At 33.5% G+C, this 71,554-nt stretch overlaps 5 protein-coding genes and 1 pseudogene across 17 annotated transcripts in view; 4 read left to right on the forward strand and 2 right to left on the reverse strand.

Moving 5' to 3' along the window:
• The first annotated feature begins 3,387 nt into the window (after positions 1-3,387).
• Positions 3,388-13,267, forward strand: LOC134275530 (uncharacterized; annotated as a pseudogene).
• A 9,083-nt stretch (positions 13,268-22,350) lies between these two features.
• On the forward strand, positions 22,351-37,352 carry LOC134275598 (serine/arginine-rich splicing factor 11-like). 5 transcript variants are annotated; one of them, XM_062757868.1, is made up of 18 exons: positions 22,351-22,538; positions 26,201-26,334; positions 26,645-26,745; positions 26,922-27,077; positions 27,196-27,371; positions 27,565-27,698; positions 28,449-28,653; positions 28,795-28,872; positions 29,226-29,264; positions 30,203-30,238; positions 30,534-30,569; positions 31,534-31,587; positions 32,210-32,356; positions 33,080-33,115; positions 35,098-35,139; positions 35,551-35,919; positions 36,314-36,394; positions 36,711-37,352. In XM_062757868.1, exons 1-18 carry the CDS (start codon positions 22,408-22,410, stop codon positions 36,946-36,948), a joined length of 2,193 nt encoding a protein of 730 aa, XP_062613852.1. In that variant the 5' UTR covers positions 22,351-22,407; the 3' UTR covers positions 36,949-37,352. The 5 variants fall into 5 exon arrangements, with proteins under 5 accessions (XP_062613852.1, XP_062613874.1, XP_062613859.1 ...); XM_062757890.1 differs by lacking the exon at positions 35,098-35,139; XM_062757875.1 differs by lacking the exon at positions 33,080-33,115.
• Positions 37,353-38,552: 1,200 nt separating this feature from the next.
• Positions 38,553-48,450, reverse strand: LOC134275633 (uncharacterized oxidoreductase YjmC-like). The gene is made up of 11 exons (XM_062757902.1): positions 48,050-48,450; positions 47,606-47,794; positions 47,465-47,526; positions 47,142-47,195; positions 46,461-46,559; positions 46,207-46,272; positions 45,981-46,050; positions 45,751-45,869; positions 45,411-45,506; positions 43,962-44,072; positions 38,553-39,354 (listed from the first exon to the last, which is right to left on the reverse strand). The coding sequence occupies exons 1-11, from the start codon at positions 48,279-48,281 to the stop codon at positions 39,304-39,306; spliced, it is 1,149 nt and encodes a 382-aa protein (XP_062613886.1). The 5' UTR covers positions 48,282-48,450; the 3' UTR covers positions 38,553-39,303.
• A 250-nt stretch (positions 48,451-48,700) lies between these two features.
• On the forward strand, positions 48,701-56,302 carry LOC134275643 (actin-binding protein IPP-like). Of its 8 annotated transcripts, none has more exons than XR_009993877.1 (8): positions 48,701-48,772; positions 50,569-50,807; positions 51,225-51,353; positions 52,698-53,582; positions 53,794-54,023; positions 54,335-54,551; positions 54,585-54,677; positions 55,195-56,302. XR_009993877.1 is itself a non-coding variant. In XM_062757939.1 (8 exons), exons 1-7 carry the CDS (start codon positions 48,738-48,740, stop codon positions 54,599-54,601), a joined length of 1,752 nt encoding a protein of 583 aa, XP_062613923.1. In that variant the 5' UTR covers positions 48,701-48,737; the 3' UTR covers positions 54,602-54,641; positions 54,769-54,779. The 8 variants fall into 8 exon arrangements, 6 of the variants coding, with proteins under 6 accessions (XP_062613923.1, XP_062613913.1, XP_062613930.1 ...); XM_062757939.1 differs by lacking the exon at positions 55,195-56,302 and adding an exon at positions 54,769-54,779 and having other exon boundaries at positions 54,585-54,641; XR_009993875.1 differs by having other exon boundaries at positions 54,335-54,677.
• Positions 56,303-59,117: 2,815 nt separating this feature from the next.
• On the forward strand, positions 59,118-62,070 carry LOC134275691 (growth/differentiation factor 8-like). Its single transcript, XM_062757955.1, has 3 exons — positions 59,118-59,922; positions 60,999-61,568; positions 61,746-62,070. Exons 1-3 carry the CDS (start codon positions 59,385-59,387, stop codon positions 61,949-61,951), a joined length of 1,314 nt encoding a protein of 437 aa, XP_062613939.1. The 5' UTR covers positions 59,118-59,384; the 3' UTR covers positions 61,952-62,070.
• Positions 62,071-63,168: 1,098 nt separating this feature from the next.
• The window catches only part of LOC134275549 (trichohyalin-like), a 9,492-nt gene continuing 1,106 nt past the window's right edge, over positions 63,169-71,554 (reverse strand). Inside the window, exons 4-14 of one of the 2 annotated variants that reach the window (XM_062757826.1) lie at positions 70,480-70,661; positions 70,275-70,360; positions 70,130-70,181; positions 69,667-69,750; positions 68,944-68,993; positions 68,680-68,784; positions 68,364-68,466; positions 67,072-67,239; positions 66,513-66,793; positions 66,024-66,209; positions 63,169-63,252 (exon numbers count right to left, since the gene is read on the reverse strand). In XM_062757826.1, coding sequence (XP_062613810.1) covers positions 63,181-63,252; positions 66,024-66,209; positions 66,513-66,793; positions 67,072-67,239; positions 68,364-68,466; positions 68,680-68,784; positions 68,944-68,993; positions 69,667-69,750; positions 70,130-70,181; positions 70,275-70,360; positions 70,480-70,661 — 1,369 coding nt within the window. In that variant the 3' untranslated portion in view covers positions 63,169-63,180. The remainder of the gene's footprint in view (positions 63,253-66,023; positions 66,210-66,512; positions 66,794-67,071; positions 67,240-68,363; positions 68,467-68,679; positions 68,785-68,943; positions 68,994-69,666; positions 69,751-70,129; positions 70,182-70,274; positions 70,361-70,479; positions 70,662-71,554) is intronic. The other variant, XM_062757831.1, reaches the window with a different exon arrangement.

Raw genomic sequence — 71,554 nt, forward strand, 5'->3', positions numbered from 1 at the left:
ATAGTACAGACAACTAGTTTCGTTATGTGTTTTGAGTTTGAGTTGAATGCTTTGTCCTCTATACTGTGTGTTTCTCATTTTAGAAGTCCGCATAAAGTACCCGGTCACATCTAGTCTAGATAAATCTTATTATGTATGACTTATTGTTATATCTAGGCCTATGATGAAATATCATATTTTGGATGTTTTAGTAGTTCATCTACCCATATCTAAAAAATAGCCATCAGTTAACAATCATATACACATAAAAAACATTTGCCGTTTTGCCGATGAACAATGCCATACACCGTCGCTGTAGAGTAGAGAGTGATTGTCATACAAGAGATGTCTTAGTGGTAAGTTTTATTACCATACAAAATGAATTTTCATTGTTTATCTCTATATCATTTAATTCTTTTTTTTTCTTCATTTATTTGTGTTTGAATACATCAGTACATGTTTATTTCATACTTTAAACTTTCAGTGATTACATGTCTATTATATGAACAGGAATTAACTGTCCAACGTTGTATGTTAGTTGTTACTTACAGATACCGTACGTTATTGCCTGATTCACGGCGTCAGCCTGTATAACACACCAGCAACTGATATCGAGAAGCCTTTTTAGCGTCTCCAAAGAAATTTTAAATAACAACTGAAGAAGACACCCATTGTTTTTTAAGTCAAAAGGTCAACGAGACAAATTTATTATTTCGTTTTCTAGCGGTATCTCTAGATGCCTTTGAGCTATTGCAATGAAACTTTGTACAACAACTCCCTATGACCTAAGAATGACCCTTATTGATTTTGAGGTAGGTTTAGTAAAAACTTACTTAGAAAGCATATGTTGTGTATGGAAATCAAGCGCTTCGTTGGTCTAGGGGTATGGTTCTCTTTCAGCATTTGAGAGATTCCGGGACAGAATTCCGCATGTTCCATATAACATTATTGGGTTTTTTTTTCGATTTTTTAAAATTTTTTTTTTTCGATTTACTTAATTGTAGTATATACGAAATGAAGAAGCTACGACATCTGGCATGTACAGACTTTCTCATAATATCAAAATTACCATGGGATCAATATTTTATATAAAAAGAAACTTCTGTATACATTTTAAGGTATAAAAAATCCAAACAAATCAAGGTTGAAACGAAGCTAAAATTTACACAACATCAAGATAGGAGGTTAAAAAGGCAATCCAAAAAGTGAAGAATGGAAACAGTCATAGTATAGATAATATCAATGCAGAACTACTAAAGGAGAGTGCATATAATGTACAACATTAGAGCTAACAGATTTATTCAACAAAATTATCAAAGAGCAGGAAACACCAACAGACTGGAAGAGAAAGTTCATTGTCAAAATACCAAAGACAGAAGATCTGACAACTCGTGACAACTGTAATAGAAAAAGCTTAAGTTAGGATTCTTCTCATATTTCTTGTATTTAAAAATTAATGTAATTTTTACAGAATCAAGAAGACAATATCGGTAAGTAATAGTATCAGTGGGATTGAATTTGACATTATTAGAGGCAAGGTCAGGTCAAGGTCATTACCTTTTTCTTGGAAATTAATAATAAAAAAAAGATTACTGTTGCCAATTATGAAATCCCAACTTGTATTTCAAAAGATTGAATGTTTTTCTTTTTGTCTAAAAAGATAAAATCATAAAGAGCTTATATGATGATATTATCAATGGACATAAATAATTTAAGTAAAACGAATAATGGCTTATCCGAATTTTCTCTACTTTTCTTATTTTTTAGGATTTGTTAATTATTTTTATATGCTTCCTTTGTTTAATTTTTTCTCATTTTCACATATGTTAAAGTTGTCACATAAAGATACAAAATAGTACAAAAATTTTTAAAAAGTTTTGATCGTTTACTAAGAAAAAAAAAACCCTTTTACGAATTTTTGTCTAAAATCTGTACTCAGATTGGAAGCTTATAAAAGCTAACATAATTTTAGTTTGTTTGAAAAATCAAATATTGACACAATTAAAACTGCTTTCCAGTCACAGTATGAAATCAGTCTTTTAAAGGTGCTTTACAACAGTTACTGTAATATTGTATTATGTTTTTAAAAAAATGAAGTATTTACATGACTATCAATTTAAATCATCATTTGAATGATAAATCTGATTCCTATATACCGGTATGTAAATATATAATATACAAAAAAAGTTACTTAAATACAACTGGGATGATACTGCTGCTACACCATCAACTTCCTCAGCCGAGGCACTTGTGTGTTTCGACCCCTAGCTCGGTACACTCTCTGGATGGGGGTCAACAGTGATGGTCAGTCACTGCGCGTTGGTGATGGGTATCCAGGTATTAGTCTCTTTCTTCATCCAAACCCAGCATGATGATCTTTCTGATGTTTGGGCCATCTTTTGGACTGCTGTTCTCCTAGCTGCTCCTCCTTGTCACCCCCTAGCCCAGAGAACATCCTCCAAATTGACTGGGTCGGAAAGCCTCTACATCCAACCTTTACAGGATAGCTTCAGGTCTGCCATCATTTGTCCATTCCTTAAAGAAAATGAAAATACTACAGTAGTTATTTCTGGTCAATTTAAATTTAAGAATGAGAGAAAAAAATACAAACAATTGAACAGTAATTGACATTATAGTTGCTTTAATGATAAAAACATTGGCTTGAACATTTTCTTATAAGTTGTAGAAACTCGAAATTTTGGTACGGTGAAAAGAATATAAAAAAACATCACAACAATTAAAATTTAATATAAATCAGGTGTTTTGAATATTTCATACATACTATTTTCTATCGAGTGTGTAGTTGGTAGACTGGGAATACTTACTCCTCCATGGCAACTGATCCCACCTCTGATGTTTTAAACGTCCGTGTTTGTTCTGCTTCCAGTTTGTATTGTTTCAATAGACTTTTTATATTAATTTGTATTGCTCATTATCTTCATATTTTATTGAAATTGAACTTTTTTATTGACTATATTTGTTCTTAGTTTCCGCGTTAGATATTGATATACGAAAATAATGAAGAGTTTTAAATTTAGCGTAACTTTAGTCTTAAATAATGATCATTGATCAAGATAAATGTTTCTTTGTGTAAATGTAGTTTAAAAACATTGTTTCATATACATGCACATTGATTGCTTTGTTGAATAACTTCGCATTCATAGTGTTAGACTGGCTTTCCAAATCATTACTTATCAACACTTTCATGTATATTTACATGCATTATAAAGGTATTGTAAGATCTCGTGGATAAAGATATCAAGTATCTAATAATGCTTGAAAAAGAATAGTAGTGTACAAAGTGGTGGAATCTCGTATATTAATTATTATTGGTGCTTTAAATATGCACAATTTATATAGTTTTTAAATACGCACGCGCATACTAGTACTTTCAACCGGAAGGAAGAATTATTCTTGTTGCACCAGATAGTCTGTTGAAGGAAATCATTTTTATTGCTACACTTAACATCATCTGATATATAGCGCTCGACTCTTTGAAATGGTGGGCGTCTGTTGACAATATTTTAAGTTTCATCAACGATGACGCATTCTAAAGACTACAGAATTATTCTTCTTTTGTTTTCGATGACCACAGTAATATTAATTGTTATGCACATATGCCTATGTCATTCTGTAAGTATATCTATCATAGGCTATCATAATTACCATTATATAAATAAATAAAATAGTATAGTATTACAATTATTTCTTTTATTGAATTTATTATTTTCAGAAACACTCCAAATATGAACCTTGCATGCAGAATCTAAAAATCAATACCCTACTGACAGGTTTAAACAGTGCATAGATTTGTAATCGCTAGTTGAAAATTACGTAATATTAACACAGATAAGACCAGAGGACACATATTTCAATGTACATCTTATAGACTAGATTGCGATTAACAGGAAGAAACATTTTATGTTCAAGTTTATTATAATTCTTAGCTATAAATAAAATATATCTATGGAAGTGTTTAACTTTGGTGTATCTACATTAATTTTATAGCCGACACTACGATAAAATAATCAGATTTAAATTGTTCATGTAAATGTTTATCATCTTCAATTATACGAGGGTTGATCCAAAAGTTCGTGGAATTTCTTTCTAAAATTTTACAGAGATTTGATAAAAACAAACAATAGACATATTTATAAAATAGAGTCATAATGCAACAATACTGGAAAATTTCACCATGTTCCATTTACCAATAAGGTCACACGAGCTCTCTGAAAATGGATAGTTGTGAATCCCGGGGGAGACTTCGACGTAACGTCAAGTAAGGTATGTCACGTCACGTTATAGAAGCATCTCACCCTAATGTCCAATTCGAACACGTAATTCTACAAAATGCTACCCTTTTCTATATTTTTTTCACCAACTTATCTTCATTTTTCACTCATATTTCAAATTATCCCCCATCTTTCCATATGATGTTCCGATTTTATTAGCAATGTCAAGAACAGTGCGTCAGCCGACAACGTCTGTTAACGCTTTTAATTTGTCTAGGTGGATAAACACTTAAAATAGGGCCTCAAAAAGGCGGCCACACCTTTAATCAACGTCCATGGAAGTTCTGTTTTCCTTCTATTTTTTACGGCACTGGAAAACCACTAACTAAATGTATTTTTCCTCAGTCTATATCAATCATATACACATTTAAGTAGAGTGATATTTAAAATATTTTTTTATTTAAAATATTCAACAAGTGTCTATATTCTCATTCGTAATTTTCAACCAATTTCATTATAAAAAAAAAAATAAAATATCAAGAAATTCCACGAACTTTTGGATCAACCCTCGTACATGTATGTATCTTTTCAATAAATCGGAGGCGATAAACGATTAGCAAGACTACTTGAGCAAAATGTTTTATTTCCAGTCAAAACGGCTTGCAACAATAGAGTTTTTGCAATGCTCATCATTATGACTGTATTTAAAAAGAACTTGATTTTCTGGTATTTTAACATTTACCCCTTGTTCATTTTCTATAGATGAAATTCTTCAAAATCGCATTGCAGTATTTAATAAATATAACAGTAGTCAATCATGATTTTTTTAAGGTGTAACATTTGGGATCATACAATCTTTTGCAGTACAGTTATTATTAAACAATCTTATTTCACAGAATGTCATGCCGAACCCTGTCTATAGAGTATCAAATTGTCCACAAAATGACACAGAATGGAAAAAGGCGTCTAAAAGACTAAACTGTACAGACGACGACGCGAAACCAGTCAATAAATACCATTGTCTGCCCAACAGTGAATTAAGCAGTTTGTTGGAATTCTGTTACAATGATACAAGGACTCCTGTTGAAGAAGGTGTCACTTATTTGTTTAAAATCATTAACAATGTTATTATAGATTATCATCATCGTGTAAATTGTGAAATTTTAAATACGAAATTTTGTTGTAAAATTTTCATTAACCTTTGCCTTGTAAAATTCACAATTAATTTGTAACATTGTACATACTTGTTTCATATTTAGATATTTTACTGTTTTTACATACTGTTGCATGTTTTAGATATTGGAAAAGAACATTAATTGTAATCTAACAACCAAGCTCTATGATATACGTGATGACTTAACCTTTTCAACTGTCAACTTCCCTTACTTATTCAGCAATATACCGGTGCATTCATCACCTGCATACGAGGTCTATATATATCTCAGATGATTTTATACGCGATAGCATGAAGTACGTACGAGTAATTTCTAAGGTAAATTGTTGACAAACAAGTTGCTGAAATGTGAAAATCCGCAATCTCGTTTAAAGTCATCATCTCGTAAAATATATGGTTACTACAATGACCTTGTCATCAAATATGATTGATCATTGAGTAAAACGTTCACTGACGATTTTCATACTGAATATTAAACCAGTGTATAGACACTAAATTGTCGACATTTGCGACGGATTTTCCGTTATTTCCCCATCATGACAAGGAGCACACAACGGATGTGACCGGTCGGAAGGGGATGCTCACTCCTCCATGGTACCTGACCCACCTCTGAGTTTTTTTGGAGGTCCGCGTTTGCTGTGCTTCTATTTTGTATTTTTAATGGACTCTACATAGAAACGGAGAGGAATTCAATTATATGAATTCTCTGTAAATGGACTTAATTTTATGTACAGAAAATTAAAACTGATACTAATTAAATATTTCCAGTTTATTAATGATAAATATCATTCATTTATGATAACAGAAAAAGGAATCAACTATTCTTATTTGTAGGAAATTGCATGCAGCTTGTACCATCAATTCACACCTTAAATAACTACAAGTGTGATAAATTCGATACTGGTTGTCCAGAAGCATCATATTTCAGTGACAGCACTTACAATTGTAAGTATTAAAGCTGTTTTTAATTTTTGTTTTTTGTTTTATTTTTTAGTACTACATGCATATTTTAATCTTTGTTCATTTTTCTTATTGCTAACAAGAAATAATATATGTATGTGTTTTATTTCTCTTTTCATTTTCTCATTTAGACAAGGGATACACATTTTTTATATGTTACAGTAAATCTGTGCAATCAGGAATTTTATGTATTTCCTGAATTTTAGGAAATACATGAAATTCCTCATCTGCATAGGAAATACACGTTTTTACTGATTTCAGTTAGGAAATACAAGTATTTACTGAATTTTTCAGCACTTTTTACACGTATTTACTGACTGTGTTTTTGGTAAGATAATTTAGATTACGAATCAAAATATTTAAACACATGCACAATATCAATTACCATATTATATGGATAAATGATATTTTAAATAAACCTTTATTTAGTTATAAATAGAAGTGCATTATTTGTGAATATTTTTAAAAAACACATACTGATACACTGCATTCATTTTCTAGAATGTGTTGTCTAGTTATATAACAACATACTTTCACTAGGTTATTTTTATACTTGTTAAATTTAAAAACTAAAATCGCTTACTGACATTTTTCATTTTTTTTTTACTAGATATTCATACAATGCTACTTTAAATTTATCTTGTAAATAAAACTTTTTTCTGTCGTCTCTTGAAAAATACAAAAATTATACTAAATACATATACTGGAATAGAATTATAGTGAGGAAACTTTACTTTAAGGCATTTTATACCCTCACAATTTTATTGGTTTAAGGAAGAAAACTGCGTTTATTTTCACTGAATTAAGTTTGAATTAACTAAATAAAAAATTGCAAAACATACCAGCATACAAAACATGTTACCATACATTTTTAAAGATAATAGCCTCAAATAAAATGAAATTGTGCATATATCATCATTTTAAAAAAAGTAAATTTATGTTTATAAATTTATAATAGAAAAATATAAAATCTGGTTCAAATAAATCGCTTTTATGTTGAAGCTTCAAAATAATTGCATCTCTATAAATACATTTGCATTGTGAATATTAGGGAATACATTTTTATTAGAAGTACGATAAAGAAAATGCCTGAACGAGAGGGAGTCATTGCCCTTAGCAAAGTTTGATAATTAATAAAAGAAAATGTTTTTTTTAGAAATGTCATCACACATGCAAAGTATTCTTCCAAAAATTAGGCATCTAATGTATGAATTTATATAAATGAAATTTCTCCATAAAAATAGAAGATGAAATTACCTTCAGGCATTCCTCAGCTGCTTACATTCTTATAAAATGCTGCTTAAAAACATGTACTAGTATACTACTATTTGTATACTTACTGATTGTTTCAAGGTATATGAACAGTAACCAAGCTTTGTTCAGTAAAAACGTGTAAAATTGCCTTAAATTTTCAGTAAATACATGAATTTCCTTGCTATTCAGCAATTACATGTATTTCCTAAAATGGCCAGTAAATACACGTATTTACTGAATGGTTTAGGAAATACATGAAATTCCTGATTTCACATATACATTTATTTATGCTTTGTAAGGTTTAAAAAGCTGAATATTTTTTTAAATTCGCGGAGATAGAATTGTATTAGGTTTATGTTAACCTGCATTCATTTACTGTTTTAGACCAAGAATGTGTGGAGATTGACCCGGAAAACCATTGTTATTTGGCAGAGCTGTCCTGCAAAACAACCACGAGGTAAGGAAAGATACAACCCCTGATTGTTATTAAGATCAATACAATGAATTTAATTTTCAACAAGAGAAAATGCATCTTAAAAGATTAAATACATACTACGATTTATTAAAAGCCAAAACAATGCGTAAAAAGCATAACCAAAAAATTGTCTAGGAAAAAAAAACAAATCCATTAATTACAAGCATTGGAATTAAAGTCCAGACATTTTACTGTAATTACGTGTATGTTCGGTATCACGTGAGAGTATTCTCATTCACAACATTTGCATACTGCTTAACTTTTATGTAATTTAGAGAATGATGATACAGCTTGGAAATCAGAAACATATAAATTATAGTTAACTATACTCAGCTAAGCTTTTTTAAAAGTTGAAACAGTTATGATTACATTTACATACATAATTGATAATTGCTCCTTTTCAGCAAATACACTTTCCGTTACACAATCAGTTCATCACATGAGGAAACATCATCAAATTCATCGACTGCAGAGAACGCAGATGGAGCTGAAATAGTCTCAATAATCACTCCAATCGTCATCATCATCGTACTGATTTTTGTGGGAATATTTCTTTGGAAGAGAATAAGAAGAAGGCAACAAGGTCTACACCCTCTCATACGCATCCTCTCTCACATAGACATACACCCTTATCTAAGCTAGAGTTTCGAGCAAGCTTTTTTATGATGGTTGCTTATCTGGGTTTTGATCGACTTATTTTGCCGAGTCTTTGGAGTAGTATGTTTTCTTTTGTAACCACATTAAATTAACTAAACAGTCATAAGCCAACACAAAGTAAAAGATTTAACCTTACATTTGCACCTACCAAAGGCAACAACTGCAATCGTAAATAATAATTTAATAAAAGATTTCATTTATCCATACTTGCACTTGTTGTAATTTGGTTTTCAACTAATTTTTTATGCAGATATAACAAAAGAGGGAGCCGAAGATATCAGTCTTTTGGACCGAGATCTCGACGGTATTCTCTAGTTTTTGTAACAGTTGTTGACTTTTTTATTTTAAAAAATCTGGGTTTTTTAGTGCTTGCAACGTTAATTTGATTGATTTTTATTTTCTAATGCAAACAAAGGTTTCTGAACAAATAATAGCATTCATAACAATCGGAGTGTATATATCAATACGTTGAGAAGTATTTGAAATTTTAAAACCAGTTTTCAGCCATTATCTATTGGAGTGAGTGTAGCATATTTATTTGTTTATTTATTTATTTATTTATTTATTTAAAATCCCGCGAGAACGTTATTCAATATCAAAATTTCAAAATGATTTATATTATTTTATGATACTTTCTTTGCTCATTCATAACTTTTACTAGAATTTGATTTGAGCAAAACATAGAATCCTTTAGTGAATGGAAGTTAAGGGTAAAATTTTATATTTTATCCTTTTCTTATTTGTAAAAGAGAATAAATGTGAAGGGAAAAATGAATATTTACCATATTTTTCAGAAACAATAGCTAATGAAATCGACAGTCTTAAGATTGACTTTCTTTTGAAACCTTTGCCTAACGATACAAGTTTATATCCTGCCATTGCAAAGAGATGTAAGTTTAACGTAAATAGAAATATAGTTAGAAATAATTTCAATGTACATATACTTGAATGTTAAATTAAACAAAGAAAATTCCAAAAACGTTAAATGACATAAAGATGGAATGTACAATTAATTTAGCGCAAAAATTTTGCTGTAGTGAATATACCTAGGGAGATCCTATTTTGGAGTTCACAGAATATAAAACAATTTGTGAATAGCATTAAAACAGGAAGTATCTGTGTGTTTAATGGAAGGGGAATGGTGATTGGTTGTGCTGAAGCAGGAAAGACAACTCTTGTAAAAAAGCTGAAAGGAGAAAAAGATCTAAAAACTTCACCAACAAAGGGAATTGAAATACATACGCACGTATTTAAATTAGATAAAAAGGAATCTTTCATTATAGGTATTATTTTCATTTACATAAAGTATTTGTTAAACTCAGCATTTGCTTTTTATCTGTTTATTTTTTTTTCTCTACATATTTTTCCCATTTTAACTCTCATTCTACTTTATTTGTCTTTTAAAGCTTGCAAAGACATCGAAAGAAAAGCAGCCTGTCTCAGTCTGACCCCAGCGACAGTGGCCTTACAAGAAGAAACCAAAAGAAGAAGCATTCGCCGCAATTCATTCAAAAGGTCGTCATCGACTCTTTCACAAGAAATAAAATCCTATTCAGTTCACAAAACTGTGAAAGCAGACACCGTATTGAGCACTAATGTAGAGAGTAGTGAGGAGACAACCCCAACGCAACCAGTTTCTGTTCCTGAAAGCTTAACTGATATAATACCTGATTCCTCAGAGTCTGAACATGATGTGGACAGTCAAAAATCTTTACCAGACGTTGATCCAAGCAAGTGTTCAGCCTTCGTGAGCAATGATAACTTTAAAATGCTAAGCATCCTTGATTTTGCTGGTCAGAGTGCATACTATGCTTGTCATCACATCTTCTTTAGTCCGCGGGCTTTTTATATTCTTGTTGTGGACATCTCCAAAAATCTAGAAGACAAGGCTGAAAATGCATGCGAAAGACCAGATCTTATTTATAGCAACTGGACTTATTCAGGTAATATAGCAGGCAGAGTGAATTTATTGAGAGTTCCCCCTACTGGTGATCGTTCATTAATAAATATACCCTGGTATATTACTTCAATTTTTAATGCTTCATAGAAAAAATGATATTAGTGTATCGTTTTCGATCGTAATTTATTTGATCATTTAGTCTTCTAGAACATACCGGTATAAAATTTTTGTCATTGGTACTTTCTTAAACAATGTCTGTCTACAACATTTACTTTTTTTATGCAGATTATGTTAGATATTGGCTAGGATCCATTCATACCTACAGTTCAAAATCGGCACCTGTTATTTTGATTGCTTCTCATTCTGAACACATAGAAAAACACCAAAAGAAAAAGGTAATTATCATTTAATGTTGTAAATCACATACATGTATTTTAAGAAGTAAAATGATATCATTATGATTGCAATATGCATGTACATGTGTTCATGTATGAGAAAGAAAGCAGGGTAAACATATAAGGGTTATTTTTATTCTAATGTTTTGTCGAACATTGTCATGCAACATTCTTTATTCAATTTGATACCAAAATTTCATTAGAATTAAACCGATGATTTATAAGCATTTGAAGAAAATTTTCTGCGTACCACCAAAAATGACTCACTTGTCAGTACCATTTCTCATGCCTCCCTTGCTGTCTGTCATTTATCCGCTTTCCAGTACATCAGTGTATCATTCTGATAGGGATATCGGGTATCATTCAATCTCACAACCAGACAGCAGATTGAGAATAGCAGGAGCATTATGACACCTTTTTATCATAATGTCCAGTTAATTTCTCAGATGCTTGATTGGGGTCCAATATGTATTGTCCTGACTCCAGAGTCCAGTTAAAGTCATGGAACCAAGGGTCGTCTTGTTGGAAAATAAAGTGTAAGATGCTTATGTGAAAGGAACTGTTCAACAACAATGAAAGGTCGATGATCAGCTCGTTTCTTGAAGGATATGGAGATGACGAACAGTATTCAATATCAAAGTCCATAAAACAATACAAAATAGGAGCAGAGCAAACACGGACCTCCAGAGGTGGATCAGGTACCATGGAGGAGTGAGTATCCCCTGCTGCTTGGTCACACCCGTCGTGTGCTCCTTGTTATGTTTTTGTTTTGGGGTGAATTTAAAGATCACGATTACATTTAATAGACAAAACCGTTTTATTGGTAGATGAATTTAGCCCTGGATTGAAGAGCCATGGTAGGCATGGAGGTTCCAATAGTTGTCAATTGATCTTTTGAAGTTCTGATCAGAGGGGGGAAAAACTCATCCTTTATTGAAAACATTCACAATAAACTGCCCAGTAATCTGATATTGTCTTCGACTTCTCGATAGCATTGCAATAACCAGATCTTTTAAACAAATGTTTTATTCTAACTAGTTTTCTACACGTGTTTTGGCTTTCCATTAATATTCCTGTAAAGAGTTAGACATTTGTAAACTCTAATTTAAGTACAAAGTACATGAATATGTAACTCTAATACTCCGATGACTTTTTTTTCATTTTTGGCTATACGCTTTTAAAGTATATCCATAGCATTTTATGCTACCCTGCATTTTACATTTTGTATACAATGAAAAAGCAAAGATCCAAATGTAAATTCTTTTCCATTTGAAATGATCTGTTGCCATCCAAGTCGATTTGAAAAGAAAACTGACCACATGGTATATTTCATTATCAAGCCTCTATGGGTCAATTTTCAGTTTGTAATGATATCTGGTCACGTGCTTATTTGCAATCGGCACTTCTGGAATATTTTCATATCCTTGATATCATCAGAATGTTTTTATCTATCCAGAGAACTTGAAGAGGTCTGTGTTGATAGCAAGGGGATGTTATATATCGAGCATTTTCAGGAAATTAAAGTGAAAAATTGACCAATGAAAACATGAAAGAATTGCAAAAATGCATTGTATTAACTCTGAAATCACAAAGTCATTTTGTCAGGGAGAGGCATGATTTGCCTTAAAAAGTTAATGCGTGGGCAAAACTGAAAATCTGTTATACTTGAAAACGTGTGTTTCAGGAAAACCTCAAAATCATTCTCTTCCTAAATCTGTTTGAATTGATCCAGAGAGCTGAGGGCATAGCCATAAAGGACAAAGAAGAGTTTGTTACAGCATTAAGATTTTTCCATGAGACAGGATTAATACTTTTTCGGAGAGAAATAGAAAATATCATCATATTAGATGTACAATGGTTTGTCAATGCATTCAAGAACATTATTATGGATGAAAGACACATTGAAACAGGGATTTTCAGCCACATGGATACCCTTAATAACCTTGGCTTATTGTCTGGAGAATTGCTTCAAGCTTTGTGGAAAAATAACGGTTATGAACAACACAGAACAAGTCTTATTGCCCACATGAAACATCTTGGCATGTTAGCAGAGATAGATCAAACGACGTGGTATGTGCCTTGCATGAATTAAAAAGTAGGTATACAAATTTAGCAAAAATTCTACAAAACTGTGAGGTTTCTGGGGGGACACTTTGCTTCTTGTTTGACTATCATTTTATTAAAAACGTGTATCATCGCCGTTTTCATTTCATCTGTATTAAGGTATTTCATTTTTTATAAACAGGTGTAAAATGGTCAATCTTGGAATAAAGTAATTTTGTTTTTTAAAAAAGATTGCATGATTCTTATACATGTATATTAAAATGTTTTGCACCGTTCTAAAAAAAACACAACGTAAACAAGACGAACATACGCAATCAAATTTAAATTGATTATTTGTGTGAATTATATAAGTATAATTATTTTAAAAGAATACGTCCACCTCTCTCGGCATTTCAGTTGCGAATGTTTTTGTAACGAATCAACTTTCTGCTGAAAAAAATTGATACATCGTTATGTTCACAAATAAAGAAAAGTCATTAGAAAGGTCATGTCACAAGTCATTTAGAATACTACATTTCCAATGGAAGAGCAATGGGCCCGAGATTGGCTATAGATGTTTGAAGAGGCCTTTTACAGACAACCCTGAAACCCATATCTAAATATACTGTGTGTAAAAGTATGAACGCGCAGCAAATTTACTTATATATGTATTTTGTTTTGTTCATTGCACAAATCTCCGTTTAAGTGTTGTTTCTGCATTGTTGTGCGTATAATATCCCAACACTCACTGGTGCCCCCCACTCAACCCTCCTGTGAGTTTTTCCCCCTTTCTTTCATGATTTTTGCTAAACTTGAATACATACGCTTTTTAATTTATCAGCAAGTAACAATAACACGCACTTAGTGTCTTGGTTGGTTATACATGTAAATCTACCCCCACCCTCCACAAAATATACGAGTTTCCAGAGAGAAAAGTAATCATTTGTGAATACCACACCCTTAATTTCTAAAATTTTGAATCCTACACTAATAACTTTACGTTGTAAAATTTTATTCTTACATGTAATTCACCTAAAAATTTGAGTAAATACTGGCAGTGCTTTCAAGGGAATTGAACGATTCTTGTGTCTGTATATAGATTCAGCTTTCCATCATCGCTAAAAATAAACCGTACTGTATCGTTGATATTTTGAAATATAGTGCCATTTAAGAAAAACAAAAAGTGTTCTTTATCGCAGTTATATATTTGCAGGAAAACAGTCATGCCACAACAGTTTGTTAACAATAAGCAAAACTTAAAAAAAAGATTTTTTATGGTCATCTTTGCTGCACTTCAAAGACAGCTGAAAGTAATTTGAGTTTTGATAAGGGAACTGCTATAAAGTATTTAAAGGATACGCCGGGTTGTTCTAGCATAGTACTTTCTACAAATGGCTTTTTCAACTCTGAAAACAAGGATCCACGCTATATCTCCAGTGTCTTCTGATATTTTGAATTTGCAAAAAACGTGCGCATCTTGTACCCTTTCTGGCCAACCTATGTTTATGCCTCTAAATTATAAAAAATATAGCTGTGCTCGCGCAAACATGTCCCCTGCATGATCAATAAGTAGTCCCCCTATAATTCAAGTAGTCTTCATGGGAATGCTCCGGAGCTGTGATAGGAATAGGCATTACATCAAACGCCCGGGTCTTATTACAGATTGACTTTCTTTGTTTTTAAACCAAGGCAAAGCTATTGACATAAATTGATGCTACAGAAAATTCACACACTGTTGAAAATAAAAATGACCCACCATAAATATTTCCTATTCATATATACATGTATTTGTTATGTTGACATTTGACATTTTTTAAAAAGATTGCCCATTTCATTCTCCAAGAAAATACATATATGTATTACAATGTATTCAAGCAGAAACTTCATAATGACCTCGCAAACTTGATGTACTGTAGATTTCCAAACACCAAAATGATTTCCAGTCGAACTTTATTCTGCTGAAGATGTCATTCAGTAGATGGCACCAGGCATCTTTTTCTTAACACTCAACGGCTCTTCTATAGTCTTTAAGACCGAGGCCAAAGCATTTTCCAATTTTAAACAATGATTTTAATTAATAATTTTCCTTTTTTCGTGTGTAAATTCTTGCTAAAAGTTATTAAGTTCGCTTTTTTGTACCAAAAAATAAATGGATCCCCCTTCTTTCTTTCAGAAACATTCAAAAGTTAGTCTTTTACCCAAATAATAAGAAAATTATTCTTTTTTAAATAAAAATCCACAATTCTGAATTAGGGGTTCTCCTTATTTTATATGAAATTTAAGGATTTACTTACAGTACATAAATCAGCAACGCATAGCAAATTAACTTTTACTTACGTGTGAAGGGTTGTCCCGTAAAATGATGGATGCTTGAAAAATAATCATCACTGCGTTCTGAAATTTTCACCACTTTTTAGTAGATAAATTATGAATATACATAGCAAATTTCAAATAGATATATGCATAGGTAAACAAATTGTGATATTTTATTTATGTACTGTATCCTCCTACGGCGAGGATGATAACGTCAAAGTGTCTAAAACAACGTCACGTTTCATCTTTGCTAAACTTAAAGTTGGATAAGCCCCACTTAAATTTAGAAATTTTATTGATTTACATATGTGGTATCTATAACCAGTTAAAAAATATAGGCACACGATTGTCTTCTGAATATTTAAAGTTACAACAGTATTCTCACCATCATTCAACTTAAACAGAAACGGTTGACAGTGACAGCGTCCTTTGCTATAACAAATGGCACATATGTTTTGTATACCACGAAGACTTTAAGAAAACTTTCATTTCATTTATATACTATAGATCTGGTGATATTTTTCATATTTTCTTTCTTCTGTATTCATTTAAAGTCTCTTAAGGCGTTATTACAACATCCTAACCTCTGAACTGCTCTGACCGTAACGTCATAAAAAAGTTATGTGTTTATTACTTTCCCATTTGGAAACTGCCAAAAATTAACCAAATGCCTTGAAATTTTTAAAAAGACGACAGATTTGATTAAGGAATGGAATTAGGATAATTTTCATCCTAATCTTATGTGTTGAAAACTTTTATTACGAATTAATTCCATGTCTTCTCTAATATAACGTGTGTATTTTTACCGTGCAATGTCAAGATTGTGCAATTCAAGCAGAATAAAATTTTTATTTTTGAATATATATTTCAAAAACATTATGATTTATTTAAATATGATGAATAAACATTTACTGAAAATTTGCTGCGCCAATTACTTTTAGAAAAACGCTTTGTCCACGATTTTATGGGACAACCCTCGTATATTTACTCATATGTAAATTTACATACATAAGCAAATTTTCGTCGTATGAATGGGGTATTAGTCAATGTCAAGATTGTGAAATTCTGGAATACCTTGATTAGAATGATTTTAAACTGTATTATTGAGTATGCTGTTGCTAATGACATAGGGTCAGGACTTGGTATACTAAGGAATCATCAAAATTTCTGGGGGCCAACAGGTTCGTTAGAAAATTATTTTATGACATTCACTCATATCTACAAGAGGAAATATGGCTCTTAAAACCCCGTCATTAATTAATTGAGTATTTGACTTGGATTTGATTTGGACGCAGAGTTTTTCATCATTATTGAGCCACCACGAAATGTATTGATTTTGCAGTAAGAGCACATCCCAAAGATCAAAGTCACTAGTGAGTGAAATGTAACTTCTAATGAAACAAAAAAATTATTCGAAAATAGATTTTTTTTCTACTTTGTCCTTGAACGTGATATTTCTTTAATTAAATATTTATTAACACAGGATTAGAACACAAATTGTGTGATGACAGGTGTATTATTTGGAAGGTTAGAATACAAAAATCTAGCTGACGTTTCCTTTTCATCATGGAAGTAAATGTAGTTCAATTCGACAGCACCATTCACATGGAGAAGAATATCTTGGGCTTGAAATTAGGAATGTCCTATGACTTAGCTCGTGTTCAGAGAAACTCCTTGTTGGGCTCTTAATAGTTCATAATTGGGGTTTTTTTTCTACTTATACATGGAGGTACCGGTAGGGAGATACTTTCCAGTAATTTGATTAGCAAACTTAGTTAAACTGAAGAATTTCAAGTTATAATATTACCTGCTGTTCATTTCACGAAGAATAAATGTCATATTTCTCTTCATACGCATTTTTTTTTATAATTTCAGAAAACCTTTGACTGCAGGTTTGATTCTCCTTGAAATATTGTTTTGATTACTTTTGATTATTTGGTTTATTGCCAGCTAAGTATTAATACGAATCTAAAACACTATCGTGCAATTCTTGGCTTTTTTAAAGCTCAAAAGTCCATTCAAACAAATCAGAAGCAGAGCAAACAAGGGCCAATAAAACACCAGAGATGGGATAAGGTGCATTGGAGGAGTTTGCATCCCCTGCCGAACGGTCACACCCGGCGTGTGCTCCTTGTCATGAATGGGAAATAAGGGAAAATAATTCGAAGACAATCCAGTGTGTAAATAATAGCCCAGTATGAAAAACGTCTCCCGTGTCATTTTTGCCCCCCGCTTGGAAAGTGGGGGATATTAATTTGGGTCTGTCCGTCCGTCTGTCATTCTGTCTGTCTGTAACGCTTTCGTTTCCACAAGATATCTCGAGAACCCTTTGAGCTTTCGCAATGAAAGTTTGCATAGCAACTCCCTATGAACTAAAGAAAAACCCTATTGATTTTGAGATCAAAAGGTCAAATGTCAAGGTCATAAATTCGCAAATTCTGTCTGTAATAACACTTTCGTTTCCGCGCGATATCTCGAGAACCCTTTGAGCTTTTGCAATGAAATTTTACATAACAACTCCCTGTGGCCTAAGAAAGACCCCTATTTATTTTGAGGTCAAAAGGTCAAAGTTCAAGGTCGTAGATTTATACATTCTGTCTGTGTGTAACTCTATCCTTTCCGGGCGATATTTCAAGAGGATTTTGAGCTTTTGCAGTGTAATTTTATACCAAAACTCCCTAGGATCTTTCTCGCCCCTCTCAAAGTGTCCCGTCCCGTTTGTTTTATTAGTATTTATTGTATTACATGTCGCTATTTTTAGCACAGCGGCATGAGGAGAGTTATTACTTATAAAACAGGTTCTCGGAGGACTTTATATTCTTATTACATCTATCAGAACTGTTAAATAAAGGTTAAATTAGACACCATGCATTGTGTTAAATTTTGACAATATCGAACATGAATATATACATGTATGCGACTTCATCTTTTCATTTAATTTTTCATTAATTTGCAGCGATTCCATGGTGTAGTGGTATGTCTCTCGCTTCACATGTGAGAGTTCCGGGGTTCGAATCACGATCGCTGCGTTTTCTTTCTTTTTTTTTTGAAATACTTCTTTTTTACTAAATGATAGTATTCAGCATGTGAAATGAAAAACATTATGAGGTCTAGCTTGTACAAACTCATATAAAATCATCATTACAGTGTGATAAATATTCCATATAAAAAAAAATCTTCTTTACACATAATCAAGAATAAGCAATCAAATCTTTATATTTTATTTGCTTCAGTATACATGTCAGGGAGATCCGACTTCCCCCCCCCCCTCCCCCCTACCCCCGCATTGCACATGGTTTACTTTTTCCCTAAGCGGGGGACACACATTCTCTGAATTAGCTTGTACTTAATGATAGAATATATATGTGAATAATTGAAGGTCATTGTATTGACCATAGAATTTGCGAAATGATGACTTTAAACGAGATTGTTGATATTCTTGTGTCATCAACTTGTTTGTGAATAATTTACCTTTAGATTTTGAGAAATAGTTGTTCATACGTAGAGCATGCTTTTGCGTATCGAATCAACTGAGAGATATAAACTCCGTATGCAGGTGATAATGGTACATTACAACATAATTAATGGAAGTTGACAATTGAAAAGTTGAAATCATAACGTTTATCATATAAAAGCTTTGTCGTTATGTCGTTTTCTGGTAAAATATCCAAATATGAAGTAGATGTGTCGGACTCTGTGGTAACTTTTATTTCGGGCTCACTGTGATATATCTTGTCTACATGGGAATGGAAAGCCCATTGTTTTTTTGACAATACATGTACGTCGTTGATATATAAAATGTCAAGTTGAAGGCCTTACCGAGTGTTTTCTTCTTTTCACGTACATGTAAGACGTAAGATTTTGAACAAATTCTGCTTCAAATGAATACAAAAATAGGTCTGCTAACAACAGGGCGCAAATGGTACCCATGAGTATTTCATTAGATTGTTGGAAGACCTGTCTCCAAAAACCACTTAGATATTATCAAACAAAAACTCAATGAAACGTATGGTGATAACGAACAGTATTCAAGTTTAAAAGTCCATACAAACAATACAAAATAGGAGCAGAGAAAATACGGACCTCCGAAACATCAGAGGTGGGATCAGGTGCCATGGAGGAGTGAGCATCCCATGCCGACTGGTCACATCCGCCGTGTGCTCCTTGTCATGATCAGGAAATAATGGAAAAATCCTTCGTCAATTCAGTGTATAAATAATGGACTAACAATTAGCATAAAAAGCGCCAGTCAGCATTTAACTCAATGAAAAATTTTATTTGCTGACAAGGTCGTTGTATCGACCATAGAACTCACGAAACGACGACTTTAAACGAGACTGCCTATATTCTTGTTTCATCAAAATGTTTCTCAATAATTTGCCTCGTTCTGGTATTCAAGCATCGTCGCAAACCACGGCCAAAATGTACGCTCCTCTCAGAGAGCTATATATGCGGATTCCGGACCGTGGCTTGAGACGATGGTATTCAAGCGTCTTTTTATGATCAACTTCAGAGTCCTTGTATTTACAATCAGAATGTTATTTACAAAACAATTTTGCAAATGAACAATCACACGGTACGTAAATTTTCGAGTTACGTTTTTATTAAAAAAGCAGCTGTCGATGATTTAAAAAATTCCGTACTTTAATATAATTTATCATGGGAAATCGTTGAGTTTGGTAAACTTTTGTGATTTGAAACTTTCCAAAAGTTCCTTAGAATTTTTAAGCATTCAAAAAAAAAAATGAAATTGGTGAATAGTTTCATTCTTCATTTATTTTATGAATAAAATAGAGAAGAAATTTATTGCAGAACGTGACATTGTATATTTAACGGTACCATATTTAACAGTACACGTATTTAGAAGTATATTTATATTATGAACCCAAACACAATATTCTTATATGATAAATTGTTCTATTTGGTTGTTACTCTGGGAATTCATGTCGCAGCTGTCGCTGAAAAAAATTGTTATATGTGATAGATATGTAATTTTTTCTGCAAAAGCTGTGACGTTAATCCCCCGTACTAACAAACAAAGAACGATATTTTATTGTATTATTTTATTACATTTGTATGAAAAAACATTCAAGAAATTAAGAATGTCAAATATTGTATTATGCACATATATGTCATTGTATGCATAACTAATGGAACAGCTTTTGAGAAATTTATTCACGTGGCTTGCTTAATGTCGCAAGGATTAATGGCAATGGTCTTCGTAAGAAATAAAGGAGAAAAATATTCATTGGATGTAAATACTTCATGAAATGAATACGTCTGATTTCCTAGGGTATGAATTATTAGGTTTGGCTAAGTTTTGTGTAGCTGTTCTAGCTTAAGGATATCTGATCCTCAGTCAGGAAGAATAACAGTTATATTATAATATATTTATAATAAATTTATTATTTTATTTGAAAAGTCTCAAAATGAAATTTGAAATTGAAATCTTATACAAAAACGCATGTACATAGGGGGTTCAAGTAAATGTTCCACCAAGCCTCTTTCTTTACTCCTCACTGATATATTAACAGTAGTGAAGGAAAAACTTCAAGAGTACTGTGCAACAATAAACCTGGTATTCGATGATGTGGTGTAAATTAGATGTAGATGCTTAAAATTCCAAGGAACTTTTGGACAATTTGAAATCACAAGACTTTACCAAAATCAACAGCTTAAAACTTAACGATTTTACACAACCATTCCCCAGGATACATTAAAATCCGGGCTTTTTAATATCATTGACAGCTGATTTTTTCAATAAAGATGGAACTTGTAAATTTACTTATCCTGTCATTGATCATTCGCAAAATTATTCTGTTTAAAAACATTTTAATTGTACACACAAGTACTCTGGAGTTGACATAAATAAGATGCTTGAGTTTCTGTTTGATAATATCTATGTGGTTTTTGGAGACAGGTTTTCCAACAATATATTGGAATACCCATGGGTACCAATTGCGCCCCGTTATTAGCAAACCTATTTTTGTATTCGAATGAAGCAAAATTTGTCCAAAATCGTATGCGTGAATTGAAGGAAAGACTTGTTGTGGTCTTGAACTCGACACTTCGATATATTGTCGATTAATAATACCATTCCTTTGTCGATTCGGTATGTCCCAGTGAGCTTGGGATAAAAGATACCACAGAGTCTGACACATCTCTTTCATATTTGGATATTTAACCTGAAAAAGACTTTAAAGGTAATCTTACAACCAAACTCTGTGATAATCATGATGACTTCAATTTCAATCTTCAACTTCCCCTAATTATGCTGCAATAAACATGTACCTTAAATTCACCATCCGCAGACGGAGTTTATATCTCTCAGCTGATTCGATAAGCAAATGCATGCTCTACGAATGCACAATTTCTAGAACGAGGCAAATTATTGACAAACAAGTTGATGAAACAAGAATATAGGCAGTCTCGTTTAAAGTCGTCGTTTCGTGAGTTCTATGGTCATTACAATGACCTTGTCAGCAAATACAATTTATCACTGAGTCAAATACTGACTGGCCTACCAAATGTTAGTCCATTTAAACGACGGATGTTTCCCCGTTATTTCCCGATCATGACAGGGAGCACACGGCGGGTGTGACCGGTCGATAAGGCATGCTCACTCCTCCATGGCACCTTATCCCATCTCTGATGTTTAGAGGTCGTGTTTGCTCTGCTCGGAGTGCTCCTACTTTGTATTGTTCCATATATTTTATGCAACAATTTTCATTTTATGCATCTCAGTGTGATCTAAGGTTCATTAAAGTATTTAAAAATAGTCTCTAAAATAGTCTCTAATTAATTTGTTGTATGTATTCATATATGTTCATTTCTTTGAATGTAATTTTAAAAGATCTACCTTTTAAAGTCAATTGATGACATCTATATATTGTAAAGGTTCATAAAGGTCGAATCATAAATGTACGAGTTACTATTTTTTATGAATCTGCGGACGCCATCTTGCTCGTTTTACTCACGTTTTGAAGTTGGGTTCTTTGTAATACAGCTAGATTCTAGCCAAAACAATGTCTGAAAAAATAACAACAAGGGTGATTCAAATCACCAACATCGCACCAAATGCCACCAAGGACCAGATGAAGACGTTATTTGGATATTTGGGGCGCATTGATGAATGTAAAATGTATCCATCGAACGAGTAAGTTAAAGATCTTTTTTTGTGAGTTTTTACATAGAAATTAGATAATCTTATGTAAATTGTGCGTTCAAGTTAATATTTTGAGGGTGCGACCGTTAGATCGAGCACAAACCCTTCTATTGTTTTAATTTAGATCGGGCTCGTCAAACCGCACGTGACATTTGGTGCGTCTAGTCTCTGACGTTACATGACGTCGTATGTATGCAGTATTCAAGTAAAAGCCTGAACAGTGCTGAAAATTAATGAAGAACGTTCGTTTACTATTTATCTTCAATAATTAAGCAATGAATTTAATAGCTACCGATTTTATACGGTATAAACTGGGTTGGGGCAGTTTACACTTTATAAACTGCAAAGCGGTTTATAAAAAAGCGTAAACTGTTCCAATCCAGTTTATACCATATATTATCCCGCTTCAGACAAATTTGTGGATTACTGATAAGCTAATCAATTTTTTGAAATTTTCCTTTCATCAAATCCGATTTTCATAAACGTCTCCTCGAGGCGTATTTTCATCATCAAATTATTTCGTTCGAAGCGTTGTTATTGTAAATAAAAATGGTCTTATTTACCTCCTCGGCTAAAAACAGTTTATGTAGGTAGTTTAGTTAAATTTCTTGTTACCTTAACGATATTTTATGTTGATTGCTATTGTATTAAAACTAATATTTTCATAATATGCACAAATATTTTTTTTATATTGAAAAAGGTCTTCAGTGGGCTAAAAATAATAATGGATTTCTGTAACACAGTACGTTTTATTTGAATAATTTTTTTTACGACGCATGTTCCATACATGTGAAATCACAAAAATCCAGATGACATTGGGACAAAAAGCATATGAGCCCAATACGGATTTCCATCATACCCGATACAATGAAACCCGCGATATAATGAGAATCGAGTATATACGGTACAAAATGGGTAGCTATTAAATTCATTGCTTTAATTTAATTTTCATTCATTTGATGTAAGAAGAAGAGATGATTGTTCTAACAAAATGACTTTAATTTGGACAAAATTTGAATGTAATGTCAGGCGGATTGATACATTTTTGACGCAAGTCATTGTGACGTAGGCAACCCATTTTATACGATATAAAGGAAATTTTTTATCCAATCAAATACAGCGTTACAACCAGAATTATATATCCATTAAATTAAGGCGATTAAACTTTTTGATTTCATGATTTGTCGTTATTCTTGCGAGAATGTAGCTAAAACAAGTGATGCATTAATTGTGGGTCCAAATTACTGCGTTATAAAATTCTATCGCCCAGGCGTTGCTTTGAGAGCTCGCAATGATGAGTGTCTCTTCACGACGCTTGCTGCGCTCGCTGTACGATTAATACATTGAAGGTGCGACCCTTTGGGCAAGCGCAGATACTCCGTTTTAATTCAGATTGGGCTAGTCAAACAGCATGTGACATTTGGTACCAATTCTTATATTACTAGTCTAATCCTACATTCTGCTAGCCTGACTGAATAAATACTAGCAGTCTATCCCAAAAGCACCGGTCCGTAGGACAAAACAGGTGAAAATCCGTTTGTCTGAGGTTCGTTTTGGTTGGGTTTTAAATTTTATACTTTTAATTCATCATTTAGACGCTTAATCTAATACAAAAATACATTATTAAAAACATATTGTTGATTGTGATTGTTTTAAAACCTACTTCCGCCACGATGTCTCTAAAAATTTTCGATGGGACACTACCAGGAAAGAAAAAGAAACATTTCAGTAAATCTTTTAATGTAATATCTGTTTAGTGATTCATATGCTATGAAAAAACATCATTATGATCGTTATATGAAAAAGTTTTGGACCGGTGAAAATTCGTTTGGTCCTGTAAAATTGTGTTAACTGTCTATCCGAATGTCCTGTGGCGATTTTTCTTTTTCGCGAAGACTGTACTAGGGTAAGGGCATCGGCTAGTGTTTATGGCCAACAGAGATGATAATTAATTTTTAAAAAACAAGTACCGTATAATCCCTATTGACCACCCCGGGCACATAGAAAATTGCGAAAATGGGGCAGTTATTTTGGTATTCTCTTTGTAATATTTAATATCATATCTTAACTTAAAAAAAATGTTTTGAAAAAAAAATAATAAAATCAAAGAATCTCCAAAATAATGTCTAAATTTACTTTAAAGGAAGATGATCCACCCAAATTATGCTAAATGAATCATTTTCCACCAAGAAATTGGATAATGAACAAGGTTCATTTTCACTTCCTTCAAATTTTGGTAGACTTTTGATATGATTTTTGATAATTCTAACCACTGTGCAGGGGGCCCTTATTTCCTGACAATTAATAAAGACCTAAGGGGGTACTTATAGGGATAGGGGCGGTTAATAGGGATTATATGGTACCATATAATCCCTATTAACTGCTCTGGGCACTTAAAAAATTGCAAAAAGGGGGTGGTTATTTTGGTATTCTCTTTGTAATATTTAATATCATATCTTAACTTCAAAATAATATTTTGAAGAAAAAAAGAAATTCAGAGAATCTGTTAGTGTAAATTAATGTCTAAGTTTACTTTAAATGAAGATAATCCAACCAAATTATGCTAAATGAATCATTTTCCACGAAGAGATTGGATAATAAACAAGTTTCATTTTCACTTCCCACAAATTTTGGCAGACTTCTTATACGATTCTAGATAATATAATCACTGTACAGGGGGCCCTTATTTCCTGACAATTGAGAAAGACCCAAGGGGGCACTTATAGGGGCAGGGGCGGTTAATAGGGATTATACGGTACAATAGAAATGTATGCACCAGTGTTGTCCTTTAGAAGTGAATTAAAATCAAAAATAGAGGGGGGTGCTCCCTTAACAGGGGGCTGAGTGGGAATACCTGAAAAAAAAAAACAGTACATTGTGTCATAGGAGGGAATATTCCCCCATTCCTGGGTCTAAGGGATGACCCCAGTCTTCGAATTAACCCGGGAGCCTGATGCCTTGGACCTGGTAAATTTGCCAGCGGACTTGTGAAAATTCTCAAATTAGGGCATGTGTGAGTGAAATTTCTTTAGATGTACGATGTTTACTTGCCATTTCCTCTGTCGTACCACAGTTATTCGCGTAAACTTGCAATGTAATATCTTAAGATGAATTGCCAGTCTACATTCGTCTTATGTTACATTCTTTTCAAATAGTTGTGTAGTTCATCAAAGAACACTGAAAAAAAATTCATTTTAAAAACATCACATTTACATTATTATTAATTGCTGAAAGTCTGTAGCCAAGTTGAGATTACAAAAATAAGTACGAGATGGACTTACAAATCAAATGTTCGGGAAATGATACTTTCTGTGTATAGCACTCTTAACATATTGAACTGTTCTTATCCAGTCATCCGAGGCTGCTTAAAGTGAAAATGATTTACCCCTTATCAACGACTTATTAATGTCTACAGTGTGTTTTCAATATCAACATCATCTCTTCGCTTCGAACAAACCGCCATTTTCCAAGGACAGGTATTTTCAATTTTTGGATAGGTCGTTTGTGTATCGTTTTGTACCGATATTTGAATGCTTGTATCATAAACCGTATCTTAGAGGAAAATATCGGTATGTATCGGTATATCGTTCCACCCCTACTTATAATATGATATTGACAAATGAATAATTTCTATGTTTCTTTTGAAAATTTAGATTACCAGAGGGGGATACCTCTACCAAGGTGTGCTATGTGAAGTATGATGACTCCGTAAGCAGTGGAATCGCTCTTCATTTAACTAATACTGTTTTCATTGACCGAGCCTTGATCATTGTCCCAGTTATGGATGGTGAGTACATTTCAAAATCTTAAATCTTTAAGAAGAAAATTGACGGATTAACTTTATTTTTTTCATTTTTGCTTGCTTTGACCGATACAAGAAAAGAAATGAAGTAAAATACAGGATGTATTGAAAATTGTTTATTTTGAAATACATACTGGAGTAAAGTTAAACTACAGATATTTCATTTATTGAACCAGAATTAAAAAGAAACAATTGTAAGTGGAAAAAAATAACCAGGAATGCTGTAACATGATTTTTTTTTTTAACTCCAAGTGAAACTGATAAATTTCAATACAAAAGAACATACATTTTACAGGTAAGATTCCAGATGAAACTACAGCCTTGCAGATTGCACCCTCAGCTATTGCAGGCATGATTCCTGGGACACCTAGCTGGCCTAGCAATGTTATCAGTCAGGTATGCTATGAGTTATATACATGAAGCAAAATATGTCTTATAAATGATCATAGATGGAATTATTTTTTTTACAGGTGCTACATGTATCTGATGCTTTTTAATTTTAAGGAATAAAGAACAAGAGTGAGTTTAATCTTGTTTTATAAGTTTCATTATTTTGAATCTGTATATTACAGATGACGGGAACTGGCCTGACCCAGATGATTACGACCCATGACCCCAAACTGACTGCCCTGGGTCTTGCTCAGTATCCCCCATTGCCAGGGAACACTGACCCAGCCAAGATTGAGGAAATCAGACGAACCGTCTACGTGGGGAACCTGGCCAAAAATGTTAGTCTTAGTAGCATATAGATTTTTCTGTGAATTTTCAATCGTGCAGCTGTTGTGAGATGTGTTTTTACAATGCATAAGTATAGTTGATTATAATAATGGTTTATATTTATAACAGGTGACAACAGAACAGTTGCTGAGCTTTTTCTCTCAGGTCGGGGAGGTAAAGTATGTTAGAATGGCAGGGGGTGAGACACAACCCACAAGAAATGCTCTGGTTGAATTTACGGACCAACGCTCCATCTCAACTGCTCTGACTTATAATGGAGTTATGTTCCAGGGCTTGCCAATTAGGTAACGGAGTTTGTGGCAGAAATAGGATTAACACAAATTAAATTGAAAAAAAAAACAATTTTCTTTTTTTTTAAATTTCAATAGTCAATATACACAGCTATGTCTAGACGAAATATTAAGTAAGAAGGGACAGATTTTATGTGATTGCTTTTGTTTCTTGCTTTGATTTTATTTTCTGGATTTCTTGTTTTAGTGTTACCCATGCCACAGCATGCATCATTAAGCCAATATCAAAGACACAGGAGGCAGCTCAGAGAGAGATAGAGGAGGCCATGAAAAAAGTCAAGGAGGCCCAGTCTCTTATCACAGCTGCTGTGGATGAACCACGTAAGAATGTTTTTTACACTGACACTTCTGAACTAAAAACAGGGTATTTAATCTCTACAAATAAAACACACTTTTAACACACTGGAGCCTGTGGTTTAAGTGAGATTTTCTGATCAATTTTTTCCAGTCTCTGTTATTGGCTTTGTTGTTGTAATTGGCATCCTATCAACTTTTAACAATTTCATCTTCTCCAAAATTCACTGGGCTTATTTCAACCAAATTTGCTACATAGCATCCTTTAGTGACATGAAATGCCTCATCCTAATTCAAGGGGAAGTAATTCAGAATTAGGGTAAATTGTATGACATTTTTCAAAAATTATTAGCATGGAAACCACTGAACTGGGAAAAAAAATGAAATTTATGTACATTCAAGTTTGTTCAACTAATGTCTCCCAGGGGAGGTGGTACCACAAAGAGGGACTAAAATTATACACAGGAATATAGGAAATATCTCTCCTATGGGGAAAAATTTTTTTTCACAACCAGCAAACGCAGTATGCATACCAAATATGAAGTCTCTATCTCTAATTAGTAGTTAATGCATAAACAGACAAAGAGGTAGTGTAGCAAACCCATAATGCGGTTAATCTGTGTGAATCTTGACAGTGGATTGAAATTTTTTGTGCTTTTTATTTGAAGTCTATATTTTAATTGTTTATAAAAATGTGAAAAGATATATATTCAATCTATCTTTATTTTACAGTAAAATGTCCAAAATAATATTCTTGTCTTTGATTTTATATTTTAGATGATAGAAGTCGTTCAAGGTCTCGCTCTAAAAATAGAAGAAGGTCCCGATCTAGGTCAAGGAAGAGAAGTCGATCAAGAAAGAGGTCCAGATCAAGAAAAAGGTCAAGGTCAAGAAAAGGGTCCAGGTCAAGAAGGTCAAGATCAAGGAGAAGGTCAAGGTCCCGCAGAAGGTCAACCTCAAGATCCAGAAGACGAAGATCTAGGTGAGAATCCCACTTACATATGTTGATACTTAACCAGAAAATGGATTAAACTGTGTTCAATAGTTCACATTAAAATTTATTTGTTTAAATAATGAACAGACTTCATTTTAATCTTTTTGTAAAGCAATGCCTGTATTTCAGGTCACCTAGATCATCCAGATCGAGAAAGTCTCGTTCAAGATCCCGAACACGAAGCCGTCGTTCACCCTCGAGATCCAGGTAGATACTTCAGAATTATTTTCTTGATTAAAAAGTGCCATTTATAAAATTGTTTTATTCCTGTAAAAGTTGTGATGTTTAAATTCTCTAAGTGTGTTTTCTAAGCGAGACATGAATAATAGCAGGTTTCATGATGAGGCTATGATAAAAAGTTAAAAATATAGCTTCTTGGTTTAGTTAGAAGGGGGTGCAAAATGACACAAAAAGGGGATCTTAATTTTTTTTTTTCTTCCAAATGGACATGTATTTAAATGTTGGTCAGAAAAGGGTCAAAACTATCAAAGTAAATGACTGTTGTAATGTGTATGGTATGTAAAATGTTTTGAAATACTGTCTCTTTATTTACTATAAAGTGATCAGAAAGTTGGCAGGAAGACCTTAACTGGTTTGAGGTAATTATAGAATGTAACACCGCGGTAGAATTGTTGTTCAGCTTAAAAGATTCTGCCCAAAACTCGACATTTGCAGTACTACATGTATGTTCTAACAACTGTTTCAGATTTTTTTTTATGTAAATCTATGATTGTAAAACTTGTAGTATTTTTTTTTATTTTCTTAGACTTGAAAACCAAGAACTGTCTGGCTTCCAAATTTGACACACTGTATCTTGGTTTCCACATTGCTTGTTACGCTATGAATTTTAATACACATGCCTCAATTTCATATGTGCTTTTCATTTAATATTTTCATGAAGAAAATTTCTGTTTTAATGTCAAAAAGTTGATGAAGAAAGTAAGGGTTATTAAGATCCTTTAGAGTTTGCAGCTGTTCCATTGTAATCACTTTGTATATCCGTTTATGGAATATCTGAACTGTTTATGGAATATCTGTGCTGTTATTTATCGTGCTTGCTTAAAAAATTACAATGTATCCTTAATATGGAGTTCATTCTTACGAAAACCATAATGTTTGTATTCACTGAATGCTGGCTTTTAGTGCCTGCCGTAGTGTGACTGGTGTACAAATTTTATTGATTTGTTAGTTAAGATAAAATAAGTTGTAATTGTTTTATTTTACATTACTTGGAAATTCCCTTTCTTGTATAAATATTGCTACCTTTTCATTATTGTTTTTTCACATTTTGTAGCCCACTCTCATATTGATACCACAGCAGGACCCTTGCTGACTATAAGTTTACTATTTCATACAGAACTTTTTGTTATTGCATTTACAATGTACAATTTATCTTTTGTTGGTCATAGGTAAATCAAAAATCCCTTCATTGGAAAGCTCAATTTAATTCAAAATAACCGTTTTTACCCTGTGTTAGGTGTATTTAACACATCATCATTTATATTTGACATTTTTTCATCTTTATATTTCAAATCAGAAGCCCAAAGGAAGGGGCAAATGGCTTCCCCAAAAGGTAAAAAGTTATCACAAATGCCAGGCTTTTTTTTTTTAGCATTTTCATTTCAAATTAAATCTTTAAAATATTTTTGCTATTACATTTTAAGTTAAATCGTATTAAAATTATTTGTATGACTTTCGATGTATGAGTTATAATGGTAAACAACATTAGATTTCATAATTGGCACTGCATTTTTTTGGCTTTGAAATTATAATGGTGTTGAACAACTTGATACACATATTTCCCTGAAACCTCTTACCTGGGGATAAATATATCACTGATCTAATGTTTGGTTTGTTTCCACTTGAAGGGGGCCGCTGAAGGGCCAAACCATCTTTCCTATCAGGTAAATTAAGGGAATGAATAAACAACAAATATCCCTTTTTAATCTGCAACATGTTGGGTTTTTGTCCATACTTTTACTTTCCCACCTAAATTATGTTAATTATTTTTTGAATTAAACAGGATGATTTTGTTGAGTTATAAAAACAGTCTTTATGTATACTTAAAAATTAGCACCAAGGCCAAAATGAAATTATTGTTTGTTTGGAATTGCCTCCCGCCTCATTGAAATGCCCCCCTACTGAAAAATTTTATTGACCAAAAGTAGGAAGATTTTTTTTTATTTAATCAATTTTTTTTTATCACATGCACCACACAAAACACTGAAATATAGTGTCAGATCTATGCAAAATTAGGTTTCTTTGTTGATGGTAGATACTTTTCTTTAAGTCAGAAAATGTATTTACTGTTAACTGAGATTTTTATCAAAAATTTAAAATTTATCTTCAATTTTGAAAAAAAAAAAAATAATAATTTCCCTCCCTCCCTCCTGTGTCTGAAACCCTTCAGGCGGCAATTCCAAACAAAAATTTTTTTAAAAGATGGCCCAATGTATTTTCTGATTGTCTATATAAGATCCTGTTTACCCAAAAAAAGTTGGAATTTACAAATAAGGGATATTTGTTGGCCTAGGATTTAAATGTTGTCCTTTTGAGACTGCTGAGAAATAAGCATCATATTCTAAGACAAAAGCATGACCAGTATTGGGTTTGATGATTTAATAGGAAAGTTCAACAGCTGCTTTCGTTTGACAAAGTTTACATCATACACAATCACCTGTATCTGTACATTTACATTCCATACAAGGCATGCAGAGCTTATCATGTTTTATGATGCTGACAGTAATATGATGCATATTTTGTACAGACTTCTGTAGAAGGGCTTTCTTCCTTTTAGCAACTTCTTTGTCTTATTGCACGTTTACATCGTAACTTTACATTGCTTATTAAAGTTGTGTTTTCTTTTAGGAGGGGGAGGTCCAGAACCCCACCCAGGGCCTATAGCAGAAGATCCCGATCTAGGTAAGGGGAAGGCATTTCAAATTATATCGTACTCTCAGTCTTTTAGATAAAGTATGGAAAAAATTTAATTGTTCTTGTCATTGAAGAAAATAGGTTAGATACAGTACATTAACAGAGCATAATCAAAGACCAATAATATTCCTGTGGTCTTGAAAAGAAACTTTAAAAGTGTTTACAACAAAGAATGATAATGTTTCAAGGAGGATTAATTTTTCATGGAATTTGGGTTATCCCTTTCACATGATTTTACAATTTCAGTTAAATAATGATTTAAAGTGTATGTCTTTTTTCAAGGGATGTAAACACATGAATCTATCCTCATATGTCCCTGTATATGAATTTTTAAATCTAGTACATGAAAATTGGATGTAATAAAGAAAAGGTTTTGGTTAATTGTAATATGTAATGAATGGTTTAACTATCTTTGAATGGAACTTCCATGGAAAATGTTTGACCTGTCTTCAATCATTTTGACTAGCAACCAGAAACTTCATTTGGATCGAAAGTAAGCAGCAAATAGCTAAAACATTGTCTTTTGTAAAGGGATTCCAGCTTTGCTAAAATAATTTTAAGTTTTTGTTCTTTCCTATAATAATCTTAGTTTCTTCTTTTTATATTGCAGAAGCAGAAAGAGAAGCAGGACTCCAAAACGCCGATCTCCCGAGGTACGGAAAAAATCACGCTCAAAGTCCCTGTCCCCACCCAGACTGGAGAGAGAGGATTCCAACCCAGCGGGGGAGGAGTCAGAGAGAATGGGCCCAGAATCCAGGTGAGTTCTCACCCACAGGTGTCAGGTGTAACTTGACTATTAACAATTATATTAGCTCTTAAGATACCATAGCATATACAAGAGATTCTTTACTACCATTCTGCCACAGGTTAGCTTAATGATTTCATTGGGTTAGGTAGCTTTTGATTGCTTTCCTAAGAGATTGGGGTGTATCTGTATTAGCTGCTTCGTATAAAAAAAATTTAATGTGGTGAAATCAGTGCTATTGAGTAAAAATGTTAAAAAAGTGAGTTTGAATGTCCAGGGACATTGATTGCTGTAGAAGGTGGGATTTTCATGTCTCTAAGGCTGATTTCTTAACTACACAAATTATTAATTTTTAAATCAAAATTGACTAAAAATTCTATAAATATGTAATAATGAAAAAAAAAATTCAATTAGTTCAAAAGATTTGCTTTTATTCAATTTCATTCAAGTACATGTAGTCACATGGTAACTTAAAAGATGCCACATCATGCAAAAACTTGAAAAATATTTTATCATTTTTTTTTATTTGGGAAACAAGTTTTAAGAAAGAAAAAAATGTTATTCTTCTGTAAAATTTAAACACTACTTCAAGTGAAATTATGTGTTTATTAAGGGGGAAAAAATCATGCAATATGTGTAGCTATACATGTTGATTTTTTTTAGAATGCACATTATATGCATAAACTCATAATTGGGTTGCTGGCATTTGATAACTGGCTGTTCTTTGTTTGTTAGTCCACCCTCCATCTGTGAGAAGGCAGGGGCAGACAGGTAAATTGTTACTGCTAGATCTCCTAGCCTACAGCTTTCTGTAGGAAGCTAAGCTTGCTGTGTCTCTGTCTTATTTACACCTCTGTTTTCAATGCCTGATACAACCATTCTAATACTTAATAATTGTGAAAGAATTCTTCAGCTTTGAAAAGGAAACTTTTCATAGACTCTCTTAGCAGTATAAATTGTATCTAGTCTTTTTAAAGGTACTTGGACAAAGAATTGAAGGTAATTTTTTCTGTATAATATTACGACTTATATATTTTAATAGCATTTCACACAAAAATTAATAAAAAATCTTATTTCGTTTAAAAGTTATTAAAACTTCAAATTTTTTGGCGGGTTTGATTGACACTTCCTTGCACTTTCACAGATTTTAAGTTTACTCTTAAAACTTAGGAAAAGTGGCAATCTTGTTGTGTATAAATGAAAAATATTAATACTATAATCCAAAAAATCAGAGTAGACATGTTTGAAAGCAAAACAAACACACAATATATTCTCAGTCCGTGCAGTTGTGGTGAGCAGACTTTGACGATTGAACGCACCCAGCGAATCGTAAACAATCAACAATAACAGAGCTGTTGCCCTGTTTACAAAAACTGTGTACACGAGTGTGATCGATTTGCACTAGGGATGTCAAATCGGTCAATTTTTAATATTACTCGGAATCGAGTACTAAAAGTCTAAATAAATATGAACAAGTTAATTGATAACTGTAAAACATTGTAAACTCTTGTAGAAATAAAACCACATGGTCTGATGGGAGGTTTACCTGTTAATGTGTTGTAATAATTATGACCACTTTGTGCCCAACGAAAGTTCAATTTATTTTTTACGAAAATTAAAATTTTAAATGGTTCACAGGTTTTGTATAAAATATTTATCTCCCTTTGCAGTATAAATTGTATCTAGTCTTTTTAATTCAGAATACTTTGAAATGCATTTTAAAAGTAGATATTTATGCATATATTTAATGAGACTAATTTACAAATCTTGTACATTTATTAAGAATAAAACCATTGACATCATTTTCAGCTGTATATTCAAAGGAAACTTTATTTGTAGAAAGTTTTTCATAAAGCACAAAGTTGCACTATATCAAAAGCTCATTTGAAATTTTTAGCTACATTACCAATAGATTTGAATGAAATATACCATTGTTAATTAAGTAAGGCACTAAAGTTCCTTTTGTTTGAACAAATAAAATATAAATAGTGTTTTTATTAAAACATTTTAATGTATTGACACTTAAATTTTAATTATCTTAAATTAAAATTCCTATTGTGTTATACTTGGTTTGTATAACTTCTTAGTTTTATGATCTATACTGTTTTTCAAACATGGCATGTCTTAATATAACTGTTAAATTTATTTTTTCAGTTTTCCATAAATGTATATTTATAGAAAATGAATATTAATATTTAAAATAAAAGTCAGCCTTTCTGTTTTTTACAACATATGTTTGTACTAGTATTCAGAACAATTTTTGCTTGATTTTTTGAAGTGATTTGCATAAACATATACAGTAGATAGAATAAAAGTCCTTTTTATAATCGTGCATTATTTTAGTAATCTAGTATATAAAATTTTTAACGCATACTTTCTACAATAGATCACTTATTATTTACAGTTACCAAACCTTATGATAAAGACTGTAAAGTATACTTCCATTATGTTTTGAATGCTAAAATGAATTGGTATTGTTTACCAGAAGATACATGTATTTTTGTTGAGAAAAATACTAAAAATTGTTGATTTCCCGCAGAAAGGCATAGAAATACATGTAAATCTCAAAAAATAATAAGTGATCTTTTGTATTCAATACCCACAGTACTAACCTTTCAATAATGTTCTATGCTGTTTTTCACCTCAAGTGTTGGTATTACATATTACAGCATGAGTGCTGAAAGCAGTGAAACACTTAGTATTACATGGCACTTGTGTTTTGGTCAGTAAGTTTGATTTCTTTATTTATATAGTGTCACTGATGCCCCGGAAGACTCAGCCAAACCTGAGAAAAGGTAATCACTGTCCTGTAGAAATGCCAGCCTCTTCAAGGAATGCTAATTTCAACATAAAATGTTGTTGCTTTTGACCTTAATTTCTGATCTTTAACTAGTAGTTGAGTAATTTTCACTTTTCTTAGGCCAGTATTTTTCTTGTTCAGTTTTTGAATAAATGTTGATTTTAACATGTTTAAAGGCTGTATATGTAGATGAAAACTGCAAGATAAACCTCATAGAAAACAAAGATAAAATTGATAGATGTGATTGTGTACTTCATACTTTAAGGCTATTAATTAATCCTATATTTAAAGTGACTAACTAAGCTTTGATAACATTGCTTGAATGTTTTATTATCTCTCTTTCCTTAGCTCATTCCTCTAGAAAATGTAGTAGTAAGATATTCATAAACTTTAGTATTATTTCCAGGTCCTCCAGTGAAGCGAGGAGTCAATCCAGAAGTCCTGAGAGATCAGACAGCCCAAATCGCAAGGAATCGGCGAGTCCAAAGCCCAGGTCAGCAAGTCCGAAGCCCAGGCCAGCAAGTCCAAAGAGGAGTCCCTCACGTCGTTCATCAAGAAGTCCACGAAGGCGATCCAAGAGTCCAAGACATAGATCAAAAAGTCCAAGACGTAGGTCAAAAAGCCCTAGGAGAAGGTCAAAGAGCCCAAGGCGAAGGTCCAAGAGTCCAAGACGTCGCTCCAGATCTCCTAAGCGTAGATCACGAAGTCCAAAACGTTACTCCAAAAGTCCAAGCAGAAGAAGTAGCCGCAGAAAGTCCCGCAGCAGGAGCAAAGGGTAAGGTTTTCATGCAGTCATTACACTACCAAACTAGTGATGCCTTTATCACAAAAAAATTATTCTTCATAAGAAAGTTTATCATCTAGACATTGTTTAGCTTCCACTTTTCAAGACTTTATAACAAAGTAGGTTCTAAATCTAAATTAACTTTTGAAAAGGAAAATAATCTCAACCCCACAGTGTTAGGAAATTTTCAAGATTTCTAGAAACAAATCATGTTTCATCAATGTAAACTAAAAAATCAACATGAAGTCACTATTCTGTTACATAAATTCAAGTCCATGTAAATGCAGCATTTTTGTGTAGAGGAATTTGAGCCGATTGATTGCTTCTGTTTTAATTTATTGAAATTGAGGTACATGAGTAATATGATCTTTAATTGACTTTTTAGACGTAAAGCCAGCAAGCGATCCCGACACAGCCGGAGTCGATCCAGACGACGCTCTAGGTCCAGGAGTGGATCTCGTCACAGGTAATCTAGTCACATGGTCTGGTTACTCATATTGTCACTTTCATTTAACATGGAGAGATAGTGGTTTCTTTCTATTATGAATTGATGACGTTTTAAATGTTTATTTGAGTAGTATGTATGGTAAAGAAGCCATGTACATATACATGTAGTCATGTACAAATTGAAATTACTGTTTTAAAAAAATGGTTCTCAAACAATCCTGATTGTATGCTTATATCATTAATAACTCTGTCATGTCTTTGACAGTTTTAAATCATTAAAAATTATGTTTCCAATTCACTGTATTATAAATAATCTCATGACAAATCTATTTCAGATCCAAGAAGGAAAAACGAAGAGACAGAAGCCGTGACCGAGACGAGAAAAAGAAGAAGCACAGGGACCGGGAGGAGAAATCAAAGGAGATGAAGGTGGTCCGCGATTACGATGAAGAGGAGAAACAGATCGAGGAGGATTACAGCAGCGAGGACGACGATGATGACCGCCCTGCTGGTCTTCCTCGGCCCGCAGATGACATGAACTTACAGAGTGTGGACATGGACATGAGTGATTAAGTTTAAAACAGCACGGTGTACCTAACGCAATATAAGGCATGGAATGCTGCAAATCAGTGACTGGATTTACTTGTATATCCTACATAATGTAGGCTTACTTTGAAGTTTTGGCAGGACGTTGTCTCAGATAGGGTATTTGTACCTGGCTCTGTATGTGTAGTCTTTAAAAGGAGATGTGAAAATGTTCTAGCTAATGCCTTGATCAATTAATGTTAAAAGCTGATAGCTATAATAAGGAATATAGATATTGTGTATGTATATGTTGTTATGGCTTTAAAGTCGCTATTATATCTGAAAAGTGGTCAATAAGTTCATACATTCTTTGTTTTTGATAATTTGTTTATACATATGGAAATGTATATAATGAAGTGCAATTTACTCATTAAATATGTATTGGCACTTCATTTAACATTTTTTGCTTGCTGTGAAATGTCAACTTCATTTCAGGATGAAGTTATAAATGCCTCTTGCATTAGGTTTTGCTTGCCAGTACAAAAGCTGGAGTAAGCTCTCACTGTACAAAAATCGTTCTTGAGAGGGACCATGGTTTTTCACTTGAACAAAGTTTATAGTGTGAGCAATGAGCTCACTAAAGGATACCCCCTGCAGGCTCCCCCAATTACAATGGCAAAGTCCATGTTTTGCACTGGGAGACCCTATATACAGCTGTAAGTGTTGGATCAAAAAGTAAAATAACAGGTCACAATGGCATTATGTTTTAAAGAATCTGTGAAAGTATCATTAAATTTCATTCAGGGGTATAAAGGAAGTTGCGGATAAGAGATGGGTACCCTTCAATATTATAGTAAAAAGAGTCTCATTAAATTTCATTCAGTGGTATAAGATGAGTTACGGGTAAGAGATTGGGTACCCCTAAGCATAACGTTGGACAGACATCCCAATCACTATACATGTATATGCACCCACTTTTCAAGCAGGGGGCATAAATATAAGAATACTCTTTAAGAATCTTTTCAAATACCATGTAGTCAAAAAATCTTGACAGTTATATGGAAGCTTTCTGAGGTAGTGTTAATTTTGAATTATTCAAATGATAGGCCCTTAGGGGTAAATTTGGTCCACAATAGGAAAACAGAATTGTGCATTTACTGATAAATACATGTATGTAGAACCACTATGTATCTTCTCTGAAACCACTGGACCAGAAAAGCTAAAACTTGTGTGAATGTGTGGAAGCTTCCTGAGATGGTGTAAATTTTAAATTATTCAAATCAGAATTCCTTGAAGTATGGTGGGCCCACAATAAGGAATCAAATTTTTACATTGAAATATGTAGGAAAAAACTTTTTAAATCTTCTCCAGAACTATCAGGCCAGCTAAAAAGCTCAAACTTATGTGAAAGTTTTCTGAGGTAGTATAGATTCTAAATTGTTCAAATCAAGACCTCCAGGGTTAGGGTGGGGCCATAATGTTACAAGAGGTAAATCTGGCATACAGAAGGGCCAAACATTCTCAGGTGGGCATTGTGGCCCATGAGCCACAAGCCACATATAATTACTATAAAGACTATTTTAGAGAAAGAATATTTTTGTCTAAAAAAAAATAGAGAAAACTTTAATGGATGCATTTATTGTACATCATTTAAATATATAATGTGTATTTTAATGAACTATTATCAAGCAAAATAATCCATACTTCGCTTGATTTTTATAACAGAAAATATTTATACATTAGGCACACTAATTATATAACTATGAGTATGAAACAAATAACAATTAACAACCAATCATCATTCGCATGCAACAATCATACAGTTATTTCATTTTTCAGACGGATTTTCTGCATATGAAAATAATTCATTACATAATTACTCAGTCTCCTAAAATTACCCTTACTCACTGATCAACAAAAGCAGTTCTTTTCAATTTTTTTCTATAGACGTATCTTCAATATTGTCTTGATATGAAGCAGAAATACATGTATATAGATAGGCCTAGATGATTAATAATGTGAGTGAAGCCTTGATCTTTTTATCATTACATGTATATTAATAAAAGCTGCAGTAATTTTATTTCATGAGTCAAAGCAAGATTCGGGTTTCTTTTTAAGAGATCCTACCCATGCTATGTGATTTTGCCTCTTAAAATAGATCTGATATCGATGAACAAGGGATTTGTATTACAAAAGTCCAGAAACTTAAAAAACTGCTTGCATAAAATTATCTGGCTAGATTCTTTTTAAAAAGATTAAAAAACATTTTCAATGTTAAAAAAGTTACAAAGTTTTGGCAAAATAACATTTTGGTCTTTGCAATGAGTTTTTTGTCTAAAATCAAGGCCAGAATCTTTTTCTTCTGTAATCTGCTTTAGCTATATGTAAAATAGGCATCACATTCTATTTCTTCGTTTCCATAGCCTTTACATTCAGAGTCTTTGCCAAGTCAACCTGCAAATGGAAAAAGAATAAATAATCTCTTTTTTTTTAAGGTAATTTGATAATTTCTTTAAATCTTACAGCTTAATTTTCTCACTTATAATATTTTGTATTTCTTGAAGACTTTAGAATAGACTTTGAATATAGAATAGAATTTTTTATATATGGATCAATCTAGAATATTCTTGGGTTAAGGTAATTCCATCCTCACAATTTTTTAGGTTCAAAGTAGAAAAACTAAATTTATGTTCATTGAATATACATGTGTAGTTTAAATTAACTAATAACAGCAATAAAAATGCATTGGTTGCCATATTTTTTAAGAAGACAATATTAAACAGAAGTGTATGTCAGCTGCATTAAAAATTATTTATTTTAGTAATTAACAATATTATAAACGTAAGGTAAACAAGAGGCCCAGGGGCCACATCGCTCACCTGAGCAATTGGCTAGGAAAAAGCACATATCAGATCAGAACTGAAAGTTTACTGAAGGGGGGGGGGGGGGGCTTGAATTTTAACCCCCAGGGGGTCATGATTTGAACAAACTAGATTCTACACTACCTGAGGATGATTCCCTATAAATATCACTATAAGCATGGCTTTGAAGTACTTGAAAAGAAGATTTTAAAAGGATTCCCTATATATTCCTATATAAAACTTTAATCAGCCATTTGGCCCCACCCTACCCCCGGGGGTCATGATTTGAACAAACTTGAATCTACACTACCTGAGGATGATTCCACATGAGTTTCATCTTTCCTGGCCCAGTGGTTCTCAAGAAGATTTTTAAAGATTTTTCCTACATAGTCCTATGTAAAACTTTTATCTGCCATTTGGCCCCACCCTACCCCCAGGGGTCATGATTTGAACAAACTTGAAACTTGAACTACACTACCTGAGGATGATTCAACAAGAGTTTCATCTTTTCTGGCCCAGTGGTTCTCAAGAGGAAGATTTTTAAAGATTTTTCCTATGTAAAACTTTGATCGGTCATTTTGGCCCCACCCTACCCCTCGGGGTCATGATTTGAACAAACTTGAATCTACACTACCTGAGGATGATTCCACATGAGTTTCATCTTTCCTGGCCCAGTGGTTCTCAAGAAGAAGATTTTTAAAGATTTTTCCTACATAGTCCTATGTAAAACTTTGATCGGCCATTTTGGCCCCACCCTACCCCCGTGGGTCATGATTTGAACAAACTTAAATCTACACTACCTGAGGATGATTCCACATGAGTTTCATCTTTCCTGGCCCAGTGGTTCTTGAGAAGAAGATTTTTAAAGATTTTTCCTATATATTCCTATGTAAAACTTTGATCGGCCATTTTGGCCCCACCCTACCCCCGGGGGTCATGATTTGAACAAACTTGAATCTACACTACCTGAGGATGATTCCACATGAGTTTCATCTTTCCTGGCCCAGTGGTTCTTGAGAAGAAGATTTTTAAAAAACGCCATTAATTTTTCTCTAATTCATAATTATCTCCCCTTGGAAAAGGGCATGGCCCTTCATTTGAACAAACTTGAATCCCCTTCACCTAAGGATACTTTGTGGCAAGTTTGGTAGAAATTGGCTCAGTGGTTCTTGAGAAGAAGATGAAAATGTAAAAAGTTTACGACAACGACAGACGACGGACAAATTTTGATCAGAAAAGCTCACTTGAGCCTTCGGCTCAGGTGAGCTAAAAAATGCATGGTTAAATTACATAATTCTGATGCTTAAAGTTCAAAAATAATTTTACTTTTTAAAATACTAGTATTGTGAATATCAGGGAGAGCATTTTACATAATATACAGGTACAATATAGAAAATACCTGAGTACATGTGGAGTTATTGCCCTTGGCCACATTTTTTTAAAGATTGAATACTAGTAATTGATTAAATAAAGAAAATACATGTATATCCATTTTTATAATTCTTTTAATTAAAAATTATTTGGATTACACCTATTGAAAAGCATTCATCAAAAAGATATCTTTCTAATGGGTATGAATGTACAGTCAATTCTCGAATTATCGCCATTCGATTCATCGCCATTTTCGCAATACCGCCATGATTTCCCAAGAACGTTTTTCCTGCTATATAAAAATAATACCGCCATCCGCCACCCTGTTTTAAAAACAAACGTCCATTTTTAAGTGTCAATTACCTCGATATACCGCCACAGGTGCGTGCGGTCAGTGAAGCGCGGCTAATTTGTTGACGCTATCCCTGTTGTAAAGCAAAGCCATACAAGGTACATGCAATTAAATAATTAAATTAGAATTAAATGAACAAATAATTTTAATATGAACTGTTACAATGATTTTGTTCTGTTGTTTTGTTTAAAAAATCATTTAGTCACGGCTTCGCCACGAAAGCGGTAGTTGTGAAAGTAGTACGATAATTTTTTTTATGATCTCTGCTTTAAACAATGCAAAGTTTGCTTAAAAATGATTATACGTTATAAATTGTGAACGTTTCACGAACAATGATGCCATAAACAATAAATTTATTCAACAAACTATTTTACGTAATTGCAATATATAAATCGACCCAGCATGAAAATACATGTACATAACTGCACATGTACATGTCTTTATTTCATAACTGCACATTTTGTTTTAAAGAAATTGTACATAAGAATTACTTGAAGTATTTTAAAATTGTAATGTAATTATAAGAAAAGAAACGCTTTATGGTATTTCTTAGAACGGTAACTCTACTTCTTGTTTCCTAAAATATGGGAAATTCAAATCATCGCCAAATTCGTTATACCGCCATGATTTCTAAATTACAAAAGGTGGCGGTTTATCGAGAATTAACTGTAGATTAATAAAAACAATTTTTGCAAAAATCTGACATCACAGGAGGGTGGAAATGCCTTAAACTTTACTAGAATCTCTGAAAAATTTAGTAATAATTTATAAGGAATCCTTTCACATCAGTACTATACTTTATAGGGAAAATAAATGCAACAATTATCTTAATTTAAATATGATGTTGCATTTTGTTCACTCTCATACATCATAACATGTAACTGCCTTACCCATATTCTGAACCTTACCACACACTGAAACTGATTATAATGGATATTCCCCTCCCCATATTACACCTTCTACTCTGGGCATTCAGCATTCTGAATCAGACTATGATATCTCCCTTCCCTATTTATAATTCACAATGTGGGATCTTGCCATATATTGAATCTATACATATACAGTATTGATTCTAACCCAACCCCATTGTTCTTCATATTCTGGAACCTTCCCACATACTGAATTTGATTAGGATGGTAGGGAATTCCTTATCATGTTGTTCCTCATATTCTGGAAGCTTAACACATATTCAATCTGATTAGGATGGTAGGGAATTCCCCCTCCCCTATTGTTCCCCCTACTCTGACACCTTACTGCGTATTTAATCTGATTAGGATGGTAGGGAATTCCTCCTCCCCTATTGTTCCCCCTACTCTGACACCTTACTGCGTATTTAATCTGATTAGGATGGTAGGGAATTCCCCCTCCCCTATTGTTCCCCCTACTCTGACACCTTACCGCGTATTTAATCTGATTAGGATGTAGGGAATTCCCCCTCCCCTATTGTACTCCCTACTCTGACACCTTACCGCGTATTGAATCTGATTAGGATGGTAGGAAATTCCCCCTCCCCTATTGTACCCCCTACTCTGGCACCTTACCACGTATTTCATCTGATTAGGATGGTAAGGAATTCCCCCTCCCCTATTGTTCTCCCTACTCTGGCACCTTACCGCGTATTTCATCTGATTAGGATGGTAAGGAATTCCCCCTCCCCTATTGTTACCCCTACTCTGACACCTTACCGCATATTTATTCTGATTATGATGGTAGGGAATTCTCCCTCCCCTATTGTTCCCCCCTACTCTGGGATCTTACCACATATTTAATCTGATTAGGATGGTAGGGAATTCCTCCTCCCCTATTGTTCTCCCTACTCTGACACCTTACTGCGTATTTAATCTGATTAGGATGGTAAGGAATTCCCCCTCCCCTTTTGTACCCCCTACTCTGACTCCTTACTGCGTATTTAATCTGATTAGGATGGTAAGGAATTCCCCCTCCCCTTTTGTGCCCCCTACTCTGACACCTTACTGCGTATTTAATCTGATTAGGATGGTAAGGAATTCCCCCTCCCCTATTGTACCCCCTACTCTGGCACCTTACCGCATATTTAATCTGATTAGGATGGCAGGGAATTCCCCCTCCCCTATTGTTCCCCCTACTCTGGGATCTTACCGCGTATTTAATCTGATTAGGATGGTAAGGAATTCCCCCTCCCCTATTGTTCTCCCTACTCTGACACCTTACCGCGTATTTAATCTGATTAGGATGGCAGGGAATTCCTCCTCCCCTATTGTTCCCCTACTCTGGGATCTTACCGTGTATTTATTCTGATTAGGATGGTAGGGAATTCCCCCTCCCCTATTGTTCACCCTACTCTGACACCTTACCGCGTATTTAATCTGATTAGGATGGTAGGGAATTCCTCCTCCCCTATTGTTCCCCCTACTCTGGGATCTTACCGCATATTTAATCTGATTAGGATGGTAGGGAATTCCTCCTCCCCTATTGTTCCCCCTACTCTGGGATCTTACCGCGTATTTAATCTGATTAGGATGGTAAGGAATTCCCCCTCTGTCGTCACACATCTTCATGTGGATTCTCTCAGGATCACCAGCCACTAAAACATCATTGTCTTTTTCGGCCTACAATATATTGTAATGTTCAATCTACATGCACATTTTATTTACAGCTTATGTTTATTATTTTATTCAGTGTATACATGTTTATGTTTATAATATCATGACTTTTCTAGAGATTCTCTTAGTTTTAATTTAAAAGATATTTTGATTTCACATAAAATACCGTATAACGGGTATTTTTTACGTGCTGCTAATTTTTACTAATTTTTACGAGTTTTATAAATCCGTAAAATTTAAACGCGTAAAATTTCACAGAAGTAAAAAAACGCCTCGCCTAAATTTTGAACATCGTATTATGAGAGTATTTCAATGCTATCATTGTCATTTAGCTATAAGTACCTGGAGGCTATAGAATTAGTACTGACACCCGTTGGTATTTTGGGGAACTTTTTAATTGATTATCGATTAAGATCAAACAAGTAAATCTTAATTAATGCACAAATTATACAAACACCGTCAATTACCTGGTTCTCTTATGGCACGCATAATTTCTGATAATGACTTAATTATTACAAACTGAAGTCTTCAAATTATATCTGTTTTTCAAGACTTTGACCCTTTCTTCTTTTTATTTGCTTCCAGTAAAAACTTTGACATTTTAATACATCGTAATCCGTGTCCCCTGTAATTCTGTCAACTAATCATGATGGCTTCAGTTGTCTCTCTTTGTTTTCATTAAAATGAACACGGGCACGTGCTGCGCAAAAATAATGATGTGTAGACATGTGTATTAATTGACAAAGGAATAAATTCAGGCATGTGATATATAAAGGTATTTAAATGAATAAACATATCACTTAAGGAATAGATACTCGTTATCACGGGAACAATTTCGTTTTTATGTTACATCGGGTTGTCCAGACATATTTAAAACATGTATATGTATGTTAACGCATTCAAAACGCTAAAACATTGATCTGGAACTTCACCTCTGATGATTTTAATTTTTACGGACATGCTCAATTCGTAAAAATTTAACGCGTAAAAAATAAAATCACCCATTTCAACAGAAATTCGTAAAAATTTACAGCAGTAAAAATTACCCGTTATACGGTATAAGCATGCACAATTTCCAAAACTTAATCACATCTCATACCCTTTTTTACTTAGGATTTTACAAATTTTGGATGTAAAACAGAAGGGTCAAGTAGACTCTGATTAGCATTGTAACCCTTGGGCCCCGTGTCTCTTGTCATTACAAGTATATTGATTTACAAGTATATTGATCCACAATACATATGAGGTCCAACAAAAGACATACAATAAAGTGATCAATTGGAAACATTTCTTATCACACACATGCTTTTACAAGCATTTCATTCACTGAAGCTGAAGACTTACAGGTTCCAGATTACGACATATGCCCATCAGATCAGACATTCTGTCCTCAAATCCAGGCATGAAAGAATTAGGATCTATGGCAATAAAACACTGACCCTGTGAAAAATAACAAAAAGAGCATTTAAAACTTCATCCATCATCGGAAGCCCACAGTCGGTCTCACTTCTCTACAACCATGGGTTTCTTATGACGAGCATCCTCTAGAAATTAATCAATCACATTGGTCTTCAATTTAGAGTCAATGTTGATTAAATATATTTATCTAGGAAAGAAATGTTTATCTATCAAAGCATTTCTGATTGTTTGTATACATTTGATGGTAGGGGATGTAAAATTATACCAGATTAGCGACTGTTGTGGTGTTTTTCCACCTTCTGATGTTTGGTCCATAAGCTGATCCACTTAAAATGCCACAAAATATCTCCACCAGGAAGCCGAGGCCGGAACCTTTATATCCACCTTAAATTTAACACAATATGTTATTTCAGAGATTTCTTTAAAATTTTGAATGAACAGTTTTTGTCATTTCTTTTCAACTGATCAGTTCACTAATGACCAAATATGTCATACTTGTCTCTTCAGCCCCACCCAGTGGCATTTGGCCCCCACCATTTAACACTTCTGTTGGATTATTTGTCATCTAAAGAATATAAAACAAGGGTGCCAAAATTCAAAGTATCCTCTCAACCAAATCTTAAAAGGGGAGATAACTTTACAATATTACTTAAAATATTGCCTTCTCTTTTAAATGGATGAAGTTGAGGATCAATTAATATGGAATAATGTATGTACACACCTTTCCATGAGCATCTACTCCCCAACTGTCTGGAATAGGTATTTGTTTTCTCTCATGTATCTCTATCTGTAAAATTGATCAACTGTGCAGCTAGAACAATGTGTTTTAAAACAAGCTTTTCAAAAGATCTGTGAACTTTAAAGAGTCAGTAGAACACATACAGTAAGTAACTTAAGCAATTATTAGTTGAAATGTGCAGTCTTGATATTTAACCATCAGAGAAAGATATCATATACAATATATCATGTATATACCTTTCCTAAAGCAGCTGTTGAGGTAGCCATATCCAGAACAAAACTGTCACCATGAAGACCTGGGGCAGCTAAACTTATTGGGTTGGTCCCAAGAATTGGCTGTAAATGACAAAACACTTTTAATTTTTTATACAGCAAATGTAGCTATTTGCGGGCACATTAAATGACAGATAATGATTTTTTGTTTCCTTTTTTTTGCAGCAAAAGGGTTCCTTTATTCAGCTAAAATCGAGGGGGAAAAATGGTGATATTGACTTTATTACATAATGATAACCAAATAAAAACACATAAAAAAAGTTCTGATGTTAAACAAGCATTAATGCAGAAATGCAGAGTCAAAATTTATACTGATAATGGCTATTTTTGACAATGTTACTATTGGTTTGGTGATGATTAGATAAGTAAGCTATAATGGAAATATTTACAATCAAATTTCACTCCTTGGCATACAAGGAATTTTTAACTCTAATCTACATTATTTTACATTATTTTACATCCTTGACACAAAATGAACAGGTATGTGGAAGCACAGGTGGTAAATTCCAAACCATCCCTAAATAGAACTAGATAAAATTGTCACTGTCATATGTAAAAGGGACTTTGCAACCAATACTATTATTATGATTAATAGATTAATTTTTATATACACCTGTATTTAACCCTTCTATGTACGTGTATTACCTTTTTTGCTCGAGTTGGCACTACTAATGGTGATGTGTTGGTAAAGGCCATCCCCTTTAATGATTAGAGGTGATTAATTTCAAAACAACCAGAATTCTTTCTCAACTCAAAACCTTTTATTATTTATGAAATATTTCCGAATTCATTTTATTTTAATATCTATTCAACTACTGAAAAATCCATTTAAAATCTTGCAATTGAAATGAATATTGTATAATTTCCATGATTTACATTTATCATAGTCTCATCTGAGAAATACGAGAAATTATTTTTTTAAACATTTTCTTTCTCAAACAAGAGTAAATTGTATTAAACTGCCATACCAGAAGTCCTTTGTCACTTGCTTTTATTGCATAATGACCAGCAATACCATAATGGTTGGAACCTGTAATGTGGAAAATAGAGAGCACACAGAAAACCTGGAGTGTGAAAAAAAACAATCTTTTATTGAATACTGTACTAACCTCTGGCCACAACCCATCCTACTCCAGATTGCTTGGCTTTAGTTATTGCTATGTCCATACAGAAATTGCCGACCACTGGACCTAGTGCATTCTGTCCATCTACAAAAGCAGTGGCAGGACCCTCCTTCATAATGACTGGCTCTTTGTCGGAGACTGTTATGCCAGTCTGTATGTCTTTCACATACATATCTATAATTGATGTATATAAAAATGCAGAAATAATCAATGTTTACTGTATGAATCCTTGAAATATAAAGGATTTTATTTTACTTTAAGATGTGAGTTTTCCTAATTTGTTTACATTTTTAATTTAATGGCGAAGACGTCAGGCTTATTTTTCGAAGTTTATCTACCTGTCTGCAGTAAATAAATATGGTCCATAAATAATCTGTAAAGGTATTGGAATCAATACATCAATAATTTATATAGTCCGAGGTGTATTACCTAATCTATTAAGCCCATGGCTGTAGTGCCCCCTGTAGTCTGCTTGTACCAGAACTTCGGCTAGACTCTCCGCGTGCCCTGGCTTGGTGCCCACACATGTCATGCAATCCTTGGCAAATCGTTGTACTTCAGTGTTACTAACGACATCCCATTTTTCGGATGAGAAGTGTCTGGATAAATAAAAGTGTAATTTACATCTAGATCTATGAGGTAAACGCTTGCAGAACTGCATTTTTTTCTAGTTTCACTTTCAGAATTTCCAGCTGATGATCAATGTTATTCTTTGACATATTTTCGCCTCATGATCTTTCACATTTTTTCAATCGCACAAAAGATTAAGACTTTTTCTGTTCGATATCTCTCGAGATTTATCATGCATAGTATTATAATAACAGTAGAGGAAATCCGCATTACAATAACCAGGCAGAGCTGTCGCATACGAATTAAGTTGGTGATAGCCAGATAGGAAATAGGTAATGTTTTCACTTACAGTGTACTTTCATTAGTTTTTTTCTTCACAGCACAAAAAATAAATATGAGTTGTTCATTATATTTAAATTCTCAGTTTATTTCTTTATGTTTATTTAATGTAATGCATAAGGTGTTTTAATTCTTGCTAGACTTTATAGAAAATTCGAGTTTGCATCTTTTTTTGTAGATAAAGCACCAGATTTAAGGATACTTAGAGATGGCTAATAATGGAGAACATTACATTTCTAAAAGGTTTGTGTATAAGGAAATGCGTTTGTAAAGTAATCGGGAAGGAGAAAATGGATGGATGTACCAATGAGCAGGGATGGGGTAATTGAATAAAGTAATTGTAATTGAGTGTAATTAATTACATTTTTCAAAGTAATTGGAAGTAATTTGTATTTGAGTGAGCTTTCAATTACAAGTAATTGAATGTATTTAAATACATTTCAAAAAAGGTCATGTATTTTCAATTACTTTTCAATTACATTTCAATTACTTTTTTCAAAATGAAATTTTATAAAAAGTTTATATACTGATACACAGTTTTTACACTGGTGGATATATGTACTACCTATTCCCACTTTTTAAAAATCTCAATTCTACCTATTCCCACTTGCAAGTAACAATAGATGGTTTAGATAGTTAGTTTGTTTTTACAGTAATTATAGACTAACTACATGAACTACATCCCCTTTAAGATTTAAATGTGCATGTATTCTATACATTTTAAGATAGAAAATACTGAATAGATTTGTGAGAAATATTAATTTATTTTATTCAAAAATATGGATTCAAGAAAGTAACAAACTTCTTGTCATACACCATGCTGGTGTAGCATGAGCTTGTGTTTTTACAATAATTAAATGTCTCATAGTGTTTAATTTAATTTGTTTATACAGTGTGTCACACTGCCCAAGTCATTATCGGTAAAGGTCTAAATTGGTCCACGTGTGAACCCCTGTCATATCCAAGAACAAAAACATCCAATAAAAATTCACTATAGAAAAAATCTTATTTTTACAAAAAAATCTTTCTTTTTTTTTTTTTAAATAAAACTCAAGTAATTGAAATGTATTTAATTACATTTTTCAAAGTAATTGAAAATAATTAATTACATTTGAAAAAATCAATGTAATTGTAATTGCAAGTAATTGACAAAATTATCAATGTATTTGAAAGTAATTAATTACATTTCAAAGTAATTGACTTTTTCCAAGCCTTGACCAAGCCTGCCAATGAGGATTCCTGGAATCAAAAGGACTGTCTGCAATAACACAGAGCTATTCAGGCAGATGTTCAAGGTTCTTCATAAAGCCCAAAACTCTACATCTCCTTAAATTATCTTTGTCCTTGAAAATACACATTTCTACCCAAAAGTCCTGTGCCATCTGTAGTGATTTAATTATTTTCATCTGCAAGGCCAGGGTTGTCAATTGAACTGTAAAGAGAGAGGAGAAAAATAAGACAGGGCAGATTGGGATTCGAACCCCGATCACAGAATCTCCAGTCAAGTGCCATACCAACTGAGCTTTCTGGCCACCAGCAATTAAATTTTTCTGACAGCCTCGTTCCTCCCTGCATTTATGTCACCAGGGGTTGTTAATTTTGAGGAGTAATAAAATAATTTCCATAAAAATGCCCAGCCCTCCTAGCTATTACAGTAGATTCCTTATTTTTTGCGAGTACTTATTATCGCAAAGGGCTCTTCAACATCAAATTGCGATAAAATGATTCGTGAATGGACTGTTGATCAAGAGATTTTACATAGATTTCAGCACCATAAAAATAAAGTTGAGTAATTTTATTTTGCGTGTGGTGATTCTCGTGAAATTACGCAGTACTTAATTCCATGCGTATATTTAAGAATTTACAGTATACAATTCTGAAACATATGTCCTTTATTTCATTCCATTTCACTAGCCAGAGGGTTTTCATACCACTTTGCTGTTTATGAGGAGGGAAATGGACCGTTAAGCCTTAGCAAAAATGCTTTTCTTCATCAAGCAAAAACAATTTGTGTGGTTTCACTTTGAAATCTCTTTCAGCTACAACCCACAGTTTATGAACAATCTGAAGCAATTGCTAAACTCTCAGCTGTTTTGTGACATCAGTATCCAGGTCTCAACAGAAACATTCCAGGCTCATCAAGTCGTCCTGGCTGCCGGCGGACAGTACTTCAGGGCCATGTTCTCTAGTGCTATGTATGATGTGGAAAACAAGCGCATCACTCTACATGACATATCCCCCTCGACATTTCAATCACTATTAACATTCATCTATACAGGTTTGGAAAGTTATATTCATTTACAATACATATATTGGCCCTATGTACATGTACTTTAAAATTTTTCGAACTTTTGTTATTGAACACCATTTAAGTGGAAATTTTAGCAATTTGTCCTTGAAATTAGGTATTTAAATTTTAGCGAGAAGTAATTTTATCGATTTTATAATGCTCACTTAAGAAGCTATTTCAACTAAAGTGCAAATGATTTTTAGTGGTTTTCAATTTTAGTGATCTCTGCACCCAATTAAATCTAAAGCACTAAAAATTCTGCTTATACAGTATTTAAAGCCTGTTCATTTTAATATTTTATCATAATGGCCACTAAAATTGAAGCGTTTTAGTTTTTTCCCAGTATAACATAGCCAAATATGGCCTTTGTTGAACCTTTGAACAAGTTTTGTGATTTATTTGTAGGTGAGATTGACATAACCTGGGATAACTGCCAGGATGTTTTAGCAGCAGCGGATATGTTTGGAATTACATGTGTAGTCAGTGAATGCACCAAGTTCTTACAGAAACATCTTGACTGCCATAATTGTGTTGGTAAGTTATTATCAACTAATAATACCTATTAAGTTTCATACTGAGACCCTATGCTAATGGCAATCATGAATGATGTGGATATGTCCTCTACAAAGATTCAACTTTAAATTTTGATCCAATAAAAAAAAGATATCTGTTAATATGAATAGAAGGAGGATAAGTTTTTTGCTAATATTTCATATACGAGGGCTGTTCGAAAAGTTCGTGGACAACTGGCATATCTTTTTTATTTGACGTCATATGTTATCCAAATTTGGAAGAAATATTTTAACAATAAATCCAAACGATATGTATTAATTTTGACAAAATATTATGATTGAATAAAAACTTATCGAGATTTTAAAAATGCAAAAATCGGATCGCGGAGCAGGTCGAAATTAAGTCAGTTACAGATAATACAATAAATAATGTCTATAGTCATATTCTCTGTAAAATGGAGGAAAAACGAAAAACTACCTAGAAATTCAAATTAAGAATTGTTACGTCGATACGTGCACCAAATCATGGTTTTATATTTTGCTTTATTGGAAAGAAATCAATTTGGGAAGATAAGTAGTCCTTATTGAAAACGACAAAAACGATGACGTTTTAGAACGTCACGGAGCAGCAAATACCGAAGCAATTTTGTGTTTTTCATAGGAAAAATCCTGAATAAACTCTAAAAATGTTGAAGGAATCAAGAAAATATGTTACAAGCGAGTTGTGCATGTGTGTACAGGCATAGTACAGGCATTATTTGAGTGACAGAGACTCTGTATCAGATGAGGATGACCTGTGGAGAAACGGTTTTACTGTAAACATCTGAACAAAACTTTAAAATTTGTTCAAAACGTAAATGAAAGACAAAGGCGCTTCAGAGTTGCTTGTCCTGTGAAAGCAGAGTTAAGTTCTAAAAGAAATTAAAACCTTAACAAATGAAATTATACAATGAGATCAATTATTAAAAAATAAATGTCAAGTATTAGAAAAGAATTTAATGAATGGGCATTGGAATATTCTGTGTGAAATGTATAGGGATAGTATCTATTATAAATTCTCGACGCTATGTGTTGACGTTACATTGCCGTTTTGTGTGCTCCGCGGGTACAAAACATATTGATTTTAAAATGTATTAAATTTATTTGTGTTAAATCGAATGGAATAAAACTTCACACATCAACAAAACAAATATTTTTACATATTATAATGTGCTTGTTTTAAATTTCCAGTGAGTAATATAACGAAGATGGACATCGTCCACAAACTTTTCGAACAACCCTCGTATATGTGTAGTTTCCAATTTTTCTTTCTTCAGTATTTTGCTAAATTTTAGCCATTGGGTTACTAATTTTCTATTTCTTTCAGGTATATACCAGTTTGCTGATATTCATTCCTGTTCAGAATTGAAAAATGATGCTGAAAAATTTATCCACAAGAATTTTGTATCCACATCTCAGGAAGAGGAGTATTTAGAGCTCAGTGAAAATCTTGTTGTCGAGCTCTTAGAAAGTGAACAGTTGTGTGTGCCTTCTGAAACAGAGGTCCTCAAGGCTGCATTGAGATGGCTTCTACATGACCCACAAAACAGAAAGTTATCTGTGTTCAATATCCTTAACAATGTCAGGTTCCCCATTATATCAGAGACTGAGCTTGAGGAGGCTATGGAGGAATGCTATGATTTAAGTATCAAGATAGCCGTGAAAAAATTTGCACAAGACTTGATGAGTGATAGGAAGTTGTGTAATAAATTGAACTTAAGGCTCATTAAACCTCATCTAGTCCAACCAAGAAAGTCGGCAAGAAAAAGCATTTATGTGATAGGTGGATACTTCCACGCAAAAGGTGGAAGGTGGAGTGACATTCATACACTAGAAACTGTGGAAAAATTTGATACCTTTTCTCATGAATGGGAGACCATTCCAAGCTTACAGTATCCCAGAAACCACATGGGCTCTGCAGTCATTAATGGACAGATATATGTAGTGGGTGGGGAGAATGAGTCCCTCATTTATGACTTGGTGGAATGTTATGACCCCATCAGTAGAAAGTGGTCCACAGCCCCTCCCCTCACAGAACCACGCTGCGGGCATGGCTTAGCTTCTCTAGGAGACTGTCTTTATGCCTTTGGGGGATGGGTGGGGACTGAATTGGGAGGCACAGTGGAGAAGTTTGACCCCACGGCAAATGAGTGGATGGTAGTCTGTAAAATGCCAACTCTGAGATTTGAAACAGCTGTTACTGAGTTAGATGGTGAGTATTATTAATGTTGATGCTTAAGAGTTAATGAATAAATATCATGATTATAATGAAATAAAACATTTTTTGGATAAATATTTTTTGAAATGGAGAGGGAACTCTGTAGAGAGAAAAATGAAAATTCTAATTTACTTGAATGCAAAATACATCTTTGAACTGTCATTTCACTATAACAATTATTACATGTATAAAATTTGTATTTCAGGCCTAATTTACATTATTGGTGGAATGGATAAGGACTATGGATTCGGGTCAGAACTGACTACAGTAGAAAGTTTTAACCCAGTGACCAAGGAATGGGAGGAGTTACCTCCCTTGAACACACCCCGTGCCAATGCCAGTGTGGCCACTCTCAATGGCTACATTTATGTGATGGGGGGATTCAACACCAGGGATGGGGACCTGGCATCAGTGGAGAGGTACTCACCAGAAGAGGTTAGGAAAAAGTCTTTAATTTTCTTGTTTTATGTTGTTTGCAGATTATATATTTTTTTCAGAGTATAATTTTAAAGATTTAAAAAGTAATGAATATAAGATCATGATTAATTCATTTCTTTTGGGGCTTGCATGCACAAGGATGCTATGTTGTGATGCACAATTGTACGTGTATTTTATAAAAGGATTTGGTGACTATTTCCTAATGTTAATACATGTAGTTGTAAATAAGTGAAGGTTCATATATGAAACTTAAAAATCCAAGTATGTATTACCTGCCATATACCCGGTATTATTGTCATTGTTCACAGAGTGTATGGGAGGCAGTGCCAGACATGAATCAGAAGAGGACTGCGCCTTGTTCAGTCAGTGTGAATGGATTGTTGTATGTGATGGGAGGTCGGCAGTTCTTTGTCAGACTAGATATGTTCAGCTGTAACGAGACTATCAACAGTATGGAATGCTTCGACCCTATCTTAAACTGCTGGCATGAACTACCAGCCATGCCTACACCAAGGTGTGAAGCAGGTGCCGTTGTATTATAGTGAAGGTGCAAAGAAGGCGCTGTGGTGTTATAGTGAAGGTGCAATGAAGGTACTGTGGTGTTATAGTTAAGGTGTGAAGAAGGTGTGTTATAGTGAAGATGTAAAACAGGTGCGGTGATTTTACTGTAAAGGTGTGAAGTAGGTGCTGTGGTGTTATGGTGAAGATGTGAAGAAGGTGTTGTGGTGTTACTGTAAAGAAGTGAAGCAGGTGCTGAGATGTTATAGTGAAGGTGTATAGAAGGTGCTGTGATGTCACCATAAAGGTGTGAAGAAGGTGCTGTGATGTTACAGTGTATAGCGAGGCAGGTATTGTGGTGTTATAGTGAAGAGTAAACAGATACTGTATGTTACTGTAAAGGTGCGAGGAAGGTGCTGTGATGATACTGTAGAGGTGGGAGGAAAATGCTGTGGTGTTATAGTGAAGGTGTAAAAGAGGTGCTGTGATGTTTCTGTAAAGGTATGAAGAAGGTACCATGGTGTTATAGTTAAGGTGTGAAGGAGGTGCTATGGTGTTACTATAAAGGTGTGAAGAAGGTGCTGTGGTGTTTAGTTAAGGTGTGAAGAAGGTGCTGTGGTGTTATAGTGTGTAGCAGAGCAGGTGCTGTTATAGTTAGGATGTGAAGCAGGTGCTGTGATGTTATATTATAAAGCAGGTATGGTGATGCTATAGTTGTGGTGTTATACTTAACTATCTAGAGAAAAAAATTGTTCCTTTTGCCATTATGGAAAGATTTTGAAGATGCTGTGATTCTAATGATATTGTACATATTACAGTTTATATCTGCAAGTGTTCTTGCTTTCACTTTCATGATTACTTGCATTTTGTTTTGGGAGTTTTTATCAAACCTGATCAGTGTGCATTATAAAATATTTTTTAAGCATGCATGGCAAATTATGACAAATTTTTTATATTGAAAATACATAAATAATGTAAAATCTAGTGCACGTAACTTTTCCACGTCACATGCAGTCAACCCTCTTTATCTTGAACATGTTGGGGCTGAAAAAAATTATTTTCAAGTAAAAAATATGACACCTTTTATTTCCCTGCAGTTGTTTTCTGACTCTGTAAACGGGAAGTTTGACAATATCAAAATGTGTATTTTACAGAAATGGTTTTTTTGAGCTTCCAATTTTTCAACATATCCCAAATATTCCAGATATCGGCATTGAGATTACATTGTAGTAAAATTGTATATGTTAGAATTTTTATGGATGTTGGAAAAACAAAATGTAGAATTTTTGCATAGCTTTGCCTTATGTTTTTGAATTATTGTAACATTGTTTTAATGCTCTTTGATTCCAATGAGCAATTGCTTGACAATGCTAACTTGTATCTTGTAATGAAGCCATGTCAGCTATAATTTGATTACCTTTCAAAAATAGTGCAAACATGTGTGTAGTGCAATATCACACATTTATAAACAAATCTCTGCTGATCAAATCCTCTTAATGTAGTTTTTGCAAGCAGAATTAAAAGTATGTCAATCCAACTGTACTTGACCCCACAGTGTTAGGTTAACCAGCAGAAATCATTAGGAAATCTCCACATGTCCCAGTAGGAACTGGTTTATTTATTTTCTTTGTTGTCTTCAGAGTTCCTATGAGGTATACATGTAGTTTTAGACTGATTTTGTGAGTTTTTTCCTTCAATTTTTTCATTGATATGTTAATGATAAAATACATATTTATTGTGAGAGTCAATAGAGTTTCTATTAAAAGACCATTTACAGACTTGAAATTTTATTATCATTTAATATTATACACTGTAGATAGACCAGAATGATAACAAATATTTGGTATCCTCTAAATTAATTTTCTGATGCTTTATGGTCACAAATTAGATATGCAACTTGTCTAAATATGAAAGGATTTTTTTCTACTTATAATTAAACAAATTTGTGTTTGTGAATCACCAATCCCAGGGTATGGCAGCCCATGGCAAGGGTTGAACTTTCTCATATGTATTAATTAAGTCAAACTCCAAGGTGAAAAGTTAAAAATAATTGTACCTTAAAAGGTATTATCACAAGGAAAACACCCATGAAATGAAAATGCCCAAGCACCAAATGAAAAGGAATTGCCAGGATTATTATTTTTTTTTTCAAAAGTCTGTCAAACTCCAAGATAAAGGTCAAAAGGTCAACATTGTTGGTTTATGAGATATGAAAGCTCTAGCCCCAACTTTCAAAAGTCATTGCCAAAGCCGGTTATTTAAAAGTAGGTCAAGGTCAAAGGGTTGAAACTGTTAACACCCAAAGGCATGAGATTGACACAAGAGTTACACTGTGAAATATAAAAGCTGTAACTATAACTGTTCAAATGTTTTGGCCAAGGTTTTAAGTTTTTTTAACTACCTAGTTAGAACTAGACAAGAATCCTTCTATAAGTTGATTGCGTAGCATACACATTTCAGTAACCATTCAGTCATGCATATTTCAGTGTTCTATCAGTAGTCTTTAAGTGACCAATTATCATATTTCAGTATCAATCCAGTTAGCATTTAGTTGTCATTCAGTCATATTTCAGTGACCCAATAACCAGTCAGTTTTCAGTAACTATCAGTCATATTTTAGTTATCTGTGTTTCCAAGAAAAATCTTTTTCCAAGGAAAATTCATTCATTTTTCAATTATAAATCAATGTACTGTATTCCATTCAGTCAATTTTCAGTGAAATTACTGTCATTTTTTCCAGATACAATTAAGAATCTATTTACCATTATACTCAGTATATTAATGCAAAGTACTAGTAAATAGAATTGAACTTCGATTTCTTCCAATACTTCTTTCAATTTCCAGTACTAATTACAGTTAATTGGTGTAAACCATGCATTTATTGAAGGGGAATTAAAGGCAACATGATTATGCATTTTTTCGGACCCAATATATTAACCAAACTGATTTTCCGAGGCCATAAGACTGAAGGCATTTGTTTTAGTTTAAGGGGTTGACGAAGTGCATTTTGCCCGAGAACACAGAAAATAATGTTTTGTTTAAACTTCTTGATATATCTTGCTTTTACTTCCATTTCTGCGTTAATTGATAAGGTATAGTTGATCAGGCTACTGTGTGACGTAAAAAACGTCATAACAGACCAACATCTCATTGACAGGTCCAATATATCACTCAGCAGTCTAACTCTCTATTTTGTTGATCGCTCAGTAAAACATCGGAAATATTAGACTGCTTAGCGTAGATTTATAAAGGAAACAGTTTTAAAAGTATTGGTAATATATAATAAATGATGCAAAACAAATATATGTATGATAAATAAAAGGACAGTACAAAATATATTTTGTCGTTTTATTGATAGTCAATGACTCGGTTGTGTTGTATTTTTTGCAATCTATGTACACAAGTCATCATCAGTGTTTGTTGTATCAAAACATTCGTACTAATCCTGATAGGGCCTAGCTTGTACTTCACTGTCGCATCATCGAATATCGATGATAAGGAGTCGATAGCTCGATATTTAGTAATGCAATGGCGCCATGACAATGAAGCGATGGTCCAATAACGCGATAATCGTGCAACAGTGCGATGACGATGGTGCGGTAGCAGGAAGGAGTAGTGAACATCGCTTCATTGTCATCTGTACCATCGCCATCGCATTATTGCTATCACGTCGTCACGTCATCGCACTATCGCTTCATCTTCATTGCATTGTCATCCCCATTGCATCGATCATTGCCATGACACTATCGCTTCCTCATTATCGCGTTATCGCTCAATCGACCCAAACCACAATGGTGCAATGATGCAATAGTGAACTACATGCCCTATCCGGATTCCCTGAATTCGTATATACTCTAAATTATTCCATTAATTATTGTAGAACATTCAAAAAACCTTGTGCTTGCATTATGTTTGAAGGCAACAGCATATGCAGACATTTTTTTTTTACTTTATGGTTATTGATATAAAGATGCTATGCTTCATATCTAAGAGTCGTAGGATGTTCAAACCAGCATGGTACTAAACTTCAATGCTTAGAAAAATGTATCATGCTAAATATACTGAAGAGTTTGTTTACCAACAATAAAAAGGCAGCTCGTTAGCACAGTAGGGGTACGAAATTGTGTGCGTTTGTACATGCATCTTATTTCCCTCTTTAAATACCGGTATTTCGAGAACTTTCAAGGCTTTTTCTCTGTAATTACTGTTTGAAAAGCTAAAATTCTCTTGTAATGACATACTTTGTCTTCAGAATTGAAAGTGTTAGCTAATTTGGTTTCATAAACTTCAATGACAAGAAAATTGTTGTTTACTCATGACTCATTCTCAAGAAAGTATTGCCTTCTCAAGTCTAAATGGAGAAATACAACAATGATAAGATTTGTATGTCTATTTTGTTCATTTTAAATTTTAAATAGGACACGTAATGAGGGGATTAAAATATTAATTCCTACTTTGACTTGACCTGAAAACGAACATTTAATCTGAAGTGCGTCTGAAATATTCATAAGTGTTTGTAAATTGCCAAAAGCTATATTGTGAATTTACAGGGATATTGTAATATTTGACAATTGTTGAGATTTCCTATTCACAGAAAAGGAAAATATGTTTTTAAGCCACGCTTGTTGCATCACTATCATAACGACAACCTTTGGACCCTCCATATGAGCGATGATGCAAGGCCTCCAAGACATCACGTGGGGATACCGGTATCATTCCAAGAACGAAATTTGATTGGTGCAATTTGCCACACCTCCAACTATTATTTTTGTCTTTTTGTAAAAATAGCAAATATTTGCTTATTTGTTATTATTAAATGTCCAACTAGCCAACAAGTTGTGCTCAGCAAAAAGGAAGAAAATGACACAGCAAGTTGTCTACGTTTTCAGTGTTTTTAGCCTTATTTTGCTGACCATTGTGCCTTGCAGCAATTCATTATTTTTCTCAGAATTACTTGGAATAAAAACGGTTGAAACAGTAGGACACAATGAAACGGCGAAAGAATCAAGAAATTTGACTACCAAACAAAACGTTACATCTAATAGTGATGCAGAAGAAAATGATAACGAATCGACAGTACAGGAAAATTACTCAAGTAAAACAAATTCAAGTGTAAATGAAACTAAAGCAGAAATCGGTAAAGAAGCTGGATTACCAATGTCGCCAGAAGAAGAACTCAATGCAGAAGAAAATATGCACCTCGAATTTATTAAGAAACAGTTAATGACAAAACTACGACTTTCCTCCCCTCCTGTAGCTGATGGTCAGACCCCAGTCCTGCCGCTCGTGGAGCTAGGGAGGGGGTATCTACATACTCAACACGACCAGGGGAAGAACAAATACAAGGCCCATCACTTTTACGCCAAGACCTTGCAACTCTACGTCATGGGCAAAGACGGTAAGAAAAAATTTGTTTAATCTACGGGTTTTTTCCAACTACTGAAAATCATTTCTTATTCCCGGGAACTTTATTCACGCAGGTAAGTATTCACGCTAATATCAGATTGATTCTCGCGTATATTTGAATAAGTAAGGAACAAAAATGTCCAAAGCTTGCGAAAATTTTTTCTCGTTTTTCCAAACAGCTTACTCGCGTAAATAAAATGTCGCGAAAATTTAGTGATTTTCAGTAATAAACATTTAAAAAATCCAAACAAGAAATTGTTTACTAGGATTTGTGAAGTATTTGACCATTTGAAATTTTTTCTACGTATACAGTTATTGCAATCCAAAAATGATGTTATCTATGAAAAGCAATTAACATAAAGAGTATGTTATTATATTACAGTGACGAATTTCTCCAATCGTAAGCATTTAGTAAATCACATTTTGACACTTTTTCCCCATTTTTTCTGAACTGATCTATTCTAACATATCACAAACTCTGTCAGAAAAGAAAATCAAACACATTTTCGATGTCTAATCTTCACAAATGTAAACTGTATTCGACTGTATTCGTCTTGTCACATGTAGTTCCGTGGCACATGAACATTAAGTGCGATAACATTCATCTCTTCATGCCCCCTCCCTCCTCTATTAAGCTGCATAAATATCGAGCTATTCTTTAAATTTTATTTGAACAAAATACATGTAGATATTTATCTGTTGGAAGTTAAGTATGGGAGCTGTGTATGAAGAGATGTGCTTTATATGCCAGGATCCACGCTTTAGGAGCCTGTGATCTGTGCCAACCCGACTGCATGTATACTAGACTACTAGTATTCAAAAGTAATCAGCAATTACTCTGATATGGCTCCTGCCAATTTTACTTATCAAAGGAAGAATAAAAAAAAAAAAAATAGCAAATTTAAATTATCTTAATTCATTGTTGATTTTTTTTTCATTCCAAATTATGAGATGTGTGTCGCCGCTGGTTTTATATACAATTAATAAATAATGTCACTTAAAAATAATATGCCTTTATACACATGTACGTTGGTTGTATTTAGTGATCTTGATTTTATTTTATTTCAGAAACGGAGCACTGCAGCTATCGTAAATCTGCAGGTTGCTACTATTTTGACGTAAACGGAAAAGTAGACGCCAGCGATGTTGTAAATGCAGAACTTTGGATATATAAACTTTTCTATCACAGAGACCCTTTTATACAAACATTTGTTGTCTCAGAACTTGGCAGATCTAACAGAGCCGAGAGAAAGGTTCGTCCACGTAATATCATAAAACGGTTTGAGACCAAAATCAAACATGGATGGCTGAAAATTGACGTCACAGAAACCGTTGTTCGGTGGTTGCAGAAACCGAGAAGAAATGACGGCATTTCTATATTGTGTAAAGGATGTCAACGAAAAAACCATAAGACAATATTCAGTTCTAAATATGATTCCATGCCATTTTTGGCCATAAAGACCAGAAAAGGCGTCAGAGAGCGGAGGCGCGTGAGGCGATCGACGCCTGTGCAGTGTTCGATTGGATATGAGGGCTGCTGTCTGATGCCTATGGAGATCAATTTTGATGCAATCGGATGGACTGGAATTGTGGCCCCCAAAAAGTTACACTATGCTTATTGTCGAGGTTCTTGTAACGGCATGTATCATTTTTACTCAGATATTTACATTTTGATGCAAAGGTTTAAATTCCATTTGAGGAAAATCCTTTATGGAAAGATACGGTATCTGTGTTAGGTATAATTTAACCAAATAATGGAAATTAAATGAATGAAAGTTGGTATAAATTTTAATTAGCATACCTTGTCCATTCCAGATGAAATAGATGCCCACAGTGAACACAGTCGAATGATACAAAGTTACAGGCATTCTGACGTCGCTACACCCAAAGAAAGGCGGGAAATGACGCCATGTTGTTCCCCAATTTCGTTTGCTTCCCAATCTATGCTAATAACAATCAATTCAACTGTGATTCATCACAATGTTCCAAACATAATACCTACAGCGTGTGGGTGTTTGTGAAAGCAGAAGTGCATTGCTGGGATTTTGTTATATGCATAGCAAAACAATATAGGGCAGTGTTTGAGCAACTATCAATGCAATCAGTTAAATTATATAATTAAAAGATTTACCTGGATATTTTTCATATGTTACTGAAATATATCTTTGAGTTGAAATTAGTTCTTCATTCCAATTTAATAATCCGGTGAATACGAAGAATTTGCCGAGACGGGCATACAGATTTATCTACTAAATAAGACGTATAGTGAACTCATCTTCCTCCGTCATGAGCATGGAAAAGTGGACGAAATGTACAAATCCTTGTCAAAATTCGATTTTAAAAAAAGATCAAGAATATAGAACCCTAAATACTTATATTAGGATATTTAAAAGTTTAAAAATTTGCTTACAAACAGTATTCATGATGCTGTCAATATATATCCTCCCTAACCATTGTTTTCCATTTAGGTCAATCAGCAAAAAATTTGACACCTCTTAATTTTTTGAAATATTTATTAAATTACTATTAACAGTATATTTCGAGAAATATATTTCATATAAATGAAACAAAATATTAAAATAGAGGAAAGAACCAGCTTTCTTACACATGTATATAATTAACATTAACCTATGAAACTGAAAATATTAATTGCGATGTAAATATGTCACTCCACTTTAGGAAACTTGTTTTCAAAGAAAAAGATTGGTCCTTGAGATATTTATCCAAATAGTTAGGGCACAAGCACCAATTTAAATATCAGTTAAAAGGCGTCAAGTACTTTCCTTAGAAAAAAAACACAAAGGCAAGGGTTAACACGTAATTGGGATTCCCTTATGCTGCCAATAATGTAGACTATGTGGACGGAATAAGCGAGGGAATCCGAAAGGATGTTGAACTGAAATCAGCGTTTCGTTCAAGGTCTTGATGCCATGTCAAAAATAAATAGGTTTTGATTAGTTCAGCAAAAATAAATTCCTTCGAATTTTCTGTCCATGTAGCAATAAAAACCTGCTGTTTCCCGTGGTTTTCACTTGGTTGTACTGAGGTAACGGGGGTCAGGAATGGGGATAATGTCAGATTGCTGCAGAAAAGCTATAAATCAGTTCTAAAAGTACTCCGTAGAAAAGTTCATTCAGCAAATTTTTGCTTCGTGGATCTTTTTTTTTATATATATATATATATATATATATATATATATATATATATATATATATATATATATATATATATATATATATATATATTATTACTAAGACGCTGTTTTCTTTGCTGCTTCCTTTTGGGCGGTTAGGTCCTCTAACTCCTCGATCATTGCCGAAGCCTAGAACAAAAATAAATAATAAAAACACTTCTTTTTACTCTTATACAAGAATACTTTTCATGATGTTTAATTCTTAAAATTTTCTATTTGTCGCGCGTCGCTTGATAGTCAAAAATAGAAAGAATCTGAAAGATCCCCCCAACCTAAGTTACTTTGATAAAAAGGACTCATCTTCAAATCTACCTAAAAATTAGATATAATCAGAATCTGATTACGTGTATTTGTTCCAACATCCAACTCACAACTGTAAGCACCAGAAAAGAAGAGTACACATGTAGTCAAAGAAGTGCAAATGCACTTATAGATTATCACGGATGTACGTATAAGTGACGCGCATTTAGCGAGATTCTCTTCTCTTTTAACCTGGACTCTCATCGTGGATCCAGGATTTTTTTACCCGGGGGGGGGGGGGTAAAAGGTCGAACTTTGAAAAATTTTCGACAACTAGGCTAAGTCGAATTACAATAGATCTGTGTTACCTGGGGTGGGGTCCTAGGTTTTTATTTCGTCCTAGGTCTAGGCAAAACCTTCCTCTAGATTTAGGCATCTCTCTCTCTCTCCCTCTCTCTCTCTCTCTCTCTCTCTCTCTCAAGCACTTATTCTGTACTAAATCTCTTCTTTTTATAAAACTTGGATTTGCATGCATAACTTTAAGTTGATTTCCAATAATTAACCTGTTTTAGACTTTGATCATGATGATAATAGAAATATTTCCAAAAGGTACATGGAGACACATACCCCAAACTCCTACCCAGGGTGATTATTATACATGTACATGTACCACCTAAAGTTCTTGTTTCTTAGGTTTTATGGTCTGAATATTACAAACTACGCAAATTTAACTTGTCAATTTAAAAAATAAATGAACAGAAATCATCACATTCCTTCAGTTCCAAAGAAGATAATATTTCACCCAGGGAATGTATTACCTCTGGAAATTACCTGTTTGTGAAAATAAATATTCATTGTTAATGTCAAAATATTTTGTCTTCATCGACAAATGCAAGAGGGCAATACTTTTAAACCCTCCATTTTTTAAGAAAAAAAGGATTATTAGAAAAAAAAAACTTTAAGGGCCATAATAGTCAACTGAGTGTAATACAACCCTATATAGAAATCTTGAAATAATGAATAATTAAATAATTCTTGTAGCATGGGAAATTTTCTAATACAGTGCCGTGGACCTTCAGATATCCGGACGCCAGATATCCGGATGCTTCAATATACGGACGATTTTTCATCGGAACGAAAATTTTAATGTTATTTTGTCTTGTTTAACTGGTGATTCAGATATCCGGATGCTTCACATATCCGGACAAATTGACTGGGAACCAAAGCGTCCGGATAAATGAGGCTCCACTGTAAATGATAATGGAGTGTCACCCTTACACCAGAAACCCTGTCTTAGGGGCCATAAATTCAGAACAAGCAAGCTCTCTTCCTCATGTACTCAAGAACAGACAAGATTTTTCAGAGAATAATGTCATACTCATTTTTACTATACCACTAACAGAACCATTCCTTCCCCCCCCCCTCTGACACAGGGGGAGGGCGACATGGGTGGAGAAAATTTTTGAAGAATTTATGCATTTTTGGCATTTTGATCCATAGAGCCCAAACTACATTGTAACACCAGAACCCTGAACCTGGGACCATGAGTTTCATATTTTTCTACAGATCTTCATGCTTATTTTATTCACGCCAGCAGTTTAAATGCATCATGTCCAGAAGTACACCTTTAGTCAGAGTTGCTATATGCCAAGGTTGGTTGAAACTGGTTTAGTGGCTCCAGAGGAATTATAGAAAATGTTCAAATGTTAACACACCAACGGCGGAAAAAAACAGCAGCAGGTCACATGATTAGCTCAGGGGAATTAAAATGAGTTCCACAATAGCTTCCACAAAACCTTCTGACTACTAAGGAGATAAATTAGGCAAAATTCATTTTCACTCTATTAAGATTACAATTAAATGTGTAAAAGAATAAAGTTAGTGATTATGTACGAACAATTGGATTAAGGAAGTATGAGATCCTCAGATTAAAGTATTAATAATAATTAAGTTACTGATTAAAATATGGACCATGTTCTAACAGAAAATTTGTAAATAAATAATAATGTCACAGAGCGCAGACCGACTCATGAGGAACACTGTTGACTATCTGTTAATCCATCCTACATTTTATTTTACCTTGATATCACTTCAGGGCAACAGGAAAAAATCCCAGGACAACGGACTATTATTTATACCCATATAATCAGTCATTTCTTAAATACATTGCTATTGAGTAATAATGTATTAGACAATATAATTTTTGGATATTACATACATATTACATACATCTAAACATTTCTAAAGTTACATGTACCAACACTCGTAACCTATAGATTTTTCCATTAATTGATTTTTTTTAAATGGGAAAAAAATGAAAGATTATTTAATAATTTTAAAACTGAGAGACAGAGCATTTATGCTATGTTTACTTTTTTTTTTCACAAGGCCTTTTAAAAATATCAGTTATTTTTCACAAGGCCTTTTAATAAATATCAGAGTTATGAACAGAAATAAATCTTGGATTTTAACACAGTAGCTATTGCAAAAAAAAAAATACCTTCTAAAAATTTTACTTGCAGTAAATAAAAGATTTATATTTGGTAAGTTTATTATAAACTTTCCAAAAATATAGAGAAAAGTTTGAAAGAAAATAAAATACAACTGATAGAAATTAATTATATAGTAACAGTTCGGTCAAACAGTCCAGGGACTCTTACCCAGACATAGAAAGTGGCCGCGCCAGCTGACACGTCCCTGACCTCCTCAAGGTCAAATTCTTCTAACAGTGACTTAGCCCTCTTTGCTGGGGTCAGTGGAATGTTTTCAGGCTTGCATTCAATACAGCGTCTCTTCAAGCTTTCCTTTCCTGTTTTTCCCACCAAAGCTTGGACAGCTTTCCAAATCTACAATTATACATTAACATTCCATTCATTTGAAAAGTTCATTCATTTTAGTAAAGATAGTGACAAGTCTTGTCTCTTTATATTGCCCAGAAAATATGCGTGACAGAGCTTTTAGAGACTCAATATTTTTTATATGCACAAATAATAATTTCATACCATTGCAAAAAATACTAACCATTGTTTAGAAAATGCAAATTTCACAACCTTCACATCAAAAAATACTAAGACAATCAAATTCTAAAACCTGTAAATTATCAATCAAAGAGTTAGAAATTTTACATTTGATGGCCCCAAAATAATAACCTTGGTTTCCTTTTCCTGGTGGCCAAGTAATAAGAAGGTTGCCGTCATGATCTTGTGAACCATGGGGGGAGGGTTCTGATAACTTCTGATCTCCGCTACAGTCGCTTGCTTCAGCTCCAGGATCTCGTGACGGATACGCTCCAGCCGCTTCAGTCGTGTAAACAGCTTGTTAGCCTCGCCTAGCTCCTTGGCCAGTGGAACTTCCAATCCATGCTTCTTCACTGCATTGATTGCCTTCTCTAATTCTTCTAATTCTCGTTTTGTCATAGCACGATGTAAGTCTAAAATAGTAGTTAAAAATATGGTTTTATTGTTATTTTTTATAGTATCCATACATTTCTCTGAAAGAAAGTGTAATATATGAAATAAATTAAAGCAGAATTTCAATGTTTGAAAATTATTTCCAGATTTACAAACTTGATGCAAATATCTTCATTTTTTTTTTTTTTTACCAAATAGAATTAGCCTATTTAACATGAAATAAATAAAAATTGTATAGAAAATCCTAATGTTAAGTAATTCACATAAAGAATAACATCTAATGACTGAAGACACAAACCGTCTCTGACGAGGAGTTCCTTCAGAATTTTCTCTGCTTTCTTCAGGTCCATGTCTGTATCTTCTAGCTTCTCCTTCTTGAACTCTGTGATGTTGTAGTCCAGCTGGTACCGATCCCGACTTTTGATTGCCACTTTCAAATTGTACCGTAGTTTTCTGTGCCTTTCATCTAGTTTTGAAATTACATCAATTGTTTACAAGTAAAGTACTAAATGCATTTGCTTCAAGAAAATGCTGAATATGAATTTGAAATCTGAAAGTTCATATTAGAAATATTAATACTTTCAATAGAATTCATCTATCTTTGAGACTAATTTTGAACTACTGGAACCCACTCTAATTCACTGTAGTAATCTATTGGACCTGGGAAACCGATCTTATAACAGTTTTTGATACTCGTCCCCACTCTGTAGTATTGTAGCAGTCTATTGGACTCAGTTACTGACCTTGTAACTGTTTGTGTAACACCTCAGTAACTGACCTTGTAACTGTTTATATAACACCTCATTAACTGACCTTGTAACTGTTTATGTAACACCTCAATAACTGACCTTGTAACTGTTTAAAATAACTCCTCAGTAACTGACCTTGTAACTGTTTACGTAACACCTCAGTAACTGACCTTGTAACTGTCTACATAACCCCTCAGTAACTGACCTTGTAACTGTTTACATAACACCTCAGTAACTGACCTTGTAACTGTTTATGTAACACCTCAGTAACTGACCTAGTAACTGTTTATATAACACCTCAGTAACTGACCTAGTAACTGTTTATATTACACCTCAGTAACTGATCTTGTAACTGTTTATGTAACACCTCAGTAACTGACCTTGTAACTGTTTATGTAACACCTCAGTAACTGACCTAGTAACTGTTTATGTTACACCTCAGTAACTGACCTTGTAACTGTTTGCCTAACACCTCAGTAACTGACCTTATAACTGTATATGTAACACCTCAGTAACTAACCTAGTAACTGTTTATGTTACTCCTCTGAAACTGACCTTGTAACTCTTTATGTTTACATAACATCTCAGTAACTGACCTTGTAACTGTTTATATAACACCTCAGTAACTGACCTTGTAACTGTTTACATAACACCTCAGTAACTGACCTTGTAACTGTTTATATAACACGTCAGTAACTGACCTAGTAACTGTTTACATAACACCTCAGTAACTGACCTTGTAACTATTTATATAACACCTCAGTAACTGACCTTGTAACTGTTTATATAACACCTCAGTAACTGACCTTGTAACTGTTTATATAACACCTCAGTAACTGACCTTGTAACTGTTTACGTAACCTCCTCTGCTCCTCCTCAGAACCTCCCTTCTTCTTCAGTTTATCCAGCTCCTCTTTTGTCTTCTTCTCTTTCTCTTCAGCATCCTATACACAAGTATAAAGGAAATATCTTTCTTTTTTCATAATAATAATATTAAGCATAAGTAACTGTACATCAAAAAAGTAGAGAACACTATTCAAAGGAAAAATTGCTCCTTGTTGAAATATATTTTATGGTGAGAACTTACTCGATTGATCAGATATAACATTTTTTTTGTAATATGTAATAAATAATCAATAGAGCATTAGAGTTTCGACCTTAGCGAATTTTTCCACATCTTTATATAGCTCTTCTTCTTCTTTTTTCCTCCTCTCTTCCTCTTCTCTCTGTTTTTTCTCCAACTCCCTTAATCGTTCCAATTCCTACAAGATATCCAGAAGAAGAGTGAGCTTCCAACATTACACATTTCTTTGAAATATCAATGTAGTAGAAAATTATCTTGAAACCTTGTAACAAAATTAACAAATTTTATAAATGACACTGAAGTACTGTAGGATCATGAAAATTCATGCTAGAGTTACCTCCTCTTCCTCCCTCCTTCTTCTCTCTTCTTCCTCTTGTCTCTGTCTCTCTGTGTAATATACAAGGCATTATTAAACTTAATCACTTCAGTCATACTCATACAGTAAAATGGATAGTCTGACAGAAATACATGCACTTAACCTTCTAATGTTTTATGTTTATTAAGTGTATCAATTACACTATAATCATTACTGCATTCAACTAACTCTTATAACTACTTGGATAAAGGGATATAACTGAGGAATGTCTTACTGGAAAGTACATTTCTAGGATTGAAAACTAAAGTGATTTCAGATGTATATATAGACAGAGAGATACACAATTATATATATTATACATTTCCTTGTTACATAATCTGTATATGAAATCTAAATGATCATGCAGTGGCCTATACTTAACCTCTGGTTTTATCATAAAGTGCTGTATAAACACAGAATAAAAGTCAAAGTTACTCATTTTATATACAAGTGATTTTGATTGTGTTGAAACATGCAATAAAACCATACTTTTCTATATACTAGAAGACTTGCTGAAAAATCACATTCAAGTGCACATGACACAAAACCTTCAGCTCAAACAAATAAATGATGCTCATGACTTTATACCAAACAAAGCATCGTAAAAAAAATATTGCATTCAAATAATTATAAATTCTGGCATGCTAAGCTTCAATCCTGAGGCCTTAATAACCGACACATCAATCAAATTTTGCACTGATTGACCTCGGTGACGAATTTCTTCCTCGGTTTCCTCGGTTTCTTCTCCTTCCTCCTCCTCCTCATTTAGTTCTGTGCTGATTTCTCTTTCTAATTTATTTTAGTTCATAGAATTGTTAGTGTTATCATTTACAGATATCCAACTTATTTACATGTAATTACATATTACAAGAGGTCTTTAAACCTAACTGACATAAAGAAAATAAATCTTTCTTTACTTGAACCATTTAAAATCACTTATCCATTAAATCTTGCATCAAAACTACAAAAGAGAGAATTCTAAACACAACTAGGAAATTGACACAGTCAGAAAGGGCTAAAGAGAACTCTCATAGGATAAAAGTTATTGTCTGAATATTTCACTTTTACCAAAATGGGAGAAATAAATCATTATTTAAAAGACAGCTTCATAGTTCAAGACCTCTGGTTTGTTTGATATGCTTTTTATGGCTTTGTTAAGATTACATACCTTCATCTTCAAGTTGTCTTTTTCTTCGCAATTCTTCATCTCTCCTTTGTCCCTGCAAGAGAAAAAATATATAATAGTAGTTTCAAGAAATTTTCAAGGTTTTATTTTAAAGGGACAAAAATACTAAATATTAAGAAGTGCAAACCTCTTCTTGCTTTCTCCGTTCCTCATCTCTCTTCTTCTTTAACCTTGCCACTTCTTCTTCTGCTAACCTTTCTCTTCTTAATCGATCTAAAATATTTTTTTTTTTGTAAGGTAGTGTTCCATAACCCTACATGTATAATTACATTGATGAAAATGTACATTTATATAATTATTATGAAATAAAAAAATAAATTTGAGGTCATCACCCTCTCTCTCCTGTTCCTCCTCCATTTTCTCTGTCTGCAGATCCAGGCGGTTTGGAATACTGCACAACATAACTTCTATCTCAGCAAATGCAACAGCACTGCCAGGAATCGGACGGCCCTTAACAAACTCCTCCCACTTCTTCCTGGAGAAATGGCGGCCATGGACAGTTTGAACAAACCATCTAGAACATAAATGATTTTATTTGGCATATACCAGTATAAAAAATGAAGGTTAAACAAGAAATCTGTGAGGCAATGCTCACTAGGAATACCTCCGCGCTGATGTGAATAAACACTATCATGTTAATATACACAAGTTCCATTACAGACAGATGCACAGACAAACAGGAAGTTGACATCAGATTCATATCAAAATTAATCCCACCATATGGCATGCCTCGACAAAGAGTGTACTAAAATTTCAAGCATCTGCTGTGATTAGTTGATGAGAAAACTGCAACAAAAAATTTGTTATGTATGAAATGGACAGACGCAAAAACAAACAGGAAGTTGACATCAGATTTGACCAAAAATGTATTCCACCGTATGGCATGCCTCAGAGAAAATTGTGTTAAAATTTCAAGCATCTGCGATGAGTACTTGCTGAGAAAACTGTGACGAAAAATTTGTTACATATGAAACGTACAGACGCACATACAAACAGGAAGTTGACAATGGATTTGACCAAAAAAGTATCCCACCTTATGGCATGCCTCAGAGAAGATTGTGTTAAAATTTCAAGCATCTGCAATGAGTAGTTGCTGAAAAAACTGCTACGAAAATTTATTATGTATGAAACGGACAGATGCACAGACAAAAGGGAAGTTGACATCGGATTTAAACAAACATGTATCCCATCGTATGACATGCCTCAGAGAAGACTGTGTTAAAATTTCAAGCATTTGCGATGAGTAGTTGCTGAGAAAACTATGACGAAAATTTGTTATGTATGCAACCGACAGATGCACGGACAAACAGGAAGTTGACATCGGATTTAAACAAAAATGTATCCCACCGTATGGCATGTCTCGGAGAAGATTGTGTTAAAATTTCAAGCATCTGCGATGAATAGTTG

Source organism: Saccostrea cucullata, unplaced genomic scaffold (genome assembly GCF_032062105.1).
Source record: "Saccostrea cucullata isolate Sc308-1 unplaced genomic scaffold, CSIRO_AGI_Scuc_v1 ctg819, whole genome shotgun sequence".
Lineage (NCBI taxonomy): Eukaryota > Metazoa > Mollusca > Bivalvia > Ostreida > Ostreidae > Saccostrea > Saccostrea cuccullata.

What these genes read in the sequence shown, in the direction of transcription:
- LOC134275598 (XM_062757868.1), top strand. Translation starts at nt 22,408, where the DNA reads ATGTCTGAAAAAATAACAACAAGGGTGATTCAAATCACCAACATCGCA. An exon ending in AAAATGTATCCATCGAACGA is followed by an intron (nt 22,539 to 26,200) that starts GTAAGTTAAAGA and finishes TTGAAAATTTAG; the next exon opens with ATTACCAGAGGGGGATACCT. An exon ending in TCCAGAAGACGAAGATCTAG is followed by an intron (nt 28,654 to 28,794) that starts GTGAGAATCCCA and finishes CCTGTATTTCAG; the next exon opens with GTCACCTAGATCATCCAGAT.
- LOC134275691 (XM_062757955.1), top strand. Translation starts at nt 59,385, where the DNA reads ATGACACAGCAAGTTGTCTACGTTTTCAGTGTTTTTAGCCTTATTTTG. An exon ending in CTACGTCATGGGCAAAGACG is followed by an intron (nt 59,923 to 60,998) that starts GTAAGAAAAAAT and finishes ATTTTATTTCAG; the next exon opens with AAACGGAGCACTGCAGCTAT. An exon ending in TTGTCGAGGTTCTTGTAACG is followed by an intron (nt 61,569 to 61,745) that starts GCATGTATCATT and finishes TGTCCATTCCAG; the next exon opens with ATGAAATAGATGCCCACAGT.
- LOC134275643 (XM_062757911.1), top strand. Translation starts at nt 48,738, where the DNA reads ATGGCTAATAATGGAGAACATTACATTTCTAAAAG. An exon ending in GAACATTACATTTCTAAAAG is followed by an intron (nt 48,773 to 50,568) that starts GTTTGTGTATAA and finishes AATCTCTTTCAG; the next exon opens with CTACAACCCACAGTTTATGA. An exon ending in AGAGGTACTCACCAGAAGAG is followed by an intron (nt 54,024 to 54,334) that starts GTTAGGAAAAAG and finishes CATTGTTCACAG; the next exon opens with AGTGTATGGGAGGCAGTGCC.
- LOC134275633 (XM_062757902.1), bottom strand. Translation starts at nt 48,281, where the DNA reads ATGCAGTTCTGCAAGCGTTTACCTCATAGATCTAGATGTAAATTACAC. An exon ending in CAACAGCTGCTTTAGGAAAG is followed by an intron (nt 46,273 to 46,460) that starts GTATATACATGA and finishes TCAATTTTACAG; the next exon opens with ATAGAGATACATGAGAGAAA. An exon ending in GAGTAGATGCTCATGGAAAG is followed by an intron (nt 46,051 to 46,206) that starts GTGTGTACATAC and finishes TATATTCTTTAG; the next exon opens with ATGACAAATAATCCAACAGA.